This window comes from Capra hircus, chromosome 2 (genome assembly GCF_001704415.2).
Source record: "Capra hircus breed San Clemente chromosome 2, ASM170441v1, whole genome shotgun sequence".
Lineage (NCBI taxonomy): Eukaryota > Metazoa > Chordata > Mammalia > Artiodactyla > Bovidae > Capra > Capra hircus.
Genome location: NC_030809.1, coordinates 105,760,419 through 105,832,507, shown reverse-complemented (window position 1 = coordinate 105,832,507; position 72,089 = coordinate 105,760,419).

Genomic DNA, 72,089 nt, shown 5'->3' with positions numbered 1-72,089 from the left:
TCAGCCAGTCCAGGTAAGACCTCCACCAGCAACATCTTTGTGTCAGTTATCATAAGGCTCCCCCTTCTAGTGGATGCTTTATGGAAAGGTGTCCTTTCTTCAAGGCACAGAGCTTTTTTAAACTTATTTAACTTATATGCGGAGTACATCATGAGAAACGCTGGACTGGAAGAAACACAAGCTGGAATCAAGATTGCTGGGAGAAATATCAATAACCTCAGATATGCAATGACACCACCCTTATGGAAGAAAGTGAAGAGGAACTAAAGAGTCTCTTGATGAAAGTGAAAGAGGATAGTGAAAAAGTTGGCATAAAACTCAACATTCAGAAAACGAAGATCATGGCATCCGGCCCCATCACTTCATGGCAAATAGATGGGGAAACAGTGTCAGACTTTATTTTGGGGGGCTCCAAAATCACTGCAGATGGTGACTGCAGCCATGAAATTAAAAGACACTTACTCCTTGGAAGAAAATTTATGACCAACCTAGATAGTATATTCAAAAGCAGAGACATTACTTTGCCGACTAAGGTCCGTCTAATCAAGGCTATGGTTTTTCCTGTGGTCATGTAGGGATGAGAGAGTTGGACTGTGAAGAAGGCTGAGCGCTGAAGAATTGATGCGTTTGAACTGTGGTGTTGGAGAAGACTCTTGAGAGTCCCTTGAACTGCAAGGAGATCCAACAAGTCCATTCTGAAGGAGATCAACCCTGGGATTTCTTTGGAAGGAATGATGCTAAAGCTGAAGCTCCAGTACTTTGGCCACCTCATGCGAAGAGTTGACTCATTGGAAAAGACTCTGATGCTGGGAGGGATTAGGAGCAGGAGGAGAAGGGGACGACCGAGGATGAGATGGCTGCATGGCATCACTGACTCGATGGACGTGAGTCTGAGTGAACTCTGGGAGTTGATGATGGACAGGGAAGCCTGGCGTGCTGCGATTCATGGGGTCACAAAGAGTCGGCACGACTGAGTGACTGAACTGAACTGTGGGTTGAGTTCAGGGTCTCAGAGGCTCTTGGTGGAGTGGAAGAAGTATATGATGGTGCTGCTGCTGCTGCTAAGTCGCTTCAGTCATGGCTGACACTATGCGACCGATAGACTGCAGCCCACCAGGCTCCGCCATCCCTGGGATTCTCCAGGCAAGAACACTGGAGCGGGTTGCCATTTCCTTCTCCAATGCATGAAAGTGAAAAGTGAAAGTGAAGGCGCTCAGTTGTGTCTGACACTGTACTGAGTTCAGTGTTATTTCTGACCCAGCTAGAACCCTTCAAATCTCCAGCTACACAAGAAATCAGAGATACAGTGGAAGAGGATTAGACGGTGATTTGTTGCCTGTCACAACCCACCTCAGATCCATGTTAAGTTCCTAAACACCCTAGTAGAGGAAGTAAGTTACACTTAGACTTATCTTTAACAAGGGCACCTAATGTTTTTGAAGGTAGAATTATGCGTTTGCATTAAAAAAAATCTATTTCTGTAATCCTTACCTAGTCTTTTCTCGGGCTCTAGTGTTATCACACTAAAAAATCTGTAATGGCAAAATTATGAGATTTACAATGAGAAGGGTAGCATCCATAAAAGTAAATTTATCATTTTCTTCTTCTGAGTGACAGTTCTGATCACAGCCCCTCCTCTGCCCCAGAGCCCTCAGTCAGCTTCAGTCAATACCCTTCTTAAAACCCTTGTCAGCTCCTCCTAGGGACTTGTTGCCCACCACACCCTGTGACTTATCTCTTTAGGGCAGGTTGTCACCATGGCCTGGTAGCTCTTCAGGAGTAATTAAAGTAAAGTGAAGTAGCTCAATCATGTCCAACTCTTTGCAACCCTGTGGACTGTAGCCCACCAGGCTCCTCCCTCAATGGGATTCTCCAGGCAAGAATACTGGAGTGGGTCGCCATTTCCTTCTCCAGGGGATCTTCCCAACCCAGGGATTGAACCCAGGTCTCCCTCATTCCGGGCAGATGCTTTAACCTCTGAGCCACCAGGGAAGCCCTCGGGAGTAATTAGGTTCATTTAAATCTTCACTGGTCTCAAAGGCCCAGTAAGCCCCACCCAGCAAGTATCTCTCCTTCTTATAAAGGTTCATTTAGGTTCTCAAATGTCCTTAGAAACTAAATGCCTTCTTAGATGCCTCACCAGGGCAAATGGATGGACTGTGTTTTATGCTCAGTTTTGGCACTGAACTGGGAAGTCATGGCCAGGGTGACCCTGGACAGTCTGACAATCCTCCTAGAGCATGACACCTGTTCCTCCATAAACAGAGCCCAGGTGAGGTCTTTAAAATGAACATATAAGATGAGGAATATTATATATACTGAGTAATGTTTTATATATTTATATACAGGGATAAGAAATCACTTCTCTGACAATATCAATTTATTAAGATTGAGGTAGGAAAGATGGTCAACTTCAATTATCATCATTATTGAGCTTAACAGATTATATTTATTACTCCCTCACTGTGTACCAGACATTTTGCAAAGTACTTCCCTGAATTACCTAATGAAATCTTCACAATGCCAAGAAGTTGCTACTACTACTATTTTAAGGACAATCTCATTTGTTTTGCAACTAATTTAACAATGATCAATTAATAAAAAATGTTTAAATGACTTTCAGTGCTCAGTTGCTCAGTTGTGTTCAACTCTTTGCAACCCCATGGACTGTAGCCTGCCAGGCTCTTCTGTCCATGGAATTCTTCAGGCAAAAATACTGGTGTGGGTTGCCAGTTCCTCCTCCAGGGGATCTTCCCAACACAGGGATCAAACCTACATCTCTTGCCTCTCCTGCATTGGCAGGTAGATTCTTTATTTCTAGCACCACCTGGGAAGCAAAACGACTTTCTAGTAGTTGTTTAAAAATGAGCTAAATGAATATATATTGCCATGGAAAGATGTTTAAGAGATGTTAAGTTGGAAAAGAAAATGAAACCAAGCTGTTGCAATTTTTTTTCAATTTTGAACTTCCTGCAAAAATAATTCCATCTTTTTTGTAGAGATAAATTATATATCTATCTGACTGCACAAAAAAATAGATTTACTCACAAGTAATTAACTAAAATTTTAATGTAGTTAGTTCTAAAAATGGCACGGAAAAGATTAGGAAGGGGAAGGACTCACCTCTTTTAATTTACTCAAGTCTTGTAATTTAACTACAAAAACCACATTGATTTTTGTAACAAAGACCTATTTTAAGGTAAAAATAAATGAATAAAAGATGTCATAGTCTTGTCAGGTTCTAAGCATTTTCTTCATATAACCCAGGTGAGTATTTCTTCCAAGTTTTAAAACATCAATATGATGATAAGCATATATATATTCATAATTGATAAAAGCTAACTAAATCTAACCAAAGTAAAGAAGTCTGCTTCTATTTTTTAATTGGCCTAAATAAATTGATCCAAGCAGAGTTTTCTGGAAGTCATCTAATTCTCTGTAATAATTTAATGATGATGATGATAATTATGATCAACATTTATACAGTGATTTTCAGATTTACAGATTAAAAATCATGTTCCCTTGCATTTTATTCTATTAATAACAGCAGTCATCTTGTATTAGGTTCAGCAACAAGTTTCAAAAAGTAAATAACAACAGTAGCTCAAACAAAACAGAAACGCAAGACTTCCCTGGTGATCCAGGGGTTAAGAATCCTCCTGCCAGTGCAGGGCAAATGGGTTCAATCCCTAGTCCTAGAAGATTCATGTCACTGGACAACTAAGCTCAGCCCCTAGAGCCTGGGAGCCACACCACTAAGCCTGCACATCACAAGTACTGAGGTCTCAGTGTCCTGGAGCATGTGCTCTGCAATGAGAAGCCACAACAATAGGAAGTACCACGACTAGAATGGAGCCCCTGATTGCTGCAACTAGAGGAAGCCTGGGCACAGCGGTGAAGACCTAGCTCAGCCAAAAGCAAATAAATAAAATAAAAATGTAAATGCATTTGTTTTCTAAAAGCCTCGGCAAATAATCTAGGACATTTGTGGTGACAATCATAAGAGAACCCGATTCCTGTTCTTTCTCTTCTATCCTCAATACACAGCTTCTGTCTCATTGTTTAAAATGACTGCTTCAGTCCCATCCATCATACTTGAATTCCAGCTTGCAGAAAGGAACAAAGGGAAGAAAAGGGAACAAAGGGAAGAAAGGGAACAAAGGGAAGAAAGGGAACAAAGGGAACAAAGGGAAGAAACCCTCCCTTTTATAAGGACACTTTCTGGAAGTTTCAGATACAACTTCTACTTTTACCCATTTGGCCAGAAATTAATCACATAAAAATACCTAGTAAAGTAACGCTCAAAATTCTCCAAGCCAGCCTTCAGCAATATGTGAACCGTGAACTTCCAGATGGTCAAGCTTGTTTTAGAAAAGTCAGAGGAACCAGAGGTCAAATTGCCAACATCCGCTGGTCATGGAAAAGCAAGAGAGTTCCAGAAAAACACCTATTTCTGCTTTACTGACTATGCCAAAGCCTTTGATTTTGTGGATCACAATAAACTATGGAAAATTCTGAAAGAGATGGGAATACCAGACTACCTGACCTGGCTCTTGAGAAACCTGTATGCAGGTCAGGAAGCAACAGTTAGAACTGGACATGGAACAACAGACTGGTTCCAAATAGGAAAAGGAGTACATCAAGGCTGTATATTGTCACCCTGCTTGTTTAACTTATAGGCAGAGTACATCATGAGATATGCTGAGCTGGAAGAAGCACAAGCTGGAATCAAGATTGCTGGGAAAAATATCAATAACTTCAGATATGCAGATGACACCACCCTTATGGCAGAAAGTGAAGAGGAACTAAAAGGCCTCTTGATGAAAGTGAAAGAGGAGAGTGAAAAAGTTGGCTTAACCTCAACATTCAGAAAACGAAGATCATGGCATCTGGTCCCATCACTTCATGGCAAATAGATGGGGAAGCAGTGGAAACAGTGTCAGACTTTATTTCTGGGGGCTCCAAAATCACTGCAGATGGTGACTGCAGCCATGAAATTGAAAGGAACTTACTCCTTGGAAGGAAAGTTATGACCAACCTAGACGGCATATTGAAAAGCAGAGATATTACTTTGCCAACAAAGGTCTATCTAGTCAAGGCTATGGTTTTTCCAGTGGTCATGTATGGATGTGAGAGTTGGACTGTGAAGAAAGCTGAACGCCAAAGAATTGATGCTTTTGAACTGTGGTGTTGGAGAAGACTCTTGAGAGTCCCTTGGACTGCAAGAAGATCCAACCAGTGCATTCTGAGGGAGATCAGTCCTGGGTGTTCTTTGGAAGGAATGATGCTAAAGCTGAAACTCCAGTATTTTGGCCACCTCATGCAAAAAGTTAACTCGTTGAAAAGACTGATGCTGGGAGGGATTGGGGCAGGAGGAGAAGGGGACGACTGAGGATGAGATGGCTGGATGACATCACCGACTCAATGGATGCGAGTCTGAGTGAACTCCGAGTTGGTGATGGACAGGGAGGCCTGGCGTGCTGCAATTCATGGGGTCGCAAAGAGTTGGACACACTGAGCAACTGAACTGAGGTGAACCAAAAGGTCTACTGGCAAACTTTGCTTTTGAACTGAATGCTCATTTGCTGCATTAGTTATTCTGCTTACCAGGCATAAATAAACACTCCATGCATGTCTACTTTTGGTCAATACATAGTTTAAATGTAGGAGCTTCTAAAATGAATTATATGATTTCCATCTAATATCAGTAAAAGTGATATTCAGTAAAGAATAATAGGGAAATCCTTGGATAAAGAGAAATAGCCTTCTCCAAATCTACTGAGAAGATTGGCTTACAGCTCTGTATTAGAAATCATAACATACATAAAGCTGCATTAGATCAGAAAAACGGGATGGAATGACACTAGTTTAATGATGATTGCAATGACAAGATAATACAATTACCGAATCAAATATGTCTTGGGATGAAACAGAAATAAAAGAGATTCATGTCTAGCTACAACTGCACTCTCTATTGAGCACCTAAAATGTGGCCAGTCTAGATTGGGAAGAGCTGTAAATATAAAATGCACATAGAATTTTGAAGACTTGGTATAAATGTAAGAATGTAAAATAACTCACCAATACTTTTATATTGAGTATATGTTGAAAAAAAGTGTATATACACACATACATTTTTTTCTTTGTTTTGGCTGCTCCACAAATGTTATAGGGTCTCAGTTCCTTGACCAGGGATTGAACCCACACCTCTTGCAGTGGAAGTGTGGAGTCTTAACCACTGAACTGCCAGGGAATTTCCATGAAAAGATATCTTAGATATTTGGAATCAATAAAATCTATCATTAGATTTCATTTCACCTACTTCTTTTTACTTTTAAAAATATGGCTACTAGAAAATTTTGCTCTTGCAGGTAAGGTTCATGTTGTAATTCTCTTAGTACTCTTGCCTGGGAAATCCCATGGACGGAGGAGCCTGGTGGGCTGCAGCCCATGGGGTCGCTAAGAGTCGGACACGACCGAGAGACTTCACTTTCACTTTTCACTTTCATGCATTGGAGAAGTAAATGGCACCCCACTCCAGCTCTTGCCTGGAGAATCCCAGGGATGGGGGAGCCTGGTGCGCTGCCGTCTATGGGGTCACACAGAGTTGGACACGACTGAAGCGACTTAGTAGTAGTAGTAGACAAATGATTTATACAAACAGCATGAAAGGAACGAACAAGGACAGAGGGTTTTTACCACTGTCCAAGAGGGGAAAAAAGTCTTGCTCTGAAGTGAACTGAATTTCCCAGTGACAAGACTGACACTCTGTTTCTGAGTAGCAATATTTCAACAGGATTTCTAAACATGTAGTTAAAATCATCTGAAAAACAATTCTATAACTATCCTATTTCCCTGTAAAGGATTCCACCCTTAGGGAGAAGAAGAGAAAGAGAGAATCATCTGATGACTAATTGAGCTTGCTTAGATCTTCCAGTATAGGAAGGAGCATCTGGAGTGGGAGATAAGTGCATTTCTGGTTACTGGAAAGAATGTGCTTTAGTGGAAGTAAATGCATTGATGTGCAGTCAGTTATGAGGCTTCTGACTGCAAATAATAGAAAAACTGATTTCAGCTATAAGGAAATATGTTGTCTTAACACCAAGGCCAGAGATAAGGCAAGTTCTTCTGGGTGATCAGGCTGCATTTGTCAGCAGGCTTCTCAAGCTCTGCCTTCCCAGGTGTGTTGGCTTCTCTTCAAATTATGTTTAATAATGTAACAAATAATGTTACATTGTATTTAATAATGAAACAAAGGTAAGAAATGTGGCTTCATTTCTTCTTATTCTGTTTAATTCTTACTCCACTCTTCATCATTCAAAATTCCCCAAATATAACCACATTAATCTTGTCACAGGTTTTTGCCAGCATTCACTTATTTATTCATTCATTGAGCACCTGTGATGTATCAGGCAAAACACGGTTCTTGCGCTTATGGAACTTTCTGTCTCTCTTATTAGACGCAAAAGACAAATGCGTACAAGTCACATCCTCAGTTTTGTCAAAATGGCAGGGCTGTTCAATATGCTTGCAGTTTGCGTTGTTGTTATTGTTGTTCAGTTGTTAAGTCATGGCCAACTCTTAGTGACCTCATAGACTATAGTCCGCCGGCCTCCCCTGTCCATGGGATTTCCCAGTCAAGAATACTGGGTCGCCATTTCCCATTCCAAGGGATCTTCCCAACCCAGGGATCAAATCCGTGTCTCCTGCCTTGGCAGGTGGATTCTTTACCACTGAGCCACCAGGGAAGCCCTGCTTCAGGCTACATATGACCTAAACATACCCCTCAAGTTTACATCTTTGAGAATCAGCAGCCAAGTTAGGTGAAAGAGCCAGACAGGTCAGTCCAAGTTACTCTAGGTCTGAAACTTGTACCAACAGGTTTTTCCATTCTTCAGTGACTCAAATCCCTTAATGACTAGTGCCTGTGGAACGATATGATAATGTTTGTCAAATGTCTTAATCAAATGAGAATAAGACTTCAATTCTCCATGAACTTGTTTCTGACCAGCAGAAACACCAGGGGGTAATTTCTAGGGCTTGACTCTCGGAAGGAGGCCAGGCTGAGCCATCTAATTTTACTGCCATAATATCGTTTCTCAAAACACCTGAGTGGTGGGTAGCTCCAGGGAGAAACAAACCAACTTACCTTTTGAACTGGTGAGGCATTTTTCCAGCACTTTAGATCAATTATAGACTGAACTAGACACAACTTGGTTGGAGTTTCTGAGTTAGTAACTTTGGATGTGTTATCTCACATGTGATGATCAGGTTCTGGGTGGAAGGTTATCTCCAACTCTATGAAGTTGGTTTTGTTGTGATGCCCATTTGAAACCTGAGGAAATTGAGGCTCAAGGATTAAGTTCAGTTCAGTTACTCAGTCGTGTCTAACTCTTTGCAACCCCATGGATAGCAGCACGTCAGGCCTCCCTATCCATCGCCAACTCCCAGAGTTTACTCAAACTCATATCCATTGAGTTGGTGATGCCATCCAACCATCTCATCCTCTGTCATCCCCTTCTCCTCCTGCCTTCAATCTTTCCCAGCATTAGGGTCTTTTCCAGTGAGTCAGTTCTCTGCATCAGGTGAACTCCAAAGTATTGGAGTTTCAGCTTCAGCATCAGTCCTTCCAATGAATATTTGGGACTGATTTCCTTTAGGATAGACTGGTTAAATCTCCTTGCAGTCCAAGGGACTCTCAAAAGTCTTCTACAACACCACAGTTCAAAAGCATCGATACTTCAGTGCTCAGCTTTCTTCACAGTCCAACTCTCACATCCATACATGACTACTGGAAAAACCATAGCCTTGACTAGACAGAACTTTGTTGACAAAGTAATGTCTCTGCTTTTTAATATGCTGTCTAGGTTGATCATAGCTTTTCTTCCAAGGAGCAAGTGTCTTTTAATTTCATGGCTGCAGTCACCATCTACAGTGATTTTGGAGCCCAGAGAAATAAAGTTTGTCACTGTTTCCCCATCTATTTGCCATGAAGTGATGGGACCAGAGGCCATGATCTTAGTTTTCTGAATGTTGAGTTTTAAGTCAACTTTTTCACTCTCCTCTTTCATCAAGAGGCTCTTTAGTTCTTCGCTTTCTGCCATGAGTGTGGTATCATCTGCATATCTGAGGTTATTGATATTTCTCCCAGCAGTCTTGATTCCAGCTTGTACTTCATCCAGTCCAGCATTTCTCATGATATACTCTGCATATAAATTAGATAAGCAAGGTGACAATATACAGCCTTGATGTACCCCTTTCCCGATTTGGAACCAGTCTGTTGTTCCATGTCGAGTTCTAACTGTTGCTTCTTGACATGCATACAGATTTCTCAGGAGGCAGGTCAGGTGGTCTGGTATTCCCAGCTCTTTCAGAATTTTCCACAGTTTGTTGTGATCCACACAGTCAAAGGCTTTAGCATAGTTAATAAAGCAGTAGTAGATGTTTTTCTGGAACTCTCTTGCTTTTTCAATGATCCAGCGGATGTGGGCAATTTGATTTCTGGCTCCTCTGCCTTTTCTAAATCCAGATTGAACATCTGGAAGTTCACAGGTCATGTACTGTTGAAGCCTGGCTTGGAGAATTTTGAGCATTACTTTACTAGCGTGTGAGATGAGTGCAATTGTGCGGTAGGTTGAGCATCCTTTGGCATTGCCTTTCTTTGGGATTGGAATGAAAATTGACTTTTCCAGTCCTGTGGCCACTGCTGAGTTTTCCAAATGGCCCCCTAATTTTCCCACTCAAAGTTCTTTACTATAAGCATGTGGGAACCACTGTTACCCATTGCCCTGATCATTTCTTCTAAAGGTCTAAGGACCCAGGAATTCCCTAGTCGTTGTACAATGAAACTTCTATAACTTCATCAGGAAATTCAACCGGAAGGAGAGACGGGGCCACTACAAATACTGTGCTGTGCTTAGTCGCTCAAGTCATGTCTGACTCTTTGTGACTCCATGGACTGTAGCCCTCCAGGCTCTTCTGTCCTTGGAAATTCTCCAGGCAAGAATATTAGAGTGGGTTGCCATGCTCCCCTCCAGGGGATCTTCTCGACCCTGGGATCGAACCCAGGTATCCCTCATTGCAGGTGGATTCTTTACCAGCTGAGCCACCAGGGAAGCCTCCTAAAATATTAGGAAGTAACAAAAACCCAACCCCATCTGCATTTTGATTTTCCATTTTCTTGGTATTAGGTACTGAGTTGTCAGAGTTAGGCTCCCACTCACTTCATAATCTAACATGAAACAAAAAGCCATGGAAGTGCTATGCCACCTCCAAGTCCATCAGTCAGTATTTGTTGAATAAATAAAGAATTATGTTGAATAAAAAAAAAAAAGGAATGAATGAGCCCAGATTTTTCTCATCTTGAAGATTGCAATGAAGTTGTCTTCAAAGATAAGTTTAATCACAGGCTAATCACAGAAATAATAACCAGCTGGTGCTAAAAAGGTTCATATACTGGGTTTCATCCTAAAGCCCTTAATAAGTTTCATTCTTTTACCATTCCTCCATAGCAGATAATTTTATTCCAAGACAAGGAAAAACCAAAATGTCTTTAGTTCTCTTCAATTTTCCAACCTCTTTTGATTCGGAAGAGAGAAAACCAGAAAACCAAGTATAGGGAGAATGACTGGCCCACTCTCAGCTGGCTCTTTTCAGGTTGGGGAGGAAGATGTTTCTTTTCATTTAGAGCAGCTCCTTGGGCTCAGTGCAGGTGAGAGAGATGTAGACGTGTTTTTCTTGACATTCTATGTGGAATTGGCCCTTGAAGCTGCCTAATCTCAGGTGGCTTCAACCTGAGAATCTCAAAATCTCAAAGGCTTCAACCACTCAACTAAACGTGGTTGTGTTATGGAAGCAACTCAGTTTAGGATCCTTCATCAATGGTGAGAGTTTTTTCCTGCTATTTCATGAGGCCATCCCACTCCATTTCCCTGCACTTCAGGCTCTTGGCCTTGATAGTGATATTTTACCTAGCGAGACAGACAACTATTCCCATGGATGCTTGATATTTTTAGTGGCAAATTCATAACACACATATACATAAATGTAGGTAGATATGCATGCAAAGACTAATACAAGTCTATTTCCTCACAACAATCCACATTCAATAACAACTTTTTCACAAAACTCACAAAACAGGTAGAGTCTTTAAAATACAAATAAGCTGGGGGACATATGGCAAGAGAGGATTTCCTTTCCTTCAAACTATGCTTACCTTAAATCCTACCATCCCATCCCTGTCTCCTTTCCTTTCTCTAAAAAGGAGGAAAACACAAAAGTTCTCCTAAGGATACTTGTCAATGATTAAAATTCCACCAGTGGAAGCATATACTCCTTTGATAAAATGTGTTACTGCTTAATGATACATAGATGACTCTGGAGTGAAGCTGCGGGTTTGACTTCATCATCTTAACCTTTTATATTGATAGGGGAGAGATTTGGCTCCATAAACCAACTCCGAGATTAGCAGAGGTAACTGAGTAGGAAAATCTCCGAGTCCTCTCACAAACATACCAAGATCACAACGATCCGCAGAAGGACCATCGATGAGAAAGACTGGAACCTGCCAGAAAAGATCTGCAACTAAGAACATCAAGAAGAAACTACGGTGAGATGGGGAGGAGGGGCAGACTGGCAACATACTCAAGCCCCACACACCCAGGTGTGTGACTCACAAACTGGAGAATTATATTGCAGAGGTTCTTCCTAAAGAAGTGAGAGTCCTGAGCCCCATGTCAGGGTCCCTGGCCCAAAGGTCTTGCACAGGGAAGATGAGCTGCCAGAGTATTAGACTTTGAAGCCAGTGGAGTTTAATTTCAGGAGTCCCACGGGACTGGGGGAAATAGAGATTTCAGCCTTGAAAGGCCCACACTAAATCCCACATGCCCAAAACAAAAGCAGTAATTTGATAAAACTTTAGCCAGTCCTACCTGCTGGTCTTGGAGAGCCTCCTAGAGACATGGAGTCACCTGTGGCTTATGCTGGGGACATAGGCAGTGGCAGCAACCGGCCCTGGGAGCGAAACCTGGCGTGGATGCTGGCTATGCAGAGGCTGATGCGTGAATTTTGAAACCTTCCCTCCAGTTCATTAGTGTCAACACCTGGCCCTACCTAATAACCTGTAGGCCCCAGTGCTGAGAGATTTCAGGTCAAGCAATTAACATGGCAGGGATACAGCTGCTCCCATCAGCAGACAGGCTGTGTCCAGAACTGGCTGTGGGTTCAGGAGGTCTTAAGTAGTTAAGACTCTGAGTTTCCACTGTAGGGGGCTTGGGTTTAACCCTGGTTGGGGAAGTTTCGCATGCTGTGATGTGGCAAAAAAAAAAAAAAAAAAAGCCTGATGCGACTTGGGTTCCATATTAAAAAAAATAATAATAAAGTGATGGAAAATACAATTTAAAAAAATAGTTTATCCCCTGCCTTAAATTTTTTTTTAAACGTGGCTGAATTATTTGTTAGCAGTGTAAGATTTTAAAATGTATAAGTCTTTTCTTTGAATATAAATTACTTACAGAATAGATTTTCACCCTTTGCATGTTCTTACACACAGCAGTTAACTGCTGAGGCTTAGGGTTTACACAGTGAATGGTGATGACAGTAGATTCAGTGATTAACTTCTGGACAACTTAGGATATCTCCCCATAGTTCACTGTAATTGAACAAGATTAGGATAGATAAAAAATTTTCCCTGCTAACCTACTATATTATTTATCTTAAACTCAGAGCTCTGAAACAGTTCAAATAAACAGAGTAAAACTTTCTTTAAGTGTAGCTGAATCTGAGAGTTACATTCTGAATGGCTGATTTCAAGGTTTATAGCTATTTAAATTTGTGTTTCATTTTGGATGTTTAGTTACCTTCTTGCTTGTGAGATCTTCTTGACTACTATCTGCTTTTACCCATCCTTGTAGCAATGGCTTCTTTCAGTTCAGTTTAGTCGCTCAGTCATGTCCGACTCCTTGCAATCCCATGAATCGCAGTACGCCAGGCCTCCCTGGCCATCACCAACTGCCGGAGTTTACCCAAACTCATGTCCATCGAGTCAGTGATGTCATCCAACCATCTCATCCTCTATTGTCCCCTTCTCCTCCTGTTCCAATCCCTCCCAGCATCAGGGTCTTTTCCAATGAGTCAACTCTTCGCATCAGTGGCCAAAAATATTGGCGTTTCAGCTTCAGCATCAATCCTTCCAATGAACACCCGGGACTGATCTCTTTTAGGATGGACTGTTTGGATATTCTTGCAGTCCAAGGGACTCTCAAGAGTCTCGGGGGAAGCCTAATCTTGTTATCAGTAAGAAATAAAATGAGCAGTGAAATGTAAACAACCTCTATTGACTCGAAAGAAATACATTTAGAGCACAAGTCTCTTTCAAGGTATTCAAAGTCCAAAAATCTCTCTTCACAGAGTAATAGCTGCACCAAGGTTTAAGCAAATATACTCTTAGCAATTATGTTGCACATCATTTAATGCTGACTATCTGTGTCTAAAAGTCAAGCCAGTTTTGGTGGGCATCTCTTTTCAAAGGATTCTTTTACTTTCTGAGAGGATTTCTCTGGCATTCTCATCTCAATTTCTTTTTCCTTAATTTTAAGTACTGTTTGAGTTTGCAAGAAATCTCTTTCCTGAACTTCTGTTTCTGGCAGAAGAATGAATTTAGATGAGTGAGAAAAATGATAACATGAAGAGTGAAAAGAGTGTTGTCTGTCTAGGTACCAATTACACTGCTGCAGGTTGTCTATTATTATGCATTATCTCAGGACTTGGGCTTCCCTGGTGACTCAGGTGGTAAAGAATCTGCCTGCAATACAGGAGACCTGGGTTCAATCGCTGCAACAGGAAGATCCTCTGGAGGCTTGGCAACCACTTCAGTATTCTTGCCTGAAAAATCCCCATGGACAGAGGAGCCTGGCGGGCTGCTGGCCACGGAGCCACAAAGTCGGATATGACTAAGCAACTAAGCACAGTACATCTCAATACTTAGAAAACAAGTGATTACTATGTCTTAGAGGGGTATCTCCTATTGTACCCCAGTCATGATTCTATGACTATTTTGAACTGAATAGTGAGATAAGCAGTTTTAAAGTCTATAGAGAATCAGACAAGGCTGTTGTCTAGTAGACTTCCAGAGAATAGAGATTAAGATGCTGTTTCTGAACAACTAATGAAACTTACAAGTGACAGGATCTGATCAAAGGCGGGCCTTTACTCATGCCAGAGCCTTTTCCCCTTCTATTATTATTTCTAAATTGTATAACTGAAGTTATGTATGTGTGTGCTCAGTTGCTCTTTGCGACTGTAGCCTGCCAAGCTCCTCTGTTTATGAGATTTTCCAGGCAAGAATACTAAAGTGGGTTGCCATTTTCTCCTCCGGGTAAGTCATGCATAGGTTATTGCATAACTTAGTGATGTGAATCAACAGCAATCATTTATTATTTTTAGGATTTCTCATGGTTTTGGAGGTTAACTGAACTCAGCAGGTGGCTGTCGCTTGGGGTGGCTCATGTGGTTGCATGTGGTGATTCTGACAGTTGGTGCTCCTAGAACATCTCTGTCATTATGTGGCCTCTCCAGCAGGACAGCTTCAGGGAATCAGATTTGCAACACGGCGATTCAGGAGCCCAAAGGCACACAAAGAGCTTCCAGTCAGGTTTTTAGCTCCTCATTCTTAAATATGATCACATTGCCAAGGTTTATCAGGTATGGGAGGGAAGTAACACAAAAGATAAAGACCAAAACAAAACAGAAATAAAAGTGGGGAGGCGGTTCAGAGGAAGTACATGAATGACATGTAGGCTTACCATTTTCCAGGTACTGTTCTAAATGAGTACTACATATTAATCTCATTTGAACCTCCAAACAACTCTATGCAGTGAGTACTCTCATTACTCTTCTTTTTGCTGAGGAAACTGATAAACTGAGGTCAGGTAACTTGCCTAAGTTATTTGTCATAGTCAGTGGCAGTACTGGCATTTGAATTGTTTGCAGAGTCCAAGTTCATGACCATTACATCACATACCAGAAACCATTCATGGAAAGGCAGGAAAAGTCTCTATATGTAGTATCTTCAGAGACAAAAGTAGGGTTTACACTTATGAAACAAGAAAAGAGTGCTATTTTACAAAGAACATTTAGGAAAAAAAGATTTTTAAAATTAAAAAGAATGCAATGACACAAATAAAAACAGAGGGATTATAACACAAATTTTGAAGGAAACTTTCAGAAATTTAAATAAAAAGCTGAGATGGAAAATAAGATATTAATAGAAGTGACAGGAAAATGAAAGGCTTAGGGGCTTCCCTGGTGGCTCAGATGGTAAAGAATCTACCTGCAATGCAGAGATCCAGGTTCAATCCCTGGATCAAGAAGATCCCCTGGAGAAGGGAATGGCAACCCACTCCAGTATTCTTGCATGGGATATCCCATGGACAGAGAAACCTGGCCGGCTACAGTCCATGGGGTTGAAAATAGTTGGACACGACTTAGAAACTAAATAGCAACAATCAAGGGTCTAGCATAATGAGTGAAATAAAGATCTATATCAAGGCTCAGCATCAAAGAGCCAGAGATAAAGACCTTAAATGTTTTCCAGAAAGAAAAATCAGCCCTTAAAAGGATTTAGAATCCACTGAACTTCTCAACAGCAACATGGGCCATGTTCCAGTTGGAACACTGCCTTCAACTCTGAGGGGAAACGATTTCCAATCCTGAATGCTGTACAGTGCCAAACCACAACCAGACCAGAGCACCCAGTAAAGGTATTTTCTGACATGTAATCCCTCGACATGTTTCTCTCTCAAGCCCCCATTCTCAACAGACCACTTTGCTTCTTCCACATAATGGAGGAAATAAAAAAAGAGGAAGGCATGAAATTCAAACACTGAGGGGTAGATTGCAGATGAGAATGGCTGCTCATGGTCATCCATTTCGAGGGTGGAGGAAATTTCCAGGACTGTTGCAATGTAGCAGGCCTGGAGCACAGAAGGACAGAGAGGTCCATGGAGACTTTTACCATGAAAAAGGCAGCACTGATATGTCACCTAATGGGTCTGATTTTACTAGAAGTTTAACAGCAGTGTTAGAAAATTTGAGGATGTGTGAATAATAGGTACATGGGAGGCTAAGGACACAAAATAGTACAGGACTTGGTTAAGTCCAGGAAAAACAAAAATTACTACAAGAAAAAAGAAGAAAGTTGCAAAACATGGTGTGGCCCAGCTATGAGTGGTATGTATTAAGCAATGAATTAACTCGAAAGTGTGCTATAAATACAGTGGGAAGTTTGAAAAAGGGACCTATATTTGTGAGATGTGCCCAGGCCCCTTGATCATCATTTTAAATGCAGGGAAATCAATCAATAATGATATCCCAAGTTGAAAAGTCAATATACTGAACAATAGGTAAAAAAATGGAGGGATGTGTATTATTGTGGCCAAAAAATGTTGCCTGCCATCAAGACTTCCACCACTGTAGTTGCCCCCTGCCCTCTGACAGGAACTCAGGATGGAGAAAATCATGATACTGGTTCTAAATAGTGAAGATTCATGTGTGCATGCTAAGTAGCTTTACTTGTGTCTGACTCTGTGTGACCCCATTGACTAGCCTGTCAGGCTCCTCTGTCCATGGGATTCTCCAGGCAAGAATTCTGGAGTGGGTTGCCATGCCTTCCTCCAGGGATCTTCCTGACCCAGGGATTAAACCCGTGTCTCATTGGAAGGCAGGTTCTTTACCATGAGCACTACCTGGGAAATCTAGCTAAGATGCATATCAAGGAATAATCTCAGTGAACCCAATGTCTCTTGCAGTTTCCTACATCTCTCTACCAGCGTCTATAAATGTGAATAGAAACCAGGAACTTTTGCCTCATTTGGCAAACATAGACATTTACTTGAAAACATTCTGTTGCAAGAAGCCTGAATTCTCTTTATGGAACAGATTTTCTTTCCACTGGGGCATGAAGGGTCCCTTTTAAGTTTCTCTGGTTATCTGGAGTAGTAATAGAGCTGAACTATCATCAATCATTAATTTTGAAAGGAGTTCATCTGATAAATTGGAGAAGGCGATGGCACCCCACGCCAGTACTCTTGCCTGGAAAATCCCATGGATGGAGGAGCCTGATGGGCTGCAGTCCATGGGGTCGCGAAGAGTCAGACATGACTGGGTGACTTCACTTTCATGCATTGGAGAAGGAAATGGCAACCCACTCCAGTGTTCTTGCCTGGAGAATCCCAGGGACAGGGGAACCTAGTGGGCTGCCGTCAATGGGGTCGCACAGAGTCGAACACGACTGAAGCGACTTAGCAGCAGCAGCAGCAGCAGCATCTGATAAGTGAGCACCGTTTAGGAGTGCCTTGAGGAAATAAGGACTGCCCTGGTGACTCCGACTGTAAAAAATCTGCCTGCAACGCAGAAGACATGGGTTCAGTCCCTGGGTTGGGAAGATCCCCTGGAGAATGGGTTTGCTGAGAGCTTGTTTTAGGAAGCTAGTAACTTCTGTAGTTTTAGCCATTTAATAAACACATCTGGATTTAAATATTAGAAGAAGTTTGAGAAGTATCTTAATTCACTTTGGAATATTTTCAAAATAAATTCTATTTCTAGATGTATTTTCTCCTGGAGAACATTTGTTAATTAGATTTAACTCAGTACCTTCTGGTCCAAACTGAGGATGTGTGCGGGAAAAAGAAGACAGGGCATTTTTCAATTAAATAGGAAAAGGCAGACTTGGCTTTGTTTTTATGGCTCACTAAAAAACTGGGAATATTGTAATCTGAAAATAGATGTAGGCAAGATCATCTGTCTTATCCAATCTCCAGAACGAAATAGTAAAATTCCTGCTCATTAAAGCTAAACATTTTGGGTTTCTCTCTTTTGAGTAACTTGGCTTGCAAGAGTGTTCTCTCAGCAACTTCTCTGAATGTGGTGCCTGACTTCCTGTAACTCATATCTTTTTCATGATTTTTAAAGAAAAGCTCCAAACTATACTCCTTTTTCTATCTTCTCACAGATGACTTTTCTTTAAGAAATGCATCTCTTATTGTCTTCATCTCTTAGAGCTCCTTGCCTCCTCACCACCTGTCACCCAAAGGCTCTTTCCAGATAACTTTCCTGTGAAGTAGAAACTACTCTTTAAGGATATTGAAATCACACTTTGGGTTTTAACATGTTTGGAGGGAAAGCTGAAAATACATTTCAAACATTTTAAATATTCATGGTCAGTGATCTTCTAAAAGAAATATCAGACAAACATATGTGGATATTTCCATTATTTAAAATTGAATTGAAATTATTTAAATATTAACAAATAGTGAATTGGTGAAATAAGTACAATAGTACTATGCAGTGTTATAAATAGTGATGTGGAGATAATCTATCTATTTAATCATCTATCTATCTTCATGTATTTTAAATAGCTCAGAGTATATTACTACCTGAAAGAGTATGGTATGACCTCATCTTTGTCTTTAAAAAATGTGTATGTATTTAACGTCTATCTCCATAAATGTCTGAAAGAAGGTACATGAAAATAGTGGCTTCTTTGGGTGCTTATGAATATGGGTGAATTTCTTTTTTCTTTTTTACATTTTAATGAATTGTCTGTTTTGTTTTGCAATAAATAGTCATTACTCTTTAATCACAGAAAGAATAAATCATTTTCATTTAAAAATGCATACTGTGGGAAATTATGATTTAAGTTCTTTAAAAATCCTTTCAGTAAGAGGTTATTCCATTCTTAATATATCCACATTAACTATTGAGGAAAATAGATAAATAACTTTCAAATCATAAAACTATATACAATAGTCCTGGAAATAGGACTAAGAAACTGTCTCTATCTTTAAGCAAGATAATACTCTTAAATATTTTAATGGGAATATATTTAGGGGCAATATCGGAAGTATAATTAAAAAGTGTTAGTTGCTTAGTCGTGTCTGACTCTGTGACCCCATGGACTATAGCCTGCCAGGTTTCTCCGTCCATGGAATTGTTCAGAGAAGAGTACTGGAGTGGGTTGCCATTTCCAACCATGAATCTTGACTGGGGACAGCTATTCCCTTTGGGCAGAAGTAACTGCTTTCATCAACTGAGTGAAGATCACTGGTAAAATCTTTTATTATGTGTGCATAATGGAAGTCAGAATCTCACCGTACCATTAATGAATTGGGAAATGAAGTATGATGCGTTGTCAGAAACCCAAGAAATGCAATTGTGAGTTATTAGAGTTTCCAGAGTAAAACAGAAGCCTGTACAAAAGTTTTGAGGATACCACACAAATAGTACCTGCTTAATTGGCACAAGGCAGAATAACTTAATTAGGGTAATTGGCCACAAGGAAACTGGAGCCACTAGAATAAAAAAGAAAGGTTCCATTGACCTGTGAGCCTCAGACCCATTGAAATGAAAATGAAGTACATCTCAGAATTTTCAGAGCCCCCAGCGTCAGTTTCTAGTTTTAGCCAAATTCCTATTCCTAGTAGTTAATACATATTATCTTTGTAATTTTTTTTTAACTTTTATATAAGGGTTCACCGTAATTACTCATATTACTAATAAGGACAAGGAGCTTGGTTTAGGCCCAGTTTAAGGTCTGTGGAAATTAGTTTGGTTTCCTTCCAGACCAAGCCAATGAAAATAACTGGTTCCATTCATTTATTAGTCCAGATAAACAAAGCCAGTTTTATTCTGGGCATAATGCTTATCTGTGTGAGTGACCTGCACGGAAGCCCAGGGGAGGACAGAAACCATGAAAAGCAGAAACTGAAAAGTTGGCCTCTTTCCCCAGGAGCCAACTGTGTTCCAGAGCAAGGAGAAACTGTACTCAAATGAGCTGAAGAGCAACAGGCTCTTTTGACCTTTGAGTATAGGAAAATAAAAGCAATTTTACTGTGTAGTCTGAAAGAACAGTTTTTCCTAGTTTGTACTCAGTTTAACAAAATATAAAAAAGCAAATGGATTGCTCTTTGGGGCACTGCTCTCTCTCTGTCTCCCGAAGTGTATAGAATATATTTCCTTTGAAAACAAAAGTAAATTATCTTTATCTTGAGATCTTTAAGATAATCCTATATATATACTTGAGCTATTTGGAAATGCTCTTATAATGAAACCAAGTATATAAATATAGACATTCATATCAAGATTGTATGTTACTTACTCTCCAGAAAGCTGCTATAGAATTTACCAAAAATGGCTTTTTTCCATTTCTTTAATTAAATAACTTATAATGGCAAATACATTGGCACTGCAAAAAATGCAGAATACAAAGTATTTGCAATAAAAATTATACCTACTTCCCAGGTTCCCATCCAGAAGTGATCATCCTTCATACTTTTTCGCTTATCTTTTCAGAAATTTTCTGCACACATACAGCATTTGTATGTAATAAATTAACGTATAAAAAATATTTATGTTTCACAAATGGGAATTTTCTTGCTTTTACCTAGTTTTACTTTTTCTTATTTCTTTTATATTGAAATTAAATATATGTCCTAGAGATCATCCAAATAATCCTGTGTAGGTCTGCATTATTCTCTCTAATGAATGCAAAATATTTAATTATATGAATGTACCATAATCTATTTGATCAGGTATCTGATGAAGGATAGAGAGTTGTTACTTGCTTCTTTCTTTTTCTACAAACAATGCTTCAATAAACATTCAGATATATATGTCTTTGCATGCACATGTAAGAATGGGTAGATAAGTTCTAGAAGTAGAGTTGCTAGGTTGAAGTCTGTACCTCATTTTAAATTCTCCCTATTATAATAAATTTGATAAAATTTTGATTTTCGCTTGAATCATTTCACAATAAAAGTGTGAAAAACCAAAGAATTTACTATATAAAATGGAAACAGTGATGGGTGTTGATTTAAGGTCAACAAAACACTCAGTTCTGAATATTTGTTGTTTAGTCACTCAGTTGTGTCCCACTCTTGCGACCCCATGGACTGTACCCTGCCAGGCTCCTCTGTCCATGGGGTTTCCCAGGCAAGAATACTAGAGTGGGTTGCCATTTCCTTCTCCAGGGGATCTTCCTGGGCCAGGGATCAAACCCACATCTCCTGCATTGGCAGGCAGATTCATTACCACTGAGCGACCCAAGAAGCCCTTTGAATGTTCGATGACCCTGAAAATCACCATGTAGATGCTACTAAATCAGAGAGAAAGAATCTCTACAAGCTTACACTCCCTTAAAAAAAAAAAATCCAGCTTTTAGTTCTGAAAGAATTTGGCACTAAGTTGTGAAGAGGATATTTTCTAGAGCATTTAAGGTCTCAAAGCAATTCAATTCAACACTGCAAGTATTTATTGCAGTTATAAATCCCAGTGGACTGTAAAAAGAATTGTATGCTGTCCCTGCCCACCAGGAACATGAGAGTATAATCGCTGCATAAGCAAGATATTTAGTGAAAGAGACTCATTTGGGGGGAAATGGGGATTATTGTAACATAGAAAAATCTTTATCATATCATATCAGTTCTCACATAACAAAGCTATATCGTGTCAACAGTGATATAAGGGAAGATATATTTCTCTAGCACAATATGGGTGTTAATTTCAAATATTATAAAGGAAGAAAGAATGGAGGAAGGCAAGGAAAAAAGAGCATGAAAAACAAAAACAATCTCCAGCATGCATTATCCAGAAAAGCTTCTTTTCTTTGTATCTCCCTCAGTCATGTGATGGCCCCAAGTTCATACTTTATGACTCATCTACCATGAATTATTTGCTTTTCTCTGCAACTCACACAGCACTCTCCTATTGCATTGCCTTTAAATGTCCCCCTTATGTTAGTCCACCCAGCAATAGCCTGTTTATCCTTGCATTGCTGACTCAAGGGTCATTATTTTCTCTTCCACCCAGGAAAATATACCCCTCTCTTCCCCTACACTCCTATGCTTCTAAGGTAATATCTCCATCATACTTTAAGTGTGTGTGTGTGTGTGTGTGTGTGTGTGTGTGTGTGTGTGTTGGTCATGCATGTGGCTTGTGGGATCTTAATTCCCCAACTTCCCCAACCAGGGATCAAACCTAGTTCCACAGTCATGAAAGTGGCAGGTCTTACCCACTGGACCACCGGGGAACTCCTTTTTATCTTTCTTTTCTTCCTGACCTTTTGTATTTCTGAGCTATGTGTTCTTTCTTGCAATATTTTCACCTACTGTCTTTGTCATGGTTACCAGTGAATATTACAACTGGGCTATCGTTTCTTTATCTTCTCCCAAAATACAAGTTTATCTCTCTCACAACGTTTAGCACAGTGCTCGGTATTTAATTTTAAAAGGCTTACTGGGTGTCTGCCATCCAGCTAGGATGCTAATTTAATGGCTCATGTTGCATCATTAGGGTTTCCCTGATACCTCAGTTGGTAAAGAATCTGCCTGCAATGTGGGAGAACTGGGTTCGATCAACGGGTTGCATCATTAAACACTTGGTAATGGGAATACCAGACCACCTGACCTGCCTCTTGAGAAATCTGTATGCAGGTCAGGAAGCAACAGTTAGAACTGGACATGGAACAACAGACTGGTTCCAAATAGGAAAAGGAGTATGTCAAGGCTGTATATTGTCACCCTGCTTATTTAACTTCTATGCAGAGTACATCATGAGAAATGCTAGGCTGGAAGAAGCACAAGCTGGAATCAAGATTGCCGGGAGAAATCTCAATCACCGCAGATATGCAGATGACACCACCCTTATGGCAGAAAATGAAGAGGAACTAAAAACCCTCTTGATGAAAGTGAAACAGGAGAGTGAAAAAGTTGGCTTAAAGCTCAACATTCAGAAAACGAAGATCATGGCATCCGGTCCCATCACTTCATGGGAAATAGATGGGGAAACAGTGGGAACAGTGTCAGACTTTATTTTGGGGGGCTCCAAAATCACTGCAGATGGTGATTGCAGCCATGAAATTAAAAGACGCTTACTCTTTGTAAGAAAAGTTATGACCAACCTAGATAGCATATTCAAAAGCAGAGACATTACTTTGCTGACTAAGGTCCGTCTAGTCAAAGCTATGGTTTTTCCTGTGGTCATGTATGGATGTGAGAGTTGGACTGTGAAGAAGGCTGAGTGCCGAAGAATTGATGCGTTTGAACTGTGGTGTTGGTGTTGGAGAAGACTCTTGAGAGTCCCTTGGACTGCAAGGAGATCCAACCAGTCCATTCTGAAGGAGATCAGCCCTGAGATTTCTTTGGAGGGAATTATGCTAAAGCTGAAACTCCAGTGCTTTGGACACCTCATACGAAGAGTTGACTCATTGGAAAAGACTCTGATGCTGGGAGGGATTGGGGGCAGGAGGAGAAGGGGACGACAGAGGATGAGATGGCTGGATGGCATCACTGACTCGATGGACGCGAGTCTGAGTGAACTCCAGGAGTTGGTGATGGACAGGGAGGCCTGGCGTGCTGCGATTCATGGGGTCGCAAAGAGTTGGACACGACTGAGGGACTGAACTGAACTGAATAATAGCAAATGATCATAGTGCTTACAATGTGTGGGCACTCTTTTAAGCACTTCATATAATTAACTTTAATTCTCACAGCAACTGTGGGAAGTAGGCTTGGTAAGACTGTGGAAATTGAGGCACTGACAGGTTTGATATTTGCCCAAGTTTAACGTTAAGTGTTGGCACCAGATACTCTGAGCCATTGTTTGAAAATGACTAGAGGTTTGAGCAGACATTTACATTAACACTTAGAGCTAGGCATCACAATTCCTGTTTTGGAGATGAGGTTCAGAGAGGCAAAATAGCTTGTTCAAGGTCACAGAGCTTGTTGGCAAAAACAGCATCCAAATTATGTTTAATCCAAAATCCATGCATTTTCCACTGCCTGTGCTTCAACTCAACCTGTCTCTTGCTGGGGCATGACTCAAGTCTCAGATTGTATTTTTCAGCAGTAGTTTTTGCCTGCCAGCATCCATTTTCCTTTTCTCTAGTAACACCATGTTATTCCTTCAAGGATCTACCCCATCTTACCCTCAGTACATGGAGGCAGCACATGAATTACATTCCTGTTATGGTTGCATGTCTTCTTCCCAGGAAGATTTGAAGTTTCTTGAAAGCAGAGATAGTTTCCTCTTTTTCCTCTTCCCTCTTCTTCTTTAACTCTTTCTCTTCTTCTTCTTGTAGGTATATCTCACATGCATAATCCATAGTAGAGGCTGAAAATATTTTCTGAACGAATGTCTTACACATGGTACTTGTTTACTCAGTTATCTGTGAAATTGGATTGTTTGACAAGATTGCAAATAAAATGAGCCTCAGCAAAGTATAAGAATCTCAGCAGGCAGAGAAAGGTCAAATATAAGCCCCAGGCATATTCTACTTCCTTGTACCATTCAAAAGCAGAGCATTTGAGCTACTAGAGGTTTCTGAGATGGTTTTCATGGGAAACCCCAAATAGAATTCTTGAGCATAATCCAACCTGTTAGACATGAAGGAGCAATGAAGCTGACAAATTCCATATCTTAGAAGAAAAAAAAATCAACATTCTCCAGATAGAGAAGTAACGGGATCATGATACCTATATCTCAATGGCAAAAGGCAGATAATCCCTATGTGGCACCAATCTAAATTTGATTAGGACATTTGGAATTTCTAAATTTAAAAGAGATTATTATGTCCACCTATTTTCTACCTTTCTAAAACTAGAATTCAAAACAAAATGAAACTGTACACACTAAACCAAAAATAAACGTAACAAAATCTTGTAGAATTCTATTTTTTTTCTACTACTGATGATCACTTTTAGGCTTTCCAAAAAGGATCACTGTCTATCACAAAATTTTTTGGAGGAATCTGCTCTGTTGTGCCTCAAGCATGTTGCCGATTTTTCTTTGAAATAGTCGTGTGTTGCCTCAAAGATGAAGGCAGCAGTAATCAAAGTGTTGATCCAGTCATGAAAAGAGAATGTCTCCGTTCTGTACAGTGACCCTAACTTGAGACTTAGCTGGTCTAGATAGTCTCTCTTTTCCTTGCTTTGACATGCATTATTCCCATACAAAACCCACCATTTATTTCCCATTACCCACAGCAGCATTGCCTGAGCATTTTCTGAAGAAAATCATTTTAATAGATGTAATGCAAAAAGTGCTTTGAGGTCACACGTATATGGGGCTTTCATTTCATCCACTGGGGTTGTCACAATATCATGTTACTTATTATCATATTAAGATCTTAATGGGGAAAAAAAGATGTACATCGTGACAATATGGGGTCTCCAAAAAGCTGGCACTGGATACCATAATTACTGTGGAACAAAAGAAAAGTGAAGGAGGCTAGTATAAATGTGCAAGTTAGACAAGATGCAAACAATTAAAATGAATCTTCTTAGTAGTACACTTGAATTCCTGCTTTTGACTAAAGACCCTAATACTTTAATCAGCTATTCTCCAGACTGCTAAATCTAGTATAGAAGGGCTATGTTTTTAATTGTACATAACCTAAATGTAGAGCACATCATGCAAAATGTTGGGCTGGATGAAGCACAAGGTAGAATCAAGATTGCTGGGATAAACATCAATAACTTCAGATATACAGATGACATCACCTTTATGGCAGAAAGTGAAGAGGAACTAAAAAACCTCTTGATGAAAGTGAAAGAGGAGAGTGAAAAAGCTGGCTTAAAACTCAACATTCAAAAAACTAGGATCATGGTGTCTGGTCCCATCACTTCATGGCAAATAGATGGGAAGACAATGGAAACAGTGACAGGCTTTATTTTCTTGGGCTCCAAAATCACTGCAGATGGTGACAGTAGCCATGAAATTGAAAGACGCTTGCTCCTGGGAAGAAAAGCTATGACAAACCTAGACAGCATATTAAAAAGCAGAGACATTACTTTGCCGACAAAGGTCCACCTAGTCAAGGCTATGGTTTTTCCAGTGGTCATGTATGGATGTGAGATTTGGACCATAAAGAAAGCTGAGTGCCGAATTGATGCTTTTGAACTGCAGTTTTGGAGAAGACTCTTGAGAGTCTCAAACAGCGAGGAGATCAAACCAGTCAAATCTAAAGGCAATCAGTCCTGAGTATTCATTGGAAGGACTGATTCTGAAGCTGAAACTCCAAAACTTTGGCCACCTGATGCGAAGAACTGATTCATTAGAAAAGACTCTGGTGCTGGGAAAGATTGAAGGCAGGAGGAGAAGGGGACAACAGAGGACAAGATGAATGGGTGGCATCACCGACTTGACCTGAGTTTGAGCAGATTCTGGGAGATGGTAAAGGGCAGGGAAGCCTGGCCTGCTGCAGTCCACAGCGTTGCAAAGAGTCGGACACAACTGAGCGACGAACAGCAACAACACATAAAATTGTGGGAATTCAAGGAGGAGGGTAATGTGAAAGAGGAAGTATCTGCTAAGAGAAAATGTGGCTTAGGTCATCACTGTTTCCTTTTGTAGCCATCGATACTTCTCTTTTTGCTAATTTTAGTCTATATTTCCCGTTTTCCGTCTCTATTTACTGAAAGGCAACACTGAGAAGAGCTGGGTCTGGAAAGGAAGTAGCCCAAAGGATAGTTACAATAATGGCTAAAATTTTCACTTAATAATGATTAATATTTCCTAAGTGCTGATATGTGCTAAGACTTGTATCATCCCCTTCAATCAAGTTCGTCCTGAAGTAGGTACTATTGTTTACCTAGGTTTCCAAATGAGGAAATGGAGACTTAGAGAAGCTCAAACAAACAAGCTTGTCCAGGGTCCCATAACTGTGCTTTAATTACTATCCTGAAATGACTAATGAATGAAAGGGTCATGCTCTAGGAATTAAAAGCCTCAGACTGTTGTCCCAACTTTTCTTAAACTTTCTGAGCCTCAGAGCTTCATCTGCCTAAGTTATGGGGTTATTGTGAAGATCAGTATGATAATGTTTACTTGAAGGACTTTGTAAATATAGACAAACCATAATGCATTACTATATTATACATAAGAGAATGGATCTTGAGTTAGGAAGTTTCCACCTCAGGACTGAAGTTGGGAAAGACCAGACTGAAATGTTAGAAGGAGAAAGGTGGCTATGTGGTGAAGAATTCTGATATTTGAGAAGTTGGGACAGGCTGAGGAAGATGAACCCAGGATGCCTTCTGGGAGAGGGAAAGAGGAAGTGCCCAGTGGAAGATATGTGTGACCAGTATGGGATTGTTAGAGCAAAAAAATTAATAAATAAAAAAGCTGAGAGAGAGAGAGAGGATGTAAAGCCCAGCCCAAAGCTACATACATACAGAATGCCTGTGTGTGTGCTCAGCTGCTCAGCTGTGTCTGACTCTTTGCAACCCCATGGACTGTAGCCTTCCTGGGTCTTCTGTCCATGCAATTTTCCAGGCAAGAATATACAAACAAGATAGTATAAGAGAAGACATGGAGTTTTCTCTGGCTGCTGGACTCTCTACTTTTGCTTATTGTAGCTGCAGGAACAAAAGGTAACCTATTCTGAAGAAGAGAGAACTGCAGCCTTGCTCTTCAGCATATTTGTTTTGGGGATTCATGGGATATATACATTATTTCTATGGGCTTGTTTCTTTCCTATTTTTTCCCCTTAAGGGGAAATGCACAAAATTGAATTTGACATTTTTGCCAAACCTCTTTTTTTTTTTTTTTTTTTCTGCCAAACCTCTTAAGCCAGTGGTCCTCAAATTTCGTAAACGTCAGAATCCCTGGGATAGGTTTGCCAGATTTAGCAATTAAAAATATAGAACATACAGTTAATTTTAAGTTTCAGTTAAATATTGAAGAATTTTGTTATAAATATGTCCCAAAGAGCTCATGGGACTTGCCTATACCAAAAAAAATTTACTCATTGTTCATCCAAACTCCAAAGTTAGTTGAAAATTCTGTATTTTATCTAGCAGCCCTACCTGGAGCTTGTTAAAATTCAGACTCACCTGTTCCATATTCTAATTCTGGAAGTACATCTGAAGTAGGGCCAAGTGATCCTCCAGATGATCCCAATGCAGCTTATGCTTAGCTAACACTCTGAGACATACTGGGTAAGCTTGGAATATGCCAACATGGGAATGAGAGGTTTCAAGAGGCCTGGAGGACATCTTCAGAAGAGGATGGAGGTATGTGTACAGTGCTTAGGGGATGCTGGAAGACCTGTTCCTTGAGTGCAGCAGAGAGAAATCTGAGGGCTAACAACCCATTGTGGTAACTGGTCCCCACTGTTGTGTCATTTAGTCTTTTCAACAACCCCTGGAAGAAGAAAATCTATTATCTCAATCTCCTTACATGAGGAAACAAAAGCTCAGGGTGAAGTAACTTGCCCAAGGTCACATGGTAGTATTTCATGGTGTCAGGTTTGATCTAACATCAATCATTTCCATAGTCCACATTCTGAGTCAGTCTTATGCAATGATAGGAAGTTTGGGCAATTTTGCCTATGCAACTCCCCCCAACCCCACCATCCCATTTACAGCCTTCTTCAAATTGCTGAGTTAACTAAAATATAGTCAGGTATGTGACATCTGGTCTCTAGAAGTACTCAAAGATCTCCACATTCTAATGTATAATAGCCAAAAGGCCTGGGGGTTTGTGAAAAGCTTAAGGGTCTAAGCTGATGAAAAAATGGAAGAGCCATTAGATAAGATATTATTTGAGGTAAGGTTTTTTGTTTTTTGTCTAGAATGCTCAGCACCAGCCAAAACTCATCACCCCATAGGGGAGTGTGTCAGGGGATGCTCTCCTCTGGTGCATCAACCAACAATTTTCTCACCAGGGGACTCAGTTGAATAGTCTCTGAAGAGGACATTGGCAGAGGCCACTAGATATAGGGAACAAGTTGATGAAGAAATTGGAGCTGATAAGACTAGAAAGAAGACAACTCAAAGAAACCATGGCTGCAATTTTTTAATATTTGTCAAACTGGTAGGAGGGAAGAGCAATGAGCAAGGACCACAGGCTAGATGTTAGCAGGAAAAGGATTTTGACTCCACAGATGGTGACTGCAGCCGTGAAATTAAAAGACACTTACTCCTTAGAAGAAAAGTTATGACAAACCTAGACAGCATATTCAAAAGTAGAGACATTACTTTGCCAACAAAGGTCTGTCTAGTCAAGGCTATGGTTTTTCTAGTAGTTATGTGTGGATGTGAGAGTTGGACTGTGAAGAAAGCTGAGTGCCAAAGAATTGATGCTTTTGAACTGTGGTGTTGGAGAAGACTCTTGAGAGTCCCTTGGACTGCAAGGAGATCCTACCAGTCCATTCTGAAGGAGATCAGCCCTGGGATTTCTTTGGAAGGAATGATGCTAAAGCTGAAACTCCAGTACTTTGGCCACCTCATGTGAAGAGTTGACTCACTGGAAAAGACTCTGATGCTGGGAGGGATTGGGGGCAGGAGGAGAAGGGGATGACAGAGGATGAGATGGCTGGATGGCATCACTGACTTGATGGACGCAAGTCTGAGTGAACTCCAGGAGTTGGTGATGGACAGGGAGGCCTGGTGTGCTGTGATTCATGGGGTCGCAAAGAGTCAGACACGACTGAGTGACTGAACTAACTAACTAGCTATGTGGCAGAGTGCACTATTATTCACAGTATTTGCTGTTTCTGTGGGGCATGCCTTTTCCTGCCTTGTCCCTTCCTAGGGGAGGTTTTCACATGATTCGTGTTGAAAACTTTAAGGTCCAGCATGGGACTCTCCACTCTCTTTTCCTCTGCCATGAGATCTGCGATGTCCCTGAGAGGGACATCCCTGAATCCCAGAGGGAAACTGACATGGGGCAGAGCCAAGCTGACCTGTGGTAGGCACCCAGTATAAGCAAGAAGTAAGCCTCTGCGGTTAAAAAAAAAGTCACAGACATTTTCTAGCTTTTTATTTCTGTGGGATACCTCGCTTTTGCTGACAGGCAAAATGAGAAACCACTCTCTAGAAGTCAGAGTAGTCCAAGGAAGGAAAGGACCACCTGGAGAAATGATGAGTTTCCTGGACTAGAAGTATTCAAATATAGCTACAGGCATCTTAGAAGGATGTTTGAAAAGCAGGGTGGGGTAGGGGGAGGGAGGTGGGGGTGGAGGCTGGGAGAGGTGAATTGAAGTATTGGCTGAGTGGTTGGGACATTAAGCTCCTTTCCATATCTGAGAGTCTGTGCTGCCTGAGAAAAGGTAAAAGTAGCTGCGAAATGGGCAAGGCCTTTTGCACAGCCCGGCTTTAAACAGACTTGAGGAGGAGGAACACAGTGACACTAGGGCAGATTAATATCAGCTAGTGGTTACTGAAATTTAGAATATTAACTTGTGCTTTGTTTGAGAACAGGCTTCTGGAATGTAACTAAAAAGAGAGTTAAATATTTATGTGGTTTGAGATTAACCATAAAAGACCTTCAGGGGAGGCATAGAACACAAGAATAGCTCCGGAAAGCGTAATTCAGTCACTAACATGGGCCTCTCCCAGAACCCTGCTAACTGTTAGATGTACAACGCCAAGCCACACGCTTGGCCAGAGATCAGAGAAAGCAGAGCCACGAGTGGGATCCTGCCGTTTCATCGATCTGCAGCCCAGAGAAAGGCCAAGTTGGGATTCACTTTCTTCTCTCTCCCCTTTCCTGTTTTGTCCCTTCATAATCCCAAGTTTTTCTCTTGGCTCTTCTTTTACCCTTCAATTCCCCTCACTCTCAACATTCTCTCTCAATAATCTGACCTGTCATTATTGGATCATCTCTCTATAATCTGATCTTGATTCTACCTATCATTTATTTACCTAAGTCACCAGTGAGAAAGCTAGAAATGAAAACGTAAAACAAAGCAACATTGTAAAATCAGGAAAGCGTTCATTTATTCAATGAATTAAGCAACATGTGGTGGGGTGTGTACTATGTGCAAGCATGGCTTTGGGAGGAAGAAAAGATAAATTCCAAACTTCAGATCCACTGCTTATGACCCAGGGGACCTTGAACAAGTTCCTTAAACTCTCAGTGTTTCAGCTCCTAATCCTTAAAATGAGGTCAATAATCTCCTGGCAGGGTGGTTGGAAAGATTAAGTAAAATACTTTATACTGCAAATACATAAAAGATATAAGGTAAAAGGTTATAAATTTCATAACATTTTAGTTCAGCTTGGATCTGTGTTTATAGTTTATTTATTTAATTTCAGGTTTAATACCTTAAAAGCTAGATCCATTTTCTGTCAGTATATTTCACTGTCTACCATTTGGTTGATCACAGTAATGTATAGTAAGTACTTGAAGACATGGGACAAAAATCTATATATCTATGTAATATTATGTTGGATTGACCAAATTTTTGGCCAACTCAATATAAAATTATATATGCAATATTGTATATTTCATATACACACTATGGATTGAATGCTTTTATCCTTCCCACAAAATTCCCATGTGGAGTTCTAACCTCCACTGTGATAATATTTAGAAGTAGGGCCTTTGGAAGATAATTAGGTTTAGATGAGGTCATGAAAAGGGCTGCTCACAGTGGGATCACTGTCCTTATAAGAAGAGGAAAAGAGACCAGAGCACTCTCTCACCATTGCATGAAGGCACGATAAGAAGGTGGCAGGCCATCTGCCACCAGAAAATGCATTCTCAGTAGGAATCGACTCCAGCAACACCTTGATTATGATTTCCTGCCTCCAGAACTGTGAGAAATAAATGGCTGCTATTTAAGTCACCCAGCCTATAATGTTTTGTTATAGCAAGCTGAGCTAAGACTACACACATACACATACGTATATAAGCCTCCAGCATCGGAAGATAGTGCAGGACAGAGGAGCTTGGCATGCTGTAGTCCATGAGGTCAAAAAGAGCCGGGCACAACTTAGTGATTGAAAAATAACAAAAACAACAAAAGTTTTGCATGGTACCTCTCCTTTTAGAACAACTGAGTGAGATTTGGAGATACTGCCTTAGTATATAGAATATAGTGTATATATCTATATCATATGAATGTCTATATCTAATAAAGGATTTAGTGTCAACTATTTTTGTTATGATGTAGGTCCCATACAGAAGGAAAGGAATAGACACAATCCCAGTCTTTTAAGAATTTTACATTTGTCCAAATGATCTAGGGCATTTGAACAGATCCTTTTTGTTCCCTTCTTTACTGACAGGTTTATGATTTTCCTTGAAGTGTCAATGTATTCACCCTTGCAATGTCTCACAGTGGTCTAAGTCAATCATGAGAATCTTGGTTCCTCCTTTCCCAGCCCCCTTTGAAACTTGTGGCATTCTTGAGACAGAAGGAGAAGTCCCTGAGGGGGCTCCTTGAGAAGCTTTTGCCTTTTTGACAAAAAAGAGACAAGTAGCTGGGAGCCGCTTTCACCATCCTGTTCTGGCTTAAGTGCTGCTGGCAGTGACCATTTTGATTTTGTGACCCTGATATGACAAGCAGGGGTAGAAAAATCAACATGCCAAAGGCGGTGGAGCAGAAAAATAAAAAAAGTAAGTTATAGATTATACTGTTGAGTAAGCCAAAGATAGTAACCATCTCTTTCTAGACTTGTTATATCAGAAAAATAAAAACACTATTTGTTAAGTCACTATTAGATATTTTTGATAAATTGCAACCAAAGATGATATTACTTGTTAAATTTATTTATTTATTTATTTTTGACTGTGCTGGGTCTCTGTTGCTGCCCACAGGCTTTCTCTGGTTGCGGTGAGCAGGAGCTGCTCTTGGCTGCAGTGCGTAGGTTTTTCATTGCAGCGGCTTCTCCTGTTGCAGAGCACGGACTCTAGAGTGTACAAGCTTCAGTAGCTTAGTGCACAGGCTTAGTTGCTCTGTGGCATGTGGGATCTTCCCGGACCAGGGATCAAACTCTTGTCTCCTGCATTGGCAGGCGGATTCTTTACCGCTGAGCCACCAGTAAGGCCCCAAAGGTATTCTTCATAGATATCAGATACAAGGATAATATACAGTGGAATTTCTGCTGCTGCAAAATTTCAGGACAAATGAATAGTGGAATGAAATATTGTTGGTATTTGATATTTGATATCATTGGTATAATGATATTTCCAAATATCATTGGAAAGAATAAAAAAGTTTTCGCTGAGGAGCTCTTTCTCTCATGAGAATACAATTTATTTGAGCAAACAAAATCTTCAATATTTATACTAACTTAGAAGGCAATGGCACCCCACTCCAGTACTTTTGCCTGGAAAATCCCATGGATGGAGAAGCCTGGTAAGCTGTAGTCCATGGGGTTGCTAAGAGTCAGACATGACTAAGTGACTTCCCTTTCACTTTTCACTTTCATGCATTGGAGAAGGAATGGCAACCCACTCCAATGTTCTTGCCTGGAGAATCCCAGGGATGGGGGAGCCTGGTGGGCTGCCATCTATGGGGTCACACAGAGTCAGACACAACTGAAGCGACTTAGCAGCAGCAGCAAAGCAGATATAGTAGGGAACATGAAAATTTCTATTTTGATCCTGAAAAGAGAAAGAATATATATATATATATTTCAAAGCATGAAGAATGCTAGATGTATATGACTATCTGATGATGAAAGAAAATTATTTGAGTGAAATTTTTATAGTAAATAGTAATTATATAACGTTGGCAATGTTGGCAATTAACACAGTTTGCCAGCTGTCTCACCATTTGTCAGTATCATGTGTTGAGATGTTTAAAGGAAGCTAAGCATGTATTTCTGCTTTATTGACTATGCCAAAGCTTTTGACTGTGTGGATCACGATAAACTGTGGAAAATTCTGAAAAAGATGGGAAAACCAGACCACCTGACCTGCCTCTTGAGAAACCTATATGCAGGTCAGGAAGCAACAGTTAGAACTGGACATGGAACAACAGACTGGTTCCAAATAGGAAAAGGAGTAAGTTAAGGCTGTATATTGTCACTCTGCTTATTTAACTTATATGCAGAGTATATCATGAGAAATGCTAGGCTGGAAGAAGCACAAGCTAGAATCAAGATTGCCAGGAGAAATATCAATAACCTCAGATATGCAGATGACACAACCCTTATGGCAGAAAGTGAAGAGGAACTAAAAAGCCTCTTAATGAAAGTGAAAGAGGAGAGTGAAAAAGTTGGCTTAAAGCTCAACATTCAGAAAATGAAGATCATGGCATCCGGTCCCATCACTTCATGGGAAATAGATGGGGAAACAGTGGAAACAGTGTTAGACTTTATTTTTGGCGGCTCCAAAATCACTGCAGATGGTGACTGCAGCCATGAAATTAAAAGACGCTTACTCCTTGGAAAGTTATGACCAACCTAGATAGCATATTCAAAAGCAGAGACATTAGTTCGCCAACAAAGTTCTGTCTAGTCAAGGCTATGGTTTTTCCAGTGGTCATGTATGGATGTGAGAGTTGGACTGTGAAGAAAGCTGAGTGCCGAAGAATTGATGCTTTTAAACTGTGGTGTTGGAGAAGACTCTTGAGAGTCCCTTGGACTGCAAGGAGATCCAACCAGTCCATCCTAAAGGAGATCAGTCCTGGGTGTTCATTAGAAGGACTAATGCTAAAGCTGAAACTCCAATACTTTGGCCACCTCATGCAAAGAGTTGACTCATTGGAAAAGACTCTGATGCTGGGAGGGATTGGGGGCAGGAGGAGAAAGGGACAACAGAGGATGAGATGGCTGGATGGCATCACTGACTCGATGGACAAGAGTTTGGGTAAATTCCGGGAGCTGGTGATGGACAGGGAGGCCTGGCATGCTGCATTCATGGGGTCGCAAAGAGTTGGACACGACTGAGCGACTGAACTGAAGTGAACTGAAGCATCAATATATTCCTTTAAAATTTTTTGAAAGTTTGGCTGCAGTCTGATTTTCTTACTCTTAACTAAAGCTGTCTCACCACTACCACCACATATCTGTCTGTGTCCTAATGCCTGTTTGATGGTTTGGAGTGTTTACCTTACTGCAATTTTCTCCTGAGATATTATTACCTCAGCATAGATTCAGTAGTCTTTTATAATTTCTCAGTTTCGAAAACATCTGAGTTTTACATTTCTAAGCCTATAAAAACTTCTAATAGAAGTAGTTCTTACCATAATTTGTTTTTTCATAAAGGCGTTTGATAATAGTTGGACAGTTTCATATACTTTTCCTGTTGATCTCTTTTAAAACTGACTCTCCTATATTTGTAATATCTGCTCATTACAAAATTTCCAACTTGAAACCTTGTATTTTGCTGCTGTGTTCAGAGGGATCAGAGTCAAATTTAGAAGTTCCAAAGACATCCCTTCAGTATGCATCTCTATTTAGTCACAGTAGCAGTTTGTATTGTATAACAAACCAAACTATAAAAAATGGTCTTAGTCTTTCTAAAATTTATCTCAGAGTTATGACATGGAATGATATCCTTTAAATGATCAAATAGCAATTTTAATACCGGTAGAGATGGATTTTGAAAATCCTTTACTAGCAAAAAACACACACACACACACACAAAAACCCTTTATTAGACACCATTATCAAGAATATACTCAATGAGGTTCAGGTCTGTTATACAAACACTTTTTACAAATAGAAAAAGATAGTTATATAATAGTATTTAAAATAAATTTTAGTAGATTCTAAAATTATTTTAGAAGAATTAACAGAGAAAATACAAACCAAAGCATTAAAATTAAGTTCTGCTCAAGTCTTGGTTCTTGTTTTGTACACAAGTCATCACTATTTCAGTTATAGGGAAAATTAGCCTCTTTCTCCCCCATTAGCCTGTCGAGGGCTGGAAATGAAATGAAAGTGTTAGTCACTCAGTTATGTCTGATTCCTTGTGACCCCATGGACTGTGGCCCACTCAGCCTCCTCTGTTCATGGAATTCTTCAGGCAAGAATACTGGAGTGGGTTGCCATTCCCTTTCCAGTGGATCTTCCTGACCCGGGGATTGAATCCACATCTGCATTGCAGACGGATTCTTTACCATCTGAGTCAACAGGGAAGCCCATCAAGGGCAAAGGACGGTCTGGTCTTACTCACTGTAGCGACTAGCAGAGTGCCTGGTACATACTGACAAATATTCATAATATTTGCTGAATGAATGATATCCTTCCTGCTTCAAACCTTCATGACTCTCCCTTGTCTAATAATTTAGCACGAATTATTTTCCCCAACAGCTAGGTCTTTATACAGAACCTGTCTGAGCCCAACCACCTTTAACTAGAACCGGGTCTGCCTACAACATGCCTTAAGCTTTTAGCTGCAGGGCCTGCTTTGTCCAAAATCTTGACTTTGTATTTCACCGCATCTCAAAAGATTCATATCACTTGCTTTACAAAGACACTTCTTGGCCCTCTTAACCAATAGGGTTTCTTTCCTTTGTGCATCACTACAATATGTCTTTTGTGACACTTGTCATATTTTACTTTTGATTATATGTATTTGCATTTACAATCTATCCCATCAATGCTGTAAGACCCTTGAATAAGTTCATCACTCCCCATAGCACAGCATACAAAGTAGGCACTTCATTCAGATGTAAGTGTGTACACCTACTGTTTGGGCCATCAGAGTTCTTAGCTGTGAGAAGGAAGCTACTAATGCAAAACACATATTATTAGAGTATTCCAAATTACACAGTGATTAAGGATGAAAGCTTCTGCAACAGCTTACATGGGTTGAATCCTCATTCTGCTGCTCAATAGCTTTGTAGCCTACATAATCTTCTAAATATCAGTTTCCTCACCTGAAACATGGTAATACTACTACCTGCCTCACAGGGCTTTTGTTCAAATTAAATGAAATAAGGTGTGTAAAATGTTTAGTATACATAATACACACTTGTTACTATTCCCTCTTAGTATTATTATTATTTGAGCTTAGGATGTTGGATTTTTTTGATGGCTGATATGCTTGCATTGCCGGAGAAGGCAATGGCGACCCACTCCAGTACTCTTGCCTGGAAAATCCCATGGATGGAGGAGCCTGATGGGCCGCAGTCCATGGGGTCGCGAAGAGTCGGACACGACTCAGCGACTTCACTTTCACTCTTCACTTTCATGCATTGGAGAAGGAAATGGCAACCCACTCCAGTGTTCTTGCCTGGAGAATCCCAGGAACGGAGGAGCCTGGTGGGCTGCCGTCTATGGGGTTGCACAGAGTCAGACACGACTGAAGCGACTTAGCAGCAGCAGCAGCAGCAGCAGCAGCAGCAGCATGCTTGCACTGCAATATTAGATTGTAGGTTAGAAAGCATCTCTGCACTGAGTAGCCCTTCATCAACCAAATAATTTAGGGCCCATATATATTTTGCTTAGAAATCTCAAAAAACTTCTGCAATTCTCCATTTAATTTTTGTGGAGACCTTTGATGGGCTTCCCTGGTGGCTCAGACAGTAGAGAATCTGATTGCAATACAGGAGTCCCAGGTTTGATTTCTGGATGGGGAAGATCCCCTGGAGAAGGAAATGGCTACCTGCTCCAGTATTCTTGCCTGGAGAATTCCATGGATAGAGGAGCCTGGTGGGCTATAGTCTATGGGGTCACAAAGAGACCTTTGATTTGCTTCTTATCATGATATTTAATGTCCAATTATTCCTCATTAGGTTAATAGCAGTGATTTCTTATTAATAACTGTTTTCTTATTTAGCATTTATAAAGCATATTATAAAGGCTTTTTAGGAATACATTAGAGAGTAATGTATATTACTGAGTACATTGCCCCACTGGAATGAACCCATTATGAACTATCTAAACCACTGTACCTTCATTTCAAAATAGGGCTTTGCAGCTTTCTCATCCTAGCACAGGAGACCATCAAGGGTGCATGCATTAATCAGCTGAGCAGAAGATTTGGGAGGATACCACTCAACGAATCTTCAAGATACTATTACCATTTGCTTGATTCTAATTTAAATAATGTGGAGTTCTTATAAGATTAGGAAGTTTTGAAAAGTAGAATGTCAACATAAAGAGAGTGAAAAGAAAATCTGGGGGAGCATTTTACAAAATGTTTCTTCTAAAGAACAACATGCTTTTATAGGCCTGCACTGATTTAAAAAAACTTATTAGATATAAATGAGAAGCATGTGCTTCTGGTGGTATTATACTCAAAGGATTTTAGTTAAGTAACATCTAAACTTTCAGAGTATTTGAAATATACCCAGTTGGACAGTTAATGAACCCTCTTCAACTTAAAGTAGAGAACTGCTACAAGAGAAAAAAATGCACGAAAAAAGTTATGGAAGAGACAAATGGTATTGAAATCTTTTCCAGTGTTCCCATTCCAATGATTTTTAGGAGTTAAAGAAGTACAGCTTTCCTTCCATCCCTGAAATTGGTTTCTTGCATAACACATTATTTTGAAGGTCAGCAATCAGCCCTTTCACTTCTTTAGACCAAAGATCAAGATTGAGAGTACAGTGAATGCCTATTTCAGTCCTAGAAACGAAGACATCAGTAGTATAATAGAAGGCAAGTGAAAGATAAATACATTTGTTTTTCCATCTGTTAAGACATAACTAAAACATTCTTCCCATTTTTTCCTTAATATTTTGTTTCCTGGCAACTAATAACAAAAATTCCCAATCAACCACATCTTTCACAATTTTTGGTTCTTTAAAAAAGCAGCACTAATACCGTTATTTAGATTTCTAATATATAAAATTATTTTCAAAAAAGAAGTACTATATATTAAAAAGTTATATATATTATATACATAGGCATACATACATAAAATTATATGTGTATGTATAGTTCTAGGGATGTATTACATAACCATTCTGAAAAACAATGGGGCACTATCTGGTAAATTTTCTATAACCCAGCTATTTTACTCCTGGATATTTATTCAAGAGAAGCTCTTTCACATGTACCAGAAGGAAACTAAAAGAATACTTTTAGCAGCACTGTGATCTCTTTCTCTCTCATATGTGCACTTGGAGATTTTTCCAATGTTTATCAAGAGCAGAATGGATTAACCTGATACAGTGTGAAAATTAATTATAGCTACATGTAACAATACATAAGAATCTTATCTACACAGCAAAAATATTAGCAAAATCTTATATCTATATTTCCATAATATATAAAGTTCAAAAATGTATACAGCATTAACCAGTATTTTGTTTAGGCATACAAACATATGAGGCAAAACTAAAGAAAAGCCGGACAAAAATTAGCACAGAATTCAAAGCTTTGATTAAGACCTGACAGGGTCCCACAGGGGATATAAAAGTAATCTTCTTTCTCTTCAAGTAGGGGGTGGGTAGAGAGCTGTTCACTGCATTGTGATTCTTTATATATTGCACATTTTTAATAAATGTTCTTTTGAAACTGCTCAATATTTGGTAAAAACATATAAACAATAAAACAATAAAAAGCAAAGGTCTACACAATTACTGCCATTATTCTATCTAAACAAAATGTTTTAAAAGTAATATATTGTTCAGTCATTTATAATCATCTACTTTTGTGTGGTCTGGGACATTATTTCCTGATATCTATGAGACTATGGCAGCGTTTAAGTACTATTAAAAATAAAAAAATGACAAAACTAGTCAGTCTAGTTCATTTCATTTTGTGATGCTACAAAGGATCAAATTCCATAAAACCAACTGACAGGCTGTCCCAGGACTTTTGCTTTAGACAATCTTTAAAAATGAAAGGTTATTTTGAAAACTCACTGAGATATTGTAAAATACATTTTTGCATAAGGATTTTTATTTTGTTGTACCTTTTTACTGAATAGTTTTATATTACACATTTCTAGAATGATCCCTTAAACCCGATCCATATAGTGCAATTCCATCTGTCTAGTGTGTTTATATGGGGTCCAATACAGTTAGGTTATAAAATTCACAATTTCATTTTTTATATTGATGAATTTTATTATATCTTCTCACTTTATGAGAAAAGATAGATTTAGTTAAGAATCACTGGTCCAAAAGTCAAAGTATTTCACTTGCAACTAAAGTATATGTATCACTTAAAAGTAAGAAAGACTCTTATCTTTAATGTGAAAATAGAAACTGTCAATGAATGCTTAAAGACAAGCTAAAGATACTGAGTTATTCACCCTTGGACTCAAGGCAAAATGATTTTATAACTTCTCTCATATGATATAGTTTATAGAACACAGGTATTTGGGTCTGACAGACCTGCTTTTAAATCCAGCTCTCTCAACTGCTATTTCCCAAGATCTCCTCACCTGAAAGACAACAGGAATTTTATGGAGACTCAATTAGATAATGTAGGAAAAATTCCTGGTACAAAACTATTACTGAGTAAATGTTATCCTTTCCCCACATTGCAGGTCAAAATAGGAGATAAAATGTTTTCAGTACAAGAACATCAAGTCATTGCAATGGATTATAAGCAAATTCCTTATCATCCAAAGCACTTACCAGTGTTTGTGTGTGTGTGTGTGTGACATAAACCACAGACATGGATTCCTGCCCCATTATCTCCTCCCACTCGCTTTACACATGGTTTCCTATCCATCATTCTCTTTTATTTGGGGGAGTTGGGGGTAAGAGAGAGAAATGCCATTTCAGGAAATGGAAAAACTTACTGTGAAGTGGTGTACATCATCATTATCATTGCTGAAGAACGTTTATAAAAGACACGAGTTGTGAATAACATACTTTTTGATATGAATTGGCAATGACAGCATGCAGTTTTCTAACATAAGAGACCAGAGAAAATCCCATGGAGGCTGAACATTCAATATAAATTTCTTTTGCATCATTTTATGCTTATTACTATGAAGGCTTTGTAGTGGATGCTAGTTCTGAAGACAGAGTCGGATACATAACAAGCAATGCAAAATTAATTTTCCATGTCTGTTGTTGAGTTGCAAAGTCGTGTCTTTTTTTTTTTTTTTTGACCCCGTGAACTATAGCCCTCCAGGGCTCCTCTATCCGTGAGATTTTTCAGGCAAGAATACTGGAGTGGGTTTCCGTTTCCTTCTCCAGGGGATCTTCCTGTGTCAGAACCTGTGTCTCCTGCATTGGCAGGCAGATTCTTTACCACTAAGCCACCTGGAAATCCCTTTCCATGTCTATATCGAAGTAAGGATAATTTCTTTCTCACATCCATTCTTACTTACACTGAAAAATGTTTTGTGGCCTCTCTGCATCTTTCTGGGGCATTAGATGGCTTTGGGGGTGTCCTACATCTGACGGCCCCAAGAGGCTTTTGGAAATGTTTCCTGTTCTAACTCAGCGTTAGGTAAGGAGTAAACTTAGGGTCTTTCTGCTCTCCACGTTAGAGCCTACGAGGCCGGCTTCTTTTCTGCTCTCAGAGTTCCCTTGGCCGTCTGGCTCTTAGTGTCGGGTCTGCATTCCCGCACATCTCATTCTGCACATCATCCTGTGAATGGCAGCCCATGCAGTTGAGCGATATGGCATTCCTGCACAACGAGGTTACAGGACTTCTTCTCAAGCATCCTTTTAATGCCCTCATCCCCAGCCCACCTTGATTCTCCTCTCTTTCCTCACTCTTAACACATTTTATTAAGGTTTGGGGTGGGGAAGAGAAAACTGTCTCTGACTGAGCACATATTCTTTAAAATATATAGTCTTGGTATATGTTTTGTGCAGTCATTTTAAGCTTAGACTTCAAAATTCCAATAAATCCAAACTGCGTGTCCGAAGTTTTCTCTGTACGATCAGGGAGAGTAAAAAGGGAGCATAAACATAAAATAAAAGGTGCTTGCTCTTGTTGAGAAACCAAATTTAGATGAACTTATTAAATAAATTTTAAAACTTCCCTCGAAACTTAGTGACTTAAAAGAGCAAATTAATCCTTTTCATGATTTTGTGGTTGGTCAGGACAGTAAAAAGCCTGACTTAAAACTTAACATTCAAAAAACTAAGATCGTGTCATTCGGTCTCATCACTTTATGGCAAGTAGATGGGGAGACAATGGAAACAGTGACAGACTTTATTTTGCTGGGCTGCAAAATCACTTCTGATGATGATTGCAGCCATGAAATTAAAAGACATTTGCTCCTGGAAGAAAAGCTATGACAAACCTAGACAGCATTTTAAAAAGCAGAGACATTACTTTGCTGACAAACGTCCTTCTAGTCAAAGATATAGTTTTTCCAGTAATTATGTATGGATGTGAGGGTTGGACCAAAAAGTAAGGTGAGTGCCAAAGAATAAATGCTTTTGAACTGTGGTGTTGGAGAAGACTCTTGAGAGTCCCTTGGACTGCAAGGAGATCCAATCAGTCCATTCTAAAGGAAATCAGTCCTGAATATTCATTGGAAGGACTGATGCTGAAGCTGAAACTCCAACACTTTGGTCACCTGATGTGAAGAACTGACTCACTGGAAAAGACCCTGATGCTGGGAAAGATTGAAGGCAGGAGAAGAAGGGGACGACAGAGGATGAGATGGTTGGGTGGTATCGCCGACTCAATGGACATGAGTTTGAGCAAGCTCCAGGAGTTGGTGATGGACAGGGAAGACTCGCATGCTGCAGTCCATGGTGTCACAAAGAGTCAGACATGTCTGAGCGACTGAAATGACTGACTGACTGAGATGATTCTTCAGCTGGTATCTACCTGGGCTCTGACACAGAGTTACATTTAGCTGATGGATGGCTGGGGTCTGAGCTCAGCTGGGCATCTGGGACATTTGGGCCTCTCTCTCTTCCCAGGGTCTTCCATTTCAGGCTTCTTCATGATACGAAGAAGCAACATTCCAAGAGGAATGTGAAAAGTCTCCTAATGCCTAGTCTTAGAAGTCACAGAACATCACCTCCACCATATTCTGTTGGTCAACACAAGTGGCACAATACTCCATGTTCAAAAGGTGAGAAAACAGATTTTACCTAATGGACACCAGGTTGTGTGAGCTGAGCCCTGCCTGCATCGTGGTATCCTGTCAACAGACAAGTAGGGCTGAAATTCACCCGGGGCTCCCTTTAGCTACCTGGATACCCTGGAGTGAATTTACACCTACTGGGAGGATAGGGTCATCCCCTTGGCTCATCACAAGCCATGAGCCTGCAAACTCTCTCTGCCCATTAGTGACATTCTCTAATCCACACTCACACACACACACACACACACACACACACACACACAAAAGACACTGTTGAGGCTGGTAGAGGGCTCAATAGAGCTGAATATCATCTGAGTTTGAATCGAATACATAGTAGGTCTTGATGAAGCCTAAAGGCTTCCCCACAGAATTAGGTGGTTATTCCAAAGCTGCATAGAGTCTGCAATCGGGGGAGAAAGGGAGAGGAAAAGAAACTGGACGTTGTTCCTGATTTACCCCCTCTGCTCCCTGTGCACCCCCAGGAGTGAAGCCACATTATTATGCTTTGGGAGGAACATGTGCCCAAGATTGTTCTTAAGCCTTCAGAGAATGTCCCACATGGATGAGTCCTCTGTCCTCTACTCCTTCTTTATCATGTCTAAGCTAGTAAATCCATTTCTGCAGTATCTCCATCCCCCCCTTGCCTTTTCTCTGTGATCCATCAACTCTTCTAACAGAAATAAACACATTTCCTTCCCTAGCAGTGATTTTGTGTGTGTGGCCTCAAATGTCAGCTGCTGGTCAGGGACTCCTCTTCGTGAAGTTTTGCTGAGGGGAGGATAGGGCTGTTTTAGAGTTGGCTGACTCTCTCAGGAATACAGAGTAGGTGCATTCCAACCCCGTGATTGGACATAAGTAAGCATATGACTTTTCTGTTAATCAACTAAAAACAAAGCCACTGAAAAATATAATTTCCTTCAGTTTTCCTTCTAGTATGCATGAAAAATCAATATTTCTCTCTTAAACTTAATTATAATGATGCTATTTCTTTTTGGTATAATACCTTAGACCTATTATGCTAAAAGAGCATCCCTATCTTCAATGGTTAAAATTATTTAACAGATTTTATAACTGTTTAGCAATAAATGATACCACGCCTAGGTAGCATCTCTCAAGAATTCTCCCTTCATGATACTGAAGTAAGGAAGAGGAAGGACCAAGGAAGGAAGGAGGTTTATTTTATGCCATTGCAAGGGATGGAAAAATATCAAGGTGATTTGGATTGATTTTGGAAGCTCGCTAGTAGACCAGGGTCTTCAGCTGTGTTAAAGAGTCTTTGGAGAGATGGAGGGAAGAATATTGTATCAAAAGATGCACAGATTTTCACAAGTGGGAAGCTAAGTGTGGTTGATCAGGAGACAGTAAAAAATTTGACGTATTTAAAATAATGGAGCACTTCCATATTTCTAAAGTAACAAGGTTTTAATTACAATGAACACCTTTACATAAAGGCTTGGTAACTAAGATTCTTACAAATAGAAAATGCTAATTTTTCTATTTTTTACTGTTTTGGATAAGATTCTTGTAGTGATATCATCATTGTTTAGGATCTTGAATGGCTGATATAAAATAAAAGTCAGAAGGAAATCATTACAAATGTTTCAACAGATGAAGACCGTAGTGACTAGATGTAGAGCACGATCATCACAGTACTGTTTGCGACAGCAAAATTTGGAGACAGTCTTCACTATCCAGTAATAAATGACTGATTAAATACATCTACACAAAAAGAAACAATGCTGTAATTTAAAAATAATGCTGTGGAGAAGTGAATTAATTGATGTGGAAGTATATGTTAAGCAGAAAACTTTACAGAACAAGATCCCAAAACGATCTAGATTTTATTTTAAAGACATATCTCTATCTCCCTTCACATCTCACATTCCTCTCCCCCAACTTTCTCCAATAAACTATCTTTGGAAAGATATACCTCAGAAACAGGTCTGGTAATTAGTATTGATTTATCCTCATGGCAGAAATTTTGGATTTTTCAAAATTCATCTGCATTTTCTGATATTCCTATAGTTAACATGAATTGCTTTATAATTTAATCAATCATTTTTCAGAAAACAGACAGATAAATTGTGGGGAAAAAATGGATCAAGGATACCTGGAGAACTTCTCTGAGGTTAACATCATGCAGGACTATCACCCTCTTTTCCCACAAAACTTCCTTTGGTACCACTGTCAGAATATAAAACTGGCTAGATTGAATTTAACCTGACTCAGCATAATATTTTTTTTTTGTCTTATGCTAATGCTCGAAAGCTTGAAACGCTGCACTCTATTCAATCCATTTCATCAAATATTTATTGAGCACCTACTATGTGCCAAGCATTAAGGATACAAGATTAACAAGATATAATTCTGTTGCAACTTAAGTCAATAAGTGCCCTCATAGAAATCTGTATGTCTTGGAAACTCCCAGATGGTTGTTCTGATGATATTCTTCAAGGGAAAAATCATAAGCAATCCTCATACAAGACAATGTCCAAGAGACTTCATACTAAGAATAATCTATCCATGTTTTCACTCATAATATTTTAAGCACAATATGGAATTATGCTGAATCACTATTTTTAAAAAAACACTCACATATTTGTGGCTCTTCACTATGATACCAGCACCATTCTCCTTTTAAATGAATAGCTTTTCAATTCTTTTAGTAGAAATTATTTCAATCTTTTTAGTCTTTGAGTCAAAACTCTCAGTTTGACTTTGATCCTGCACTGGAGACTCCAGTTTCCACACAAGGCAAAACTGTTTTTAAAGTTTAAATCAGGCAGTATGTTTCAAACTAAATTTGCTAAGTCCAGGATAACCAAAAATTAAACAGTTAGCAAATCCAAAACACTTAAAGTTGGACTTAGTGACTCTGAACAATTTCACTAGTTATATTACATAATTAATTTTTGAATTAAAATTTCAGTCTCAGTTAAGTAATTTATGTGTTTTCATTTTTGTTTTCCTTTAGAGGTTTCTCCCCCACTGACAATTTTCATGGAATTTACATGAATCAGTGTGTAAAGGAACTTGGCAATCACATTACACCATTGTCTTATTTTGTGGAAAAGAAAATGCAAGCCCAGAAACAAGTAACTCATAGGAGTGTAAGTTTCTTTGCATCAGTTCAGTTCAGTCGCTCAGTTGTATCCGACTCTTTGCGACCCCATGAATCGCAGCACGCCAGGCCTCCCTGTCCACCACCAACTCCCGGAGTTCACTCAAACTCACGTCCATCGAGTCAGTGATGCCATCCAGCCATCTCATCCTCTGTCGTCCCCTTCTCCTCCTGCCCACAATCCCTCCCAGCATCAGAGTCTTTTCCAATGAGTCAACTCTTCGCATGAGGTGGCCAAAGTATTGGAGTTTCAGCATCAGTCCTTCCAATGAATATTCAGGACTGATTTCCTTTAGGATGAACTGGTTGGATCTCCTTGCAGTCCAAGGGACTGTCAAGAGTCTTCTTCAACAGTGCCTTTGAAATATAAGTGTGAGATAACTGGTAACTACTGTTATTAGAAATTTGTCCCTTAGATTCTTGGTCCATTACTCTTGCTTGCCTAAATTATTTCTCCAAACTGTTTGGTTAAAGCATTCTTTTGGGCTTGCACCCAGTTCAAGACACTCTGATTATTGTTTTCTTCATGATATTCAGTGGATCTATTTATTAATTTAACAAATATTTATTGAGTACCTATTAAGTTTCGGATACTGGTCTTGCCATTACTTTATATATTAACAGAAATTATTAAATAGTGAGTATTATTTTGGGAGTGGTTTAGTTGCTAAGTGCTGTTCGACTCTTGCAACCCACGGACTATTGCCCACCAGGCTCCTCTGTCCATGGGATTTCCCCAGGCAAGAATACTGGAGTGAGTTGCCATTTCCTTCTCTAGGGGATCTTTCCAATCTAGGGATTGAACCTGCATCTCCTGTACTGCAGGAAGTCTTCTGCATTGCAGGTAGATTCTTTGCAGATGAACCACCAGAGAGGCACGAGTATTATTTTAAACCCATATAACTGAGCATTTTGTGGTTAGTCTTGTGTATGTGTGTGTGTGTGTGTGTGTGTGTGTGTGTGTTTTCCTGTGGCAGAGGGGAACAGAGGTGAGAGAATGTCTGTCTTCCTTCCTGTGTAAAATCTGCTTGGTTTTCTATCTTAACTGTCATTTTATGCCAAACATGTAGTGTTAAGATAAGCTTGTTTCTGGAACTTCCCTGGTGGTCCAGTGGTTAGGACTCAGCATTTCTGGTTCAGGAGATGCACGTTCAATTCCTGGTCTGGGAACTGGGGTCTGCCTGCTTCATATAGCATCCAAAAAAAAAGCTTATATATGTATATATAAAATATTCTTGTTTCTGAGAAGCATGTCTACACTAAGTCTCCTGGGTTTTATTTTATGATGAAATACTGATTTCCTCTTTATAACACAAATTCTTTATTCCATAATTTTGAATAACATGATACTTTCAAAAACCCTTTGTCTGATTGGATTTAGGACATTAAACATTTCAGCATAACAATATTTTCCTCTGGGCCTGCAGCATTTTAATTTTATTGTTAAGGAATAACTTTCATTAATTTTAAGACTTTGCTTCAGAATGAAATGAAATAGTATCTGTAATGCGAATAGTTATGCCAGACAAAGAAATATTGTTTTTCTTATTTAAATGATTTGTCTTCATTGTAAAAGTGACCATCAATTTTTAGTTCTTTCTGATTTTTCCTGGTCTTTTTTCACTCATGCAGCATTTTGGTCCTATTTGCTTGTTCTCTCTTTTTATAGGTCTCCCCTAGCTTCTCTCCTGGCTTCCCAGGTGGCTCAATCAGTAAAGACTCTGCCTGCAGTGGAGGAGACTGCCAGAGTACAGGAGACAAGCGTTCGATCCCTGGGTCGGGAAACTCCCCTGGAGTAGGAAATGGCAACCCACTCCAGTTTTCTTGCCTGAAAAATCCATGAACAGAGTAGCCTGGCAGTTATTATTTGACTTTTCTAGTATTGCTGTCAAAGAATTTCAGTCCTTGGATTCCAGACTGCTTTTCTATATTCATCTGCTCTATCCTGCCCTGTTAGTGAAAATTGCTTGTTGCTTGGTGGGACATCAAAAATCTGATAGTCTTTGGCTCCTGCCTCATTTAGGGATGAGGAGTACCACATAAGAAACACAGACTCCTTGGTTTAGGATTTCTTAGTTTATTAATTTCTTGGTTCAAGTTTCTTGGCTTCGTATGTCTCTCAAATTTCCCAAAGGCTAACGCTCCAATATCCGCTTAAAAGCAAACAACAAAGAAAGTAGCAGAATTTTTTAAAAAGGAGCTGTGTGATGTGGAATTTAGGTAGTGTTTTTAGCTCTGGCTCTAAGAACAAACATGATTAAGTTGGTATGGTTATACACATAAGTAGCTCCTGAACTTTTGTGGGATAAGAGGGAGAGCTTAAAAAATTGCAGGCAAGTACTGATATAAAAGGGGCTTTCCAGGTGGTGATAGTGGTAAAGAACCTGCCTGCCAATGCAGAAGACATAAAGAAACAAGAGTTTGATCCCTGGGCGGGGAAGATCCGTTGAAATAGGACACAGCAACCCTCTCTAGTATTCTTGCCTGGACAATCCTTTGGACAGAGGAGCCTGGCAGGCTACAGTCCATAGGGTCACTAAGAGTCAGACACGGTTGAAGCAACTTAGCGCGTGCGCGTGCACACACACACACACACAGATATTAAAATGTCATAAACATATAATGGTTTCTTGATGCTTGCAAGATAACAGTTCAGTTCAGTTCAGTCACTCAGCTGTGTCTGACTCTTTGTGACCTCATGGACTGTGGCACGCCAGGCCTCTCTGTCCATCAACAACTCCTGGAGTTTACTCAAACTCACAACCATTGAGTCGGTGATGCCATCCAACCATCTCATACTCTGTCATCCCCTTCTCCTCCTGCCTTCAATCTTTCGCAGCATCAGGGTCTCTTCCAATGAGTCAGTTCTTCACATCAAGTGGCCAAAGTATTGGAGTTTCAGCTTCAGGTAACCACAATATACAAAACAAACAACTAAAGTTTTAAACCTAATTTATGACTGTAATATAAAATAGTACTGTGGATGCTAAAACCAATGTTAGATTAACCAAGTCCTAAAAATACACCTGCTGATACTGTACTGACCAGTATTTCTAAGCGTTTACTTTTCAGTTCACTTCAGCCACTCAGTCGTGTCTGACTCTTTGTGAATAAACCTTTACTTTAGTAAAGTAAACCTAGTAAAGTACTTTAGGTCACACATAACACTAATATACCAATAAACAGGAACCATAAGAGTACGTGCCAAAATGCTGGAGAAGGGCCACAGATAAACTTTATGGAAAAACCTGCCACCAAGTAATTAAGCATGCCACTGAAACATTTTCAGCTATTTTCCTCTTAATATTCCCACGTACACTCAAGATAGAGCTAAATAAATGGGTAAGTTCACAGGAAGCTAGAAAGGTCATTTTAAGTCCTGGTTTCGGGTGTGTCAATGCTTGTCAGAACAGCAGCAGGAAGACTGAAACAGAAAGTTGCATCTATCATAGAAGGATTTAAATTTTTTCTTTCTTTCTTTTTTTTTTTGGTCTTGGGAAGAACAGCAAACCCCACCAGTTCCCTAGAGTCTGCGTTCTCACTTCCCAACTGATGTTGGGTTTAAGCAAAACTGCAGAGAAGCAAGCCCTCTCTAGGAAACCTCAGCGTCTTTGCAAACAAGGACAGCGGGTTGTTCTCTACTGTCGTTGCTTCCCTCTCATCTGGCAATCGGTCTGCCTTTCGATAGCAACCCAGGAAGGAGTGGCGCGCCCCAAACTCGCGAGGCTCTGCCAAGTACCAGAAGCTCTTCTTTGGAAGACAGAGGCTCCTCCTTTGGACGTGAGGCGCCCCTACCAGAGCGCGCGCTTGCAGAAACGGAAACCACTAGCTGCGCTGAAGTGAGTCAAGTGATGAAATCAAGACTGCATGGGAAGGAAGCTCACCCAATAGCTCACGAACCTAAGTGGTGACAGACGCTGCTGAACTCTGCTCCTGGAAACCCTACGAGCCAACCGTCGCTACTCTCATGAGGTGGTCCTCGGAGGCACGGGGCACCCCGATCTCCGGACAGAGCACCCCTTCATTTTGGCAAAAGGCAGAGGAAGAGAAGTGTGTCTGAGGGATATCTAGATCCTCCGGTTCCCTAAGGACTCAGACTGTGTCCTGGTTACAAGGTGACCCCTGACATCAGGTCAGCTCAGGACTCCCCGGGGCAGACAGGCTGAGACTCGCCCGGAACCGAGAACCAGCCTCACCTCTCGCGCGGACAGAGCAGCCGCGCGGCGGCCGCGCGCGGCCAGGGACTGCGCCCTCGCCCCGAGCGCGGACCTCGGTCCTCACCTGGGGCGCTCAGGTAGGGCTTGGGCGGGGCGGGAGGCTGGCGCGCAGGCGCGGGGCGGGGGCCTCGCCCCTGCCGACGTCGCAGGCTGGAGCTCACCTGGGAGACTCCGAGAGGAAGCGGAGCCTCGGTTCGGCCTCTCCTGGCAACGCCGGAGGCCCAGCGGGAAGGCAGGAGGCGGCGGCGGAGGAGAAGCTGGACTAAGCGGCAACTGTAGCGACAGCAACCGGAGCCGTCGCCGCCGCCGCCGCCACCTGCACCTGGCGCCCGGCCCACGTCCAGCGCCCGCCGGGCCGCCGCTTCCAGCCGCCCTGCCCTGCCCTGCCCTGCCCACCCGCCAGGTGAGTCGGCGGGCCGGCGCTGGTGTCGGGGCGGGGGACCCGTTGCCCCAGGGCAGCATCGGAGGTGGGGAGGGGGGTCGGATGGACGCGGAGGCTCACGTGGCGGGGGGACCGGGACGGTCCCGGTGGCCGGTTGGAGATGGTCTCGAGAGCGGTGTTTCAGTTGCCCTTCGGGAGAGGCCGAAAGGGGTGCCCGAGGCCGGGGGAGGTGACGCCCCGGGGGTCGCCCGGTCACCCGCGGTGCCCTCTGTAAGGAGGCTCCAGAAGATCCAGCCCCGGGCCGAAGTCCCGGGGGCCCGGAGCCTGTCCCTTTGAGGGTCGCGGACTGGGGGGTGGGGTGGGGAGGTGGGAAGGGCAGGGAGCGGGGCGGCCGCGCTTCCTCTCGGCTAACAGGTTGCAGGTCTCCTCCCGCCCCGGTGCGGGTGCCGGAGCGGCGAGCCCGCGGCGGGAAGGGCAGAGCTTGGCAGACAACTTTCCCAGCCGGACCCCAGACAGTCCTAACTGGAAACCGCGGCCGCCGAGCCATTCGAATGGTTTCCGAGTGGTTTGGAAGGCGCTCTGTGGTCGGGACGCGGACATCCTTCTCTCTCTGTTTGGTCTCTGCACTTTTCCGGGTGCGCTCCCTAAGCCAGAGCTGCGCCCACTTTCCGGTTTGATCAAGAAGTTATTTTCTTCGTGTCGGGAGGAAATCCAACTGCCACTCACCGACCGCACACCATCTCGTTAAAGGACCTGTTGACTTAACAACCTGCATATCGCGGGTTTGGTCTGCCTGTGGCATATGACTCAAAGGTTCAAAAAAACTTTGTTTCAGGAACCTGCCACGTCTGAACCTGGGTGTGCCAGGCCCAAATTCCTTTCCCTGCCTAATTAGGCTTTTCTGAAGCCTAAGAAATGAGGGTGAAACCGGTGCTTACCTTAGATTTTTATTTTCTTTTCTTTCAAAGTCCATCAAAGTACTTCCTTCTCTCTCAAAAACTCATCCAAACACCTCATTTTAAAATTGATCAAATAACTGTTTCTGTTTTAAGAACTCCATGGAGTTACCAATTCTTCTGGTTTTCAAAATACCTTATCAAGTGAACAGTGAACATAATTTGCTATAGAAGTTATGCTCAATATTGAAGACATTTTAATTCAATTTGTATTATTAAAAAATCAAAGTCGCTGCCTTTATTTGAGAATTTCTGGTTGTGGGGAAATCTATTGCTTTTTTTACTGTGCAAATTTTTCTTTGAATTTGTGGCTAAACTATGTAAGGTTAAAATCATGCCCTACAAATAAATTTCTTTAAATTTAACTTTTAATATCGGTAGTCTAGCATACATATTAGTTGAAACATTCTGAACAGTTTGTACCAAGCATCTTTCTTTCTGCATTGCTTTTAACTAGCATTTTTACATAGAAATTTTAACAATAAACAGTCTCACTGTCTAGATTCTTTTAGTTCTATCTTAGCTAATTTTTTAAAAACACAGTTTAAATTGAACACAACATAAAACGCCTTAGGAAACACAAATATTTTTTTTAAGGTGTAGTTAAAAATTCAATCACAGCACAATAGGAGATTATTATTAATGATCACTTTAACCAGTGCGTTTTGTTTTTCATAAAAGAGCCTCACCTTCCCTCTTAATCTGCTCGCCATACAGAGAAGTATATGTGCTAAATACTGTTTAAAAATTAGATATGGGTATTGCTCTCTCTGAGGGGCTTCACAGGTGGGTCAGTGGTAAAGAATCTATCTGCCAGTGCAGAAGATGAGAATTCGATTCCTGGGTGGGAAAGATCACCTGGAGAAGGAAACAGCAACCCGTTCAAGTATTGCCTGGGAATCCCATGGATAGAGGATCCTGGCAGACTGCAGTCCGCAGGGTCATAGTCAGAGAGGACTGAGCAACTGAGCACACAGGCGTTGCTCTCTGATATTAGTTTAATCTTATTGATTATTGGGCCAGATGTTTATTAGGTTATCTTTGCTTTTAATTCTAGAGAGAAATGTAATATATCTGCATCATCTAGAGTAACAGTGTATCTCATTTAAACTATCTGTAGAATAGAAAAAATAATACTTCCCTAAATTAAGATAATGAAGACTTAAGTCAGAACTCCCTTCTAGCCCTACCATTCTTAGGATCCCCTTCTCACTTTGGCTATCCAGCCAACCCATCCGTTTTGTGATGAACTGAAGCTGAGAAGAGATTCTAACTTCAGTTCACCTAGCAAGTTAATAGTAGACATGGCCTTATTTGAGTGACTTGACTCAATCAAGACCCATGTTATCTTTTCTTTTCACCACCCACCTTCTCGTTTATCTTAAGATGTTTATCTTTCTGTCTTTCATATAGTTTGTAAGTCCTTTGTAATTACAGAACAGTCAATTGTTCTTTGTGCAGCTCTGATTTACTCTAATTTCTACTGTCCAGATGATGCCTGACTCTAGGGAGACTGAGTGAGGCTGTCAATCTTTTCTCTCACTGTGAACACATGTGTATTGATGATGACATGTGGCTTGATATTTTTAATCCTTCCTTGATTTCAGAGCCACATTTAATTTTTTGAGTCAACTTGGACGACATAATTTAGTCTTCTGATCTTTTATTATATTGGCTTAGAATGTATTTTAAGCCAATAAAACATCAATGTTTTTAAAACTTTTTTTTTTTTTTGGACTGCAGTCCTCAGAATTGCATTCTATTCTTCAATACAATAGACTGAAGTATGTGTGTGTATAAATGAAGCAAGGTTTACAAGGCAGTGCTTAACCTTACAACTGGATGTCCTCTATTATTTACTGTAAAAAATATTGGTCCTAAAACACTGCATTGATTTTATGGGCCCAGATGGGCTGGAACCTACAATAAAAATAGTGATGTCCTATTGAATTTACATTTTTTTAAGGCTGATTTTTCTAGCAGTTTGTGTCTCTCTCTCTCACACACACACACATTCACGGGGAAGAAAATCAAACTGTACTTTTAAAAATGTATAAAATTATACTGTAATCCTTATGAAACATTTATTGGATGGCTAGAGGCTCTAGGACCTGGTGCTAGACCAAATCTCTCAAACATTAGGAACTGCATGAAAACTTATTGTACATCATTGTTATCTTAAATGAGTTCTCAGTATATTGTGGTATGTTTGGGGATAGAAAAAACTGGAAAGGTTTTTCTGAAGGGATTTTCAGTGGTAACTATTATCAAATGAGAGCTTGAGAGAGAAAAAGAATTATGTCCACCTCTAAGTGCTAACTTTTATGGCTGAGTTATATGCTGGGTGGAGTGTGAAAAAAATTGCAGTCAACCGGCAAATTTATTCTTTGGTTTGTAGTTTGTTAATGTATATTTTCCTTTTACTATGAAACAAACATAAGACGTATTGTAGAAATCATACCATTTACCCACCCCCCTGCAAAGACTAGATTGGGAATTTGAGAAATTTGATTGGATCCCTAAAGGGCCTGTAGGGATGTACGCTTGGAAGCTCTGATTGGATTGATTAAGCCTTCCATAGAAGCTTTTAATTTTAACCTGCCTTGCGATTCCTGGTAAAAGGAATCTTTCTTCAAAAGCAAATATTACTGTTTTAATATTTTGGAAATGGTTAATGCCCAGATCATCTTCAGACATATTTAACTTTTTGGTCCATAGAATATGGAAATACATTTGTTATGCCAGATCTTTTATGATGGTAAAATCTTATTGAGAAAGAAAGATTTTTAATCACCTATCTAATTATACATCTAGTTAGGATCAGAATGATTAGTTTGATATAATTTGAGTAATCAAAGCACAGTTAATATGGGGCCAATAGCAGCAATGAATTCAAATTAGTGCCAGTAAAGACAAAAGACCCACATGCATTAACTTATGGCAAAGCAGAGACAAGTAAGACTCTGAATTCTAGGTCATTAGTGACTACTGGCAATTAGATGAAATCTCCTTCAGTTGTTCTCTGGGTTGGCCTCATATTTTTGGCACTAAGCAGAGATTATTTTCCCAAGTACACATTTTTCCCCTATAATTGTTTCAGTCTCAAACTGTCCAAACTAGTTTTTTCATCTCATCTATCCCATTGCCTGCTGGACATCTTTAAGATGTCATAATTACCTGAGATTATACATGTGTAAACCAGAGCCTTCATCTCATCAAAACAGCAGCAGCAACAGCAAAAGACAACCTCTTTTACTTCCTGTATCTTCTTTATGAGCATTAGTACATTTACTGTATCTTATCCACAAATAAAACCAAAAGAATCTCTGACAAAAATTTTTTTGGTTAACTTATTTTTCAGTAGAATTCAATGCATTTGCCGTGAAACCTGAGTGGATTGTCAGGAAGCTGTTTACCATCTACTCGGCTTGGTGGATGTGCCTGGCTGAAGAAGTAGTTCTATGCTTGATTGTGTGTGTGTGTGTGCTAAGTCACTTCAGGCATGTCCGACTCTGCGACCCTGTGGACTATAGCCCTCCAGGCTCCTCTGTCCATGGGATTCTCCAGGAAAGAATACTGGAATGGATTGACATGCCCTTTTCCAGGGGATCTTCCTGACCCAGGGGTTAAACCCTCCTCTCTCAAGTCTCCTGCGTTGGCAGGCGGGTTCTTTACCACTAGTTCCACCTGGGAAGCCCCTCTGTGTCTGACTACATGGCACCACCCAAGTGCTGCTGGGGGATACTCTGTTATATTGGGTATGTAAACCATATCTCCTTTATAACATACAAAATGTCTCAATTTTTGAAACATATTAGGCTCCTGGGATTTTGGAGAAGGGGTTATTGATCTGTATCACCATCCAGGTGTCATGCCAGAAATCCAGAGGTCATTTTTTACTCTTATTTTAACTTCTAGAACTATCAGAATACTGAATCTCTTTAAGGTTTTCCACTTATTATTTTTTTCTTTTTTCCAAATTCCTCTCCTATTTCTACTGCTCTAGTTCAGGGTCTCATCACCTTTTGTCTTGGGTACCATAGTCACCTGCCACCTGATATCTCAATGGATAGTGTTAGGCTCAAATCCATCCTCAGAAGAACCCCTGAGGTGCTAATCTCTTTAAAAACATAAACCTGAACTTCTCTCTCCTCGGCTTCAAATCATGTAATGACTTTTCATAGCTCACAGGATGAGCTTAAAATGGCCCTTAAAATGGCCCCACCAGATATGGCCCTCGTTTAACTATGGATTTATACTCAGAATTTTTTATTTCAGCAACAGATGTCATCGGTGTTTTTTGTTGTTGTTGTTGTTCCTCTGAACTGCTCAGAGCACCTTCCCTCTTATGTTTGCTTCTATAACTTTTTCTGATTCTTAAGAGTCAACTGAGATCTTACATCATTTAGGATACTGCCACCCTAACCAACATACACTCCACATACACCTTGTAAGGTATAGTTCAGGCCGAGGCAGAAAGGAAAAACGACCTCAACAGAAGTAGGTTACCTTTATTCAGGCAAGGAGGGGCGACAGTTGGCCTAATGACCAGGCCTAATGACCAGGCTGAGCACAGAGAGGGATCAGAGAGGCTCAATATTTATAGGGAGGTTTGTGGAAGCAATAAGGGAATCATTAATCAGGCGGGATGTTTTGGGTATTTTTTAGTTGAGATGGCATTTGTGGTTGGGTAGGGGGTGATAAGTCTTCTGTGCAGGTGTAGGGGGTGGAAGGTTTCCGGACAGGGGGTGAGAAGTCCCAGATAGATGCAACTGGCCTGGAGCATCAGGGCGGGACCTAAAGTTCTGTTTTGTTTTCTCCGAAGTTAGATGATTCAGCTACGGCCTTTGAAACTGTTGTTTTCTTTTCTGGGCCCAAAAGACTCCTTCACACCTGAGCTGGGTGAGGTGTCTTTTTATCATGTGACTTACATATGTGATATAGTACAGTCTGCTGGCTCACCTGTGAACTCACACACAATTTTTATTAATAAATTATTTGCAAAACATGTAAAATTTCTCTTTCCACTTAAACTATTATGGAATAAAAACATTGGAGTAAAAATGGCACAGAAAGGAGAGAGAGGCATTGGGCAGGAAGTATATTTGCTTTTTTTATAGACATTGCAGAAATTGGGAAGTAGGAAACATACTTAATTAGGCTATTTCATTTATATAGCTATTATTTCCATCTGATTTCTTTGAATTCAGTGTTATTTTTGTTCCTTTTGGTTCTGTTCCAAGATCTGGGTTTTACCATTTAGAAGTGAAAAGTTAATTTTGTGATTGAAATGCCTTGCAGCTTTTGTTTGCAAATATTCTACAATTGAGTACATTTTGTATTGGTGAGAAGTTTAGGAGATCAGCTTTCATGTAAAGAATATAATGTAATTAGACTAGACCAGAAAAGAAAAGAAAAAGATGAAAGATTCCTTCCTGGAAGTCTCCCTTCACTAAGTTCTGTCAGTTTTACCTCTTAAATAAATATTTTTCAAATCTATCTACTTTTCTCTATTCCTAGCACTAGCATCTCTTGCCTGAACTTTTGCCATGTCCTCCCTGTTGCCTCTCTGAACTTCTTTCTAGTTGCTTCTTCGCAGGTACCTAGAGGGATCTTCTCAGAATATTGGTCTTAAGCCTTTCCTTGCCTCAGGGTAAGTCAAACTCCTTAAGATGGCTTAAAGGCATGGCTTGATTTAGTTCCTGCCCAGAGCACATCTCTCTCATCATCACTCTCTGTTCTAGCTCTCAGCTCTTAGTCACTCAGTCCTGTCTGACTCTCTATGACCCCATGGACTACAATGCATCAGGCTTCCCTGTCCATCAACAACTCCCAGAGCTTGCTCAAACTCATGTCCATTGAGTCGATGATGCCATCCAACCATCTCATCCTCTGTCATCCCCTTCTCCTCCCACCTTAAATCTTTCCCAGCATCAGGGTCTTTTCAAATGAGTCAGCTCTTCGCATGAGGTGGCCAAAGTATTGGAGCTTCAGCTTCAACATCAGTCCTTCCAGTGAATATTCAGGGTTGATTTCCTTCAGGATGAACTGGTTTGATCTCTTTGCAGTTCCAGGGACTCTCAAGAGTCTTCTCCAATACCACAGTTGCTAGGCATCAATTCTTTGGTGCTCAGCTTTCTTTATTGTCCAACTCTCACATCCATACATGACTACTGGAAAAACCATAGCTTTGACTAGATTGATCTTTGTTGGCAACTAATGTCTTTGCTTTTTAATATGCTGTCTAGGTTGGTCATAATTTTCCTTCCAAGGAGCAAGCGTCTTTTAATTTCATCGCTGCAGTCACCATCTGCAGTGATTTTGGAGCCTAAGAAAATAAAGTCAGCCACTGTTTCTACTGTTTCCCCATCTATTTGCCATGAAGTGATGAGACTGGATGCCATGATCTTAGTTTTTTGAATGTTGAGTTTTAAGCCAGCTCTTTTGTTCTCTCTTTCACCTTCATCAAAGGGCTCTTTAGTCCCTCTTGGCTTTCTGTCATAAGGGTGGTGTCATCTGCATATCTGAGGTTATTGATATTTCTCCCAGAAAACTTGACTCTAACTTTAGCTTTATCCCACCCAGCATTTCACATGATATACTCTACATATAAGTTAAATAAGAAGGGTGACAATATACAGCCTTGACATACTCCTTTCCCAATTTTAAACGAGTACATTGTTCCATATCCGGTTCTAATTATTGCTTCTTGACCTGCATGCAGATTTTTCAGGAGGCAGGTAAGGTGGCCTGGTATTCCCAACTCTTTAAGAATTTTCCAGTTTGTTGTGTTCTACACAGTCAAAGGCTTTGGTGTAGTCAGTAAAACAGAAGTAGATGTGTTTCTGGAACTCTTGCTTTTTTGATGATGCAACAGATATTGGCAACTTGATCTCTGGTTCCTCTGCCTTTTCTAAATCCAGCTTGAATATCTGGAGGTTCATGGTTCACGTATTGCTGAAGCCTGGCTTGGGGAATTTTGAGCATTACTTTGCTAGCATGTGAGATGAGTGCAATTGTGCGGTAGTTTGAACATTCTTTGGTATTGCCTTCCTTTGGGATTCGAACTGACCTTTTCCAGTCCTGTGGCCACTGGTGAGTTTTCCAAATTTGCTGGCATAAAGAGTGCAGCATTTTAACAGCATCATCTTTGAGGATTTGAAATAGCTCAACTGGAATTCCATCACCTCCACTAGCTTTGTTTGTAGTGATGCTTCCTAAGGCCCACTTGACTTCCAGGATGTCTGGCTCTAGGTGAGTTATCATAGCATTGTGATTATTTGGATCATGAAGATCTTTTTTGTATAGTTCTTCTGTGTGTTTTTGCCACCTCTTCTTAATATCTTCTGCTTCTGCTAGGTCCAGACCATTTCTGTCCTTTATTGTGCGTGTCCTTTATTGTTCTAGCTCTACTAGCTTTTTTTCTTTTCTTTTTTTTGCCAAGTCCCTCCTGCCTTTAGGTCATGTGTCATTCTTCCTGCCTGGAACTCTCCTTCCTCTTTCACCCTATCTAGCTAAAACCTACCTTCTGATTCCAATTTAAGCTCTTACTGTAACTGGAATTTTTTTTCATGGGTCTTTTTTCCCACCTCCAGCTATGGATTAAAGTGAAGACTGAAGCCTAAAGAGGTAAAGTCCTACTTAATACCTGGGAATATTACCTTAAATAAAATTAAAGTTTCCTCACAAAAGGAGCAGACTTTAGTATGTGACTCGTATGTATAAAAAATAGATTTTAGTTATAATGCCTTTATATTTTTACCAAATAACAGTAGTTAATATTTATTGTTTCAATAAGTTTTAGTCCTCAGTTACTATTTTACTACTGAGCAGTTATGTGCCAGGCATATTTTAGGAACTTACGTGAATTAGTTGTTTAATTTGCAAAGCTGCTCTATGAAGTGCATGTTTTTTCCCCCTAGTTTAGAGAGAGGAAAATTGAAGAATAAGTAATTTTCCTCTGTCCACAAGTCTAGTGAAATGTCAGAGCTGAGATTCAAATCTAAGTAGTCTCATTCCAAATCCTATACTTCCCCTGACTTCTATGTAAATAAAATTAAGTAGGATTTAAAAGATTCTGTGGTAGCAACAGAAATCCTCTCAACCCTCATCTCCCCCAATCGTGCTATGAGAAGGCAATCACTTTCACCTCTTTTAGATGTTTCTTCCCATTTTTACCTTTTGAGATAATATGCTTATACTGCTATTTCTTAATGTATTATTTTGACATTACCTACTGACTTCCCATATGGTAGATAAATGTTAAGCTTTTTCACACACATACTCATTGCACTTGATTTCCCAATAGATGTCACAATATAGTCCCACATTTTGCTGGCATTTTAGTATGTATTTATTGTTGTGAAATCTTGTTCACCACTGAGCCGAGCAAGTCTATTATGAACATGCTTCCTTGTAGAATTTTAAAAAATCTTTGAGTTAATCATAAACTCACCTAAGAAGAAAGAACATGTTTAGTTTTTCTGTATATGGTTTTCTATATAATCCAACACTGTCTCAGTAAGAGTTTTTTCACCTAATCAAACCTATCAGATTCATGGGTCCCTTCCTAGAGCTCTCTGTCTTCTTGTTTCTGTTTGGACTATTGCTTTCTAGTCCTGTTCCATAGTAATTGTTTGGGCTTTTTCTTTGCTGACATTTCTGACAGAGTTCGTGTTTATTAGATACCATGACTTCTGTTGTTTTTGTGCTCCCTAATTTGGATGGAACACCCCCACATCCAGTAGCCCTTTTCCTTTCACTGTGTCCTCTAATACCCAGTTTTCCTCTCTGGAGGCAATTAATGCTTTTTTCTTTAAAAAAATAAATAAAAACAATATGTGTATATTTTCTCTGTTTTTGAAATGCAAATAAATTTTGCGCTTTTTTTCCCATTTAACTATATTATGGAATATCATATCAGCATATTAAAGTTGCTTGTTTGTTTTTAACTTTGCTTACTATTCCATCATATGATTCTATCATTACCTATTTATCTAGTTCCCTTTTGGTAGAGTAGTAGGCTGTTTCAACCTTTGATATTAAAAAGAATGCTTTACCCTGGAGAAGAAAATGGCAACCCATTCCAATATTCTTGCCTGGAAAATCCAATGGACAGAGGAGCCTGGTGGGCTAGAGTTCATGGGGTCGCAAAGAGTCGGACATGACTTAGCAACTAAAAACAACAAACATGGAAGCTGTTCTTTTCTTTTTACTTTTATATGTTTTAGAATTTTCCATAATAGAAACTTTAATAGAAATGTTTTAAAAAAGAATGCTTTAATGTAAAAACTTTACAGCTTTTTATTTGAATACTAACATATGTCTGGGATAAATTTCTAGAAGTTATTCTCATACTTGATTGGGTTATTCTCATACTCATACAAAGTATTCTCCATACTTTCATGGAGCTTTGGGTAGTATGAGACCTTGCATGTTTGATGATTCTGCATCAAATGGGGTGAGAATAAAGGGTAAAAGAATAAGTGGGTAATACTGGTGATAAGTGGGCCCTTCTGGAGAACAATTAATAGTGCATAGAGGGTTTCTGATGCAAATTGTTTTCTTTGAGCTTTTGACCATGACATTTTTCAGATATGACCCATCTTTTTGAGCTTTGTCATCACCTCCTTTAGTGTTCATGGCTTCTTGCTCCATTATTTTAGCTCCAGGTCTACCCCTGAAGTAATCCAGAGCAGAGATTATGTTGTTATTTTTCAGTCACTTAGTTGTGTCCAGCTTTTTTGTGACCCCCATGGACTGTAGCCTGCCAGGTTCCTCTGCCCATGGGCAGGAATGCTGAAGTGGATTGCTATTTCCTTCCCCAGAGGATCCTCCTGACCCAGGGAGTGAATCTGCATCTCCTGAATTGCAGGCAGATTCTTTACCACTGAACCACCAGGGAAGCCCAAGCATGTCATTAAGTGGTCTTTTTCAGCAAGCCAAGAACCTATCTTTAATGCGCTTCACAGCTTAACAACCTTCCCAGCCTCCACACTGATTTATCTGTTGAGTTCAGCTAACTCTTATTTCCAAATCATATCCTGAGCCTCCACACCTCTTCTGCTCTCACCTGGATTACTTTTACTAGTCTCCTAATTGCCTTCAGCCTCCTCTTTGGCTTTCCCAACCATCTCCCCTCAGGGGGAAAAAAATCCATATTCATCACAGCTTCAAGAGCAATCATTTTAAATTTCAGTTCTGATTAGTTCATCACCCTGCTTAAAAGCCATTAAAGCCTCTTCCCTTTGCCTGAAGGTTTAAGTGTTAATACAGATCCCACAGAATTAGGTACCCCTCCCTTCTCTACGTGGAGCTTGGCATTCAACATGTGTTTCATAGGCCTCAGTGTGTGGTATCGTCCTGACAAAAATTGCCCTACTTGAGGTCATCTGTTGAAAGGAGAATTAAAGTTTAGGCTGACATTGTTTTATTTCCAACTGAAACATACATTAAAAGGGTTTTTTCGTACTTTGACCATAGGATGCAGAAATTTCAAATGGCAACTGAATCAGTGGAGGGATATCGTGTGCTTCAAATTAGGCACATGTCTGGCCTAATCTTAAAGGAAGACATTGCTTTTATGCATAATTAAAATAAATAATGTTATGGATTTATGGAGAATTTATTTTGTTCTTTTATATCTGGGGATGTATTAGCTAATGGAAATGGGGTAAGTAAGGGAAATATATAAATGCTGAGGTGGAAGCTTTTTTTTTTTTTAAATTTCTAGTCTAAAGGGTTGGCAAACTACAGCCCCTGGGCCAAATTCAGTCTACCACTTGTTTTTGTAGAGAAAATTTTATGAGAACCAGCTATGCCTTTTTATTTATATATTGTCCATAGCTGTTTCTACACCACAAAAATAGAGTTGAGGGGTTGCAATACAGATGATACAGCCCACAGAGCAAAAAAGATTTACTGTTTTGCCCTTTCCAGAGAGTTTGCTGACACTTTCTAGAGAGGAATGGAAGTTGAGAGCTTGAAAGCAAGTATTTACTAAATGAGTTGTGCATAAACCTGTAGAAAGATGAATGCAAAGGGATAAAGGTTTGAGCAAGCAATCTTCACTTCTCCCCTATTTCTTAATACTCTGAGGCCTCAAAAGGAGAGTGCGTGGACAGGCATATATCTGCAACTTGTGAGTTTTGGACCCCAGAAGGAATGTTTGATTGGATTTATTGTATGCAACTTGCACACACATCTTCCAACTGTATTCCATGACAAGGCCCCATGCACAGTTCCTTCACTAAGATATTGAGAAAAAAAAACAATGAAGGGGTCCCTGCATTGTTGAAAAAAACTATAGTTTGCTATCTTTAGTAACGCATTGAGATTGGCTCCCTAATTTCAGTGGAGATGGTGGAATCCTATAGCAGCAGAAACCAAGTGGCAGCATTTAACCACCAAGGATGAATCGGGTTACCTGTGCAATAAAGGAAAGCAGGGACATAGGTGTAATCAGAAGGTATTGGCCCTCAGATGGGGCCAAAACCTCAAATGGTTTTATGGGTAAAGTCATCAACAGACATCTGGCATTTTGTGTGTTTCACAGGAGAAGCTCTAGATCTGGTAGCAAAAAGCTTTAGTGGCCACAGTTGAGAATCATGACCTTTCATCCAGTTGCCAAACCGAAATCAGTTCCCAAGTCGAGAGTGATTTGGTTGATGTGGCGGCCTGTTCCCCTCGAGGAAGAACACTGTATCACTGCCTCAAGCATATACTGTAAACCTTCCTCTAAGACTGAGCAACTGAACTGAGCTGAACTGAAGCCCTTCCCAAAGGAAGGAACCTGTAGCCATTTGTTAAACTGCATTTTGAGGAAAAGGAAATAATCATAGCTTTCACACTTAATTCCTGAGGACCGAAAATATCCTTGTGGTCCACCAGTCAAAATGGGGACTTAGAATGGCCATGGAATATATGGAGTCTTAGCTCAAGCCTGACTCACAGTGTGCTCAGATGGTCAGAAGATCCACTCTGTGGATCTTATTTCCCCAGTTTCTCAAAGTATAATTGGAATAGATATACAAGATAACTATATTAGCTTTCTAAATCACAGATCCAGGACCACTATGGTAGGGGACCTAAATGGAAGACCTTAGGACTTTTCCCTTGTAAGACAGTAGATCAGAAGCAATGCCATATCCCAGAGGAAATTGTTGAGTTTAATGCCACCATCAAAGATTTGAAATAAGACTAGTGATGTTTATCACATCTCCATTTACCTCACTTATTTGGCCTGTGCAAAAGTTGGATAGATTTTAGAGAATGACTGGACTACCATAAATCGAATCCTTGGCTGATTCCACGTTATAGCTGACCTTTGAACAATATGCAGGTAAGGGCACCAACCCTCCAAATAGTTAAAAATCTGAATATAATTTATAGTCAGCCTTCCGACTGTGTAGTTTCTCTGTATTGGCAGTTCTGCATCTGCAGATCCAAAAACCTCAGATCACATAATATGTTTTCACTGTTGAAAACATACACGTGTAAGTGGACTCATTCATTTCAAACCCATGTTGTCCAAGGAGCAGCTGCAGTTGCTGACCCAGATATAGTATCTTTACTTGATCAAATCAGCACAGCCCCTGGCTTTTGGTGTGTACCTACTGATATGATGAATTTACCAGGACTACCAAAAGCAGTTTGCTTTTATTTAGCAGGGCCAACCATATAGTGTCACAGTTTTGCCTCAGGGTGAGGTTATTCCTTCTGTTCTAGAAATCGTAATCATCCCAACATTCCACAAAACATCACACTGGCCTACTGTTGATGCTATTTTATTGATTGTATCCAATGAGCAGGAAGTACTTGGTACTTTAGATGTCTTAGTAAAGTATATGAGAACCAGAGGGTAATATTGATAATTGATAGCCAGAGGGTATATTACCAGAGGGTAATATTGATAATTCAGCCCCACAAAAATTCAAGAACACTTAAGTAACATTTCTGGATATTCAGTGGTCACTGTGCCCAAAAGGCCCTTCTGGATTTTGAGGCAACGTGTACTACCTTTAAACATGCCACTTCAGCCTGTCTACAGAGTAACCTATAAGGTTGCTAGTTTTGAAAGACAATCAGAGCAAGAAAAGGCTGTGCAGCAAGTCCGGGACATATGCGTACTGTGCTCCCAATCTGGCTGTGTGACCTAGCAGAGTCAATGATTTTCTGAGTGTCTACAGGAAATGGAGAGGCTGTACAGAGCCTCTGACAAGCACCGAAAGCTGAATCAGAGTGCAGATTTCTGAGATATTGAAGTAAACCTCTGGCTTCTTTAGCTAACTCTTCACCCTTTGACACACAGCCTTTGAAACATTTTTTGGTTTGCTACCAGGTAGATCCTGAATACATGAATGTAGGGTGTCAGTTTATCATGTGGACCAGACTTCTCATCATTGAGTGTTGTCTGAGCTACCTTGCCATGAAGTTGGCCATTCTCAGCAACAATCTGTTATCAAGTGGAAATGGTATTGTCAGGGAGAGGGAAATGTCCTCCTCTGCTCCTCCCGAGTCCCTATGACTGGACTAATAATAAAATTGACATGAGAGTCTAACAGAAATAAAAGAAACAACTTTTAATGCACGCACACAGAGTTCTCATGGAAGATGGGACCTAAGAAGTGGCCAGAGTAGGCATCTTTTATACTTTTTACACAGAGAAACAATAAAACTTGTGAGGAATTGATAGGACAAAGAAACTTAGGCTTTGAGTGCTCAGTTGGTAAAGGATCTAAACAATTTGGGCTGTAGTAGTAAATTATAGAAGTAACAAAGTGTGTGTGTATGTTTAATACAGGTTTCTTGGCCGCAGATTCCTTGTCTCTGGCAATAGGGTGTCCTCTACCTACAGATGGAGAGCATACCCCCATTCACATGAGAGATTTATTTCCTGCTCTCTGGTATACAGGAGGGCTGAAGGGTCCCTCTTTCATTGGATATTTCTTTTTTTTTTTAGTTAGTCATGTTTGACTCTTTGAGACCCCATGTACTATAGCCCCCTCCCGGCTCCTCTGACTGTGGAATTTTCTAGGCAAGAATACTGGAGTGGGTGGCCATTCTCTTCTCCTGGGGATCTTCCTGACCCAGGGATCAAACCTGGGTCTCCTGCATTGCAGGCAGGTTCTTTACCATCTGAGCCACTAGGGAAGCCCAGATGTTTCATAAGTAACTTTAATTCAAAATAATATGCCATTGGGGTGTATTTGGTGGGGAGGTCTAGCCCTCAGCCCCAGTAGTATGTAAGGGACAGAGCTTGTGCAAATTTGAAAAGTACGAGCAAATGACTCGGACGCCTTTGATAGCAGCTCCTATTGTATTTCTCAAGCCTGTCTGGAGAAACTGGGAGACAGATTGGTTATAGGGGAGTCTGCAGAATACGCTGGTATCATTCAAGAGCTGATACCCAGCAAGAGAATTCCAGAAAAACATCTATTTCTGCTTTATTGGCTATGCTAGGGCCTTGAACTGTGTGGATCACAACAAACTGTTGAGAATACCAGATGATCTTACCTGCCTCCTCAGAAACCTGATTGCAGGTCAAGAAGCAACAGTTAGAACCGGACATGGAGAAATGGACTGGTTTAAAATTGGGAAAGGAGTATGTCAAGGCTGTATATTGTCACCCTGTTTATTTAAGTTTTATGCAGAGTACATCATGTGAAATGCTGGGCTGGATAAAGCTAAAGTTGGAATCAAGTTTTCTGGGAGAAATATCAATAATCTCAGATATGCAGATGACTCCACCCTTATGACAGAAAGCCAAGAAGGACTAAAGAGCCCATTGATGAAGGTGAAAGAGAGCATAAAAAGCTGGCTTAAAACTCAACATTCAAAAACTAAGATCATGGCATCTGGTCCCATCACTTCATGGCACATAGATAGGGAAACAATGGAAACAGTGAGAGAGTTTATTTTCTTAGGCTCCAAAACCACTGCAGATGGTAACTGCAGCCATAAAATTAAAAGATGCTTGCTCCTTGGAAGAAAAGCTATGACAAACCTAGACAGCATATTAAAAAGCAGAGACATTACTTGCCAACAAAGGTCCATCTAGTAGTCATGTATGGATGTGAGAGTTGGACCATAAAGAAGGTTGAGTGCTGAAGAATTGATGCTTTTGAACTGTGGTGTTGGAGAAGACTCTTGAGAGTCCCTTGGACTGCAAAGAGATCCAACCAGTCCATCCTAGAGGAAATCAGTCCTGAATATTCATTGGAAGGGCTGATTCTGAAGCTGAAGTTCAAATACTTTGGCCACCTCATGTGATGAGCTGACTCATTAGAAAAGACCTTGATGCTGGGAAAGACTGAGAGCAAGAAGAGAAGGAGGTGGCAGAGGATGAGATGGTTGGATGGCATCACAGATTCAGTGGACATAAGTTTGAGCAAACTGGGAGACAGTGAAGGACAGAGAAGTCTGGCATACTGCAGTCCATGGGGTCACAAAGGTCAGACACGACTGAGCGACTAAACAACAAATTCAAGAGTGGATAGCTATAGCACTACAACTCTCCTCATTGTAAAGGGCAGTGGAGAAGGAAAATTCTCCCAGTAGGCACAATTTTGAATAGTAGATGTGATTTGTATAGTGTATCTGAAATGAGAGATGCCAGCAGTAAAGGTATATAGTGTGCCGTGGGCAGTTGCTTATGGTTCAGCTGTATGGTCAGGGACTTAGGAGAAACAAGATTGGAAGATTGGTGACAAGGAATTTTGAGGGAGTGGTATAAGGACGGACTTTTCAAAAAGGGGAGATCCTGAAGAAACTCATTTTCCATCTGAATGCCCACCATGGAGCACCTATTTCTCTTAATAATGAAGTGGACAGAATTATACACTCTGTGGATGTCGGTTAGCCTTTCTCCTGTCTCCCCTAGTGCATGTGCTGAGGGCCCATGCATAGTAGCCATGGTGGCAGAAATGGAGGCTATATGGGCACAACATGGACTTCTTTCTAAAGTTGCCTGGCTAGTGCTACTGCTGAGTTCTTAGTCAATGAGAAGTCAACATTGAGTGCCTAGGGGCACCAGCCAGCCACTGGGTGACAGGTTGATTATATCTGACTTTCCATCACTGAGGGAGCAAAGATTTATCCTCATTAAAATAGACAAATATTCAGGATATGGATTTGCGTTATCTGCCAGCATTAACAGCACAGAATGCTTGCAGACAGAGTTCACTCATAATGAATAGTGGAAGAAGGAAGCCGTGAAGATTAGTTATGGTCTCGTGGCCAATGAGATAAATGAGGATTTTTTTTTTTTTTTAATAAATGAGGATTGTAGTAGCTTTGCACATGTTTCTGTTGCTTTTTGTATGTATGTGTGTGTTTGTATCTGCTGCTGGTTTTCTTCTTTCCTTCCCTTTTTTTTTCTAATATTACACTAGAAGTTGTTAGAAGTTAAGGTTATAATTTAGTCTTTAGGTGACAGAATGTTAGGTGGGACTGTGACAGAATTGGAGAAGTAATTCACATAGCCCTAACAGTGGATACAATGGCTACTGGCACTCGGTGTCTCCTCATTTTGAGGTTTTGCCCTTCACTTGTGAGAAGGGTGCATCTTGTTTGGTGGAACATAGTTATTTTGCTCTTGTGCTATACTTTTCAATAGCCCTACCATGTACACACTGGGAACCCACGAGAGATCTGGCTGTTCAACTTTTATCTCAGGCACTAGCTTGGAGCTACACTGGCCCAAGGTGCACATGAAAATACACTAGAGTCCTGCCGGGGACAGCTCTTCAGCTCCATCAGCACCCAGTTTTCCTGAGCACCTAGCAAATTCCGGGGTTTGATACCTTGCTAGGAATGATTCCTTTCAGGGCCCCAGAGGGAGTGTCTACACTAGGGCACCCCATGACTCTTTCTCTATTAGGGAGCCAGGGCTCTCCCATCTCCATTAAGATCTCTGGATCTCAGCCCTTGTGATGGGATAGTTCTTGGGCCTTCAGCTCAGCTTAGGGGTGGTGGTTGCCCCTTATATCTACCATATCTGTGTTCTTTACAATTCTTGTTAACTCCTACTAGCCAATTCCCTGTTACTCCAGTTCTCTCTTAATAATAGATTAACCTTTCCTTGTTCAAATCAGTATATACTTTGTTTCCTTGCTAATCCCAAAGCCGTCAGCTGTGGTGGTTCACTAGCTAAGTCCTGTCCCACTCTTGCAACCTCATGGACTGTAGCCCACCAGACTCCTCTGTCCATGGGATTTCCCAGGCAAGAATAGTGGAGTGAGTTGCCATTTCCTTCTCCAAGGAATCTTCCTGCCCCAGGGATTGAACCTGGGTCACCTGCGTTGCAGGCGGATTCTTATGCCACAAATAATCAACTTAGTATAACTTTCGTGTGTTATGTGAAATTCATTCATAGGTGCAGGCATGGCAGGAGGTAGTATTTGAGCCTCCCTACCTGGTTACCCCCATGGGTAAGTGTAGCTCCATAATGACTTTTTTGTTCCAAACTATGAAGATAGGTTGGCTAGTCCACAAATCAAGATCTACAACCTTTCACCTAAGATACATTAATGGAGATGTTTATCTGACCAGATATGGTTTAGGAGTTGAATGTCTGACCATGCTCTTTTCCTTACTAAAGCCTGTGCTTCACAGTCACTGGAAGTCAAACCTATCACTAGGCTTTTGTCTCAACCTGCAGATACCTTGGTTCAGAAGCCATCCTGCTTTATGACAAAAGCCATCCTACTTTATGACAATTTCATGCATTTTGCTGTCTGCTGGTGGCCTTTTCCAGTCACCCAGCACAATTTCCCTTGGTGTTTAGCTGGGATCCTGGGGTCTGTCTGCTGTGTGTGGCTGTCTTCATGTAGTCTGCTTTGTATTAGTGTCTGTCACTTGTCATCCATCCGGAAGTTACTTCCTGCTCAGAATCGTTGACAAGGATGTGAGTGTGGGCTTAAACATAATCAGAACTAAGAAACTATAAGTAGCAAATCATCATGAAATTTTATTCCACCAATAAAGACAAACAGAAATGGCTTCCTACCACTCCTCTGTTCATTAACATTTCCAACAGCAGATGACAGGCACTTAAAATTTCTGCCCAAGACTTAAGTGAAAGTCGCTCAGTTGTTTCCGACTATTTGCTACCCCATGGACTATACAGTCCATGGATTTCTCCAGGCCAGGATGCTGGAGTGGATAGTTCCCTTCTCCAGGGGATCTTCCCAACCCAGTGATTGAACCCAGGTCTCCCACATTGCAGGCAAGATTCTAACTGAGCCACAAGGGATGCCCAAGAATATTGGAGTGGGTTAGCCTATCCCTTCTCCAGCAGATCTTCCCAACCCAGAAACAGAACCAGGGTCTCCTGCATTTGCCAACTGAGCTATCAGGGCTTAAGGCTTTATTATCAGGGTGAATTTTGTGTTTAAATTCGATGAGGAAATCTAGATATAATGCATGGAAAAGCTCCAATGAATATTAATTCACAATAGTGTACTTTTGCTAATCTACAATCTAGGCTATGATTTGAAGTTGTAGTTTTGTAATTTATTGCTTTGTGTAGTTATTCTTCACTCTTTATAGCATGTTTTAACTCAAGTTGTAAGCAAGCTTAATATACCAATTAGGCTTTGTGCCAACTAAGTTCAACTGAAACCAGACCTTGAATCCCTAAAATTGTAAAGATTTATTGTGACAAATACAGAAACAAGATATGGAAAGAACCACTGTTTGCTTATTTTGTTAAATGTTACTCTTATGTGCAGTTTGAAGTTATGCATTCCACTGCTTTAGAAGATTATTTTAGTTGAAATTTTAAAATTAAACTAACAACTAATATTCTTACAATTTGTGCTCTTTCACCTGGAGGGACAATAATGACTATAATGACTGTAATGATGGATCTTATTTTGATATTGTCCTGTCTGAATCTGCATTTAAACAATATCCCCAGCTGATTTATTGTCACATTATAGTTTAAGAAGCCATGGTCTAAATACTTGGAAGCACAACTTTGTAGTTAGGTTATTTTAATTTATGAGATTTTGTTTTCTTTTCTGTTCAGATGGAAGCATGTTTTTACTCTTGAGTACAATTCATTGATTTTAAGCCAGTCTCACAGACTGTTAGAATTGTGAATATTATTTTAACCTTTCAAAGTATCATTTATAGGTATTTTTATTTATTATTAATACCTTTTTGTAATGTTTACATATATATTAAGATATAGATTAATTTTTTAAGACCAGAACTACTCTGAATTTTAATTTTTTTCTAACTTTAGACATTTATAAGGATTTAGAATTTAGAAAATCTGAATTTTAATTACTTTATTCTAGCTTTGAAAAACTATTTTATGGTATTCCCTTCTCTTCTGTGAATGTGATCTTTTATAATTAGCAAGTGACCATTTTGGATAGGTATATTTAAAGATTTTAGAAAGAGACCAAGAACAAAGCCTTTGTCTGCTAATCATTTCTAATGTGCAAATATCCTGAGCTTGCTGTTGTGCTGAGTTTTTGTTTTTAATTCTCAAACTTAATAATCCAATTAGAAGTTGGTTCTAGGAGAGATTTGTTTTGGTTCATTGGCTGTTTTTACACTGATCATCAAGGTTGGCAGGTAGTATGGTCTAAGAACATGGTATTATTCCCAGGAATAGGAATTAAGACCCCCCCCCCCCAGCCCCCAACAGTTTCATCTTACTCATTAATTAATTAGGATTATGTCTTTTACTGTTCAGAGTCTCAGTTTTTCCATCATTATTATGGGAATAAAATATTATTTAAAAAATGGTTTTACAGCATCATAATTTGGAATATAACCTCAATGCCTCATTTATATCAGCAATTAATCCCTTAGCCTTTCCAGGAAACTTTGGGTCATTCTTGCTTTGGATTTTATCTTATCTCTCTGTGTCAAAATAACTTCCCTAATTTATATCGAGAGTCTATTTTGAAAACCTGTCTTTGGAGTATTAGAAATTAATAATGTGGTTGTCTCTGGTTAGGTGCAGTCCCTTCCTTATCAGGCGCTAGTTTTGCCCAAAGTCTTGTTACCTAAATGAGTGATTCTTAACCTTTGCTACCTTTTAGAATTATCTGGAGAGTTTAAAATAACAACAAAAACAGGGCCTAGGCTCCACCACTAGAACAGTAAAAAATTACATACTTTAAATATGCACAACATATTGTATATCATGTATATTTCAGTAAAGCTGTAAAAAAGTCCTTAAAAGTCTCTTTGTAATAATACACAGTGATTCAGACAGCTGGAGTTCCTCTCCAGAAAAGCCACAGTGTCAAAAATAAATGAATAAATAAATAATAAAAATAAGTAAAATAAAATCAGACTCTGTAGAGATGGGGCCTAAGGCACTGCAGTTTTAAAGAGCTTTCTCCTCACGTGTGTCCAGAGTTGAAGATCAGTGGTGGAGATGCTTCATGGCGAGTGTAATTTATCATTAATGGAAGCTTGATACTGTACATTAGCAGCAAAGAAGAGCACAGTATACACAGTCCTGAGGGAACTATGTTGGAATCTTCAGCCGATCAGCAATCGATAAAAAAATCTATTCCCTTAGAAATCTGAGAAAAGCAAACCATCATCTTCCTACTTTAGTAGACTCTACCACTAAGCAATCTCAGTTTCTTAACCCTCTGTTGTCAAAATCTACAGTCTCATCCTCCTCAATCTTTATTTCCAAAACTATGCTCTGAAAATAGTTTTTCCTTTAAAATTTCATTTGT